Raw genomic sequence first — 70114 nt, 5'->3', positions numbered from 1 at the left:
TATATATAATATATATGTGTGTGTGTGTGTGTGTGTGTGTGTGTAATGTAAGTAACTTTGGAGGTTAAGAAAGGAAGTGCTGCACCTCAGAGTTGATGGGCAGGAATACCTGTACAATGTGCTTTTGCATACATGGAAGGCTTTTGGAAGGATCCATGAGAAACTGTCCTTTACTCCCCTGAGGAAGAATGAGACTCTTCCCTGGGGAAGAAGGGGACACAGCCAGGATCTTTACTCCATCTCTTTTCAGCAGTGGGGAACAGTGAGTGAGTCCTTTTGCCTCTCTGGCCTCAGTTTTCCCCGTCTGTGAAGTGGATATAAAGGCAGAGTCACCACCATGGATGAGATCTTTCATAGTGAACCTCTAGCACAGCCTGATTGTGATTAGATAGAGCTCGGGTGAAATCAGGGATGTGTTTGCTATAGGCTGTAAGCTCGCTGGATGCCAGCGACAGCCCTGAATAAAACTGCACTCAAATCCTTTTCTCAACAATTCCTGGGTGAGTGTGAAGTGGTGTTGGGGAAGTGGTATGGACTGGGAGCTCCAGTCAGCTCAGGGCATTGCAGGGTAACAACACTGATATTATCTTCGGATCTCACCCCTGTTGATTTGTTCTGAGTGCTCCTTGTGAGGTGAAGCCCTCAGACTCCCTGCCCAGGAGGGGCTTGATATCTTGGCCTTTTCTTTTGGGAAGTGAGCCATCTTCTGAAAGCCACAGTGCCTGACTGGTCTGCAGCCATCAGCTGCAAGTGCCCAAACTCTGGACGCCCTATCTCTACCCACCAGAGCTTCCAGTCCCAGGCTCAGGGCAACTGGGCTTGGTGCCCACTGACTCAGCTGGGCTCGACCCAGGAGTGTTGGAGGGAATTAACAGATTAAGGGAGGAATTCCACTTGGCCCTCAGCCACTTTCTCACTCCATGTTCTAAGATAGTCAGCCCAGGGCTGGTGCAGCTGTGTGTGCACGCATGGGTGTGTGTGCACGTGTGTATGCACATGTGTTCCACACACGGCTGTGGGCAGGCAGGATGGGGTCTGGGATCTGCCCTCACTTGCACATCCTCTGGGAGCCAGATGGGGTTAGTTCAGCACTGCCAAGCTGTCTTCTGCCAAGTGACTCATCCCCTCTGCTGTGGCGGGGGCGGGGAGGCCAGCACGAGCATTGCGTAGGTACTTGTTCCAGGATGGTTGAACCTCTTTGAGGAGGCACCTGCAGGGCTGTGCGGTGCCCAGCAACCAGTGACCCTTGGCCTCCCATACTTGTCTCTTTCCAAAGCTGGAACGAGGGCCCTGTTTCATTGTTGCAAGGGTCACCCACACCCTTTCTGTGCTCAGTGTTTCCCCAGAAGTTGGAGAGGAATGTACACTGCAGGCTCCCTCACTTTGAACCAGTTTGAAACAGGAAGAACAGCATTCTATCAGCCCAGGAACAGAGGGCCCTGCTTACAGGACCAGGATGGAGCCTTCTCCTCCCAGGGTGGAGGCCCAGCTCCATCTTCTCATGGACAGGCCCCCTCATCTCCAATATGGCTTTACCATCACCCAAGGAATCTTACATTCTTACTTACATATAGATTCCTGACAGGCGTTGTGGCATAGACCTGTCACTTCAGCTGAGGCTGAGGCAGGAGGAGTAAAACTTCAAGGCCTACCTCAGCTCCAGAGTAAGTTCAAGGTTAGCCCAAGTAACTTATCAAGGCTAACCCAAGTGACTTAATAAGACCCTGTCACCAAACAAAGATTGAAAGAGCTGGGGGCAGAGCTCAGTGGTGTTCTGCTTGCCAGGCACTCGGGAGGCCGTATGTTTACGTTCCTGTTTCTTTTCCTGGGATTGTGGCTGAATCTCATCAGTGCCACACTCTACCCTCCTAGATAACCAGTCATATGGAAATGCTTTTCAGTGAGTAGCTACCCTTTGGAACACTGAAGCAAGAGGTTTGGGACTTTCTGGAAAATACAAGTCAAAGTCAGCCTGGGATTGAGTCCTGGCTGTGTGATCTTGCAGTTGGCTTAACTACCCTGACTGTTTCACCTGATACGTGGGGGAGAGCCAATGGATGTGTTCAGAGTGCTGGGTGTAGACCCCCCGCCACTCCCACAGGACAGGAGGGGGCTGGCCCGACTTCACCCTCTATTGTGTAACATATATTTACTTTTCTTCCAGGACAATTCTTGGGATGGAAAATCAAGCTGGCCCTCCAGCTGACATGGGCTGACTCATACCTACCCCTGAGCTGGGGTCCCCTGAGCTCCCCATAGTCCATCCTTGGCAGGAGGGGAAGCTGAGCTCTGGAAGCAGGCACAGAAGAGGGTCCAAGGTGACTCATTGAGTCTCTTGCTCTTGAGTCACCCCTAGAGTCACTTCAGGCCCTCACCCACTGAGGCCTCTGGCAGCCTGCCCCTGTCTGATAGGTACCCCACCCTGTGGTCACTCCAGGAAGGCAGGCTCCAATGACTCTCTGCTACCCTCCCTAGACTCAGGTATGCACCTGTGCAGTTGTGCATGTTGCCAAAATATGGAGACAACTCCCACTATGCAATTCCCACTATGGCGATTGCCCTGATCCCGGGGCCCTGGCCCACTCCCTATATGGCCTGACCACAGAAGGGTGACCCCGAAGCTCAGACACCCCACTTTAGGGCTATCCTTGGGACTCTCACACTCACCAAGAGGGCTTCTCTGCAAGGAAGCCACCCCATCAGGGCAGAGTGGCTCTAGGTGGGGCTCAACAGGCCCTGCCAGGCACAGCATCCCGTAGGGCAGACTGCCCGGCCTCCTGTCCACGCCCGGCTGCTTCTTTCTGCCTGCTGCCTGCTCCTCCCCTTTTGGGCCGTGCCAGGCTCATGCAGAGCAGACCAGTACAGCTGCATTCTTGGGCAAGTGTCTAGGGTGTGAATGACCCAGGGGCTGGTCAGGTCAGAAGGTCAGGGCCTTGTTCCCTTCAGTGCCCAAGTGATAGATGGGTCAGACTACAAGGGGCAGAACAAGAAACCAAGCCAGGTATTAGTTTGAAGCCCTTCTGGGTTCAAAAGCCAGCTTAGCCATGGCCTAAGCTGTGTGACTTTGGGGAGGTGGTTGGCCCTCTCTGTTAAATGAGAAGAACTTGGGAGCTGAGATATCCAGTCTGAGTTCTTTCATTTCCTTGTGGTGTGACTCCGGACAAGTATCTCCCACTCTCTGAACCTCAGTTTTCACATCTGCAAAATGGGAGCATCCTGATTCAAACTCCATAGACTCAATGAAGACGTAAGACAAAGGTAGATAAAGGCAAAGTGCATCCTCACAGCTATGATCTGACGAGCCTTGACTAGAGCACCCAGCTGCCTAACCCTGATGGAAATGAGGGATGGGCCCCTGCTCTCTGCGTTTCAGCGATAGCTGTTCGAGTCCCTGGAGACTAAGGACTAGGTGCTGGACCAGACCCTCGTTTCAACTGCATTAACTACTTGCCGGACAAAGACTGTGTGCCTGGTATTCTCACTGAGTGAGTGAGTGTGGTCCCAGGGACGATCCCCAGAGCACCGGGCAAGCGTTAGGAGTCCTGTGTGAGAATTATGTTGGAAAGACATAATTTAGTACTTTAGACAGAGTAGTTTCTTTCTTCATCTGTCTGTCTGTCCATCCATCCATCCATCCATCCATCCACTCAATATTGACACATTTATAGGCAGGATCTCATGCAACCCAGTTGACCTCAAGCTCCCTTGGTAGGCCAGGCTAGCCCCAAGCTCATTCTACAGCTGAGGATGACCTTGAATTTCCAGTCCTTCTGCCTCTAACTTCTAAGTACTGGAATTACAAGCATGCCTAGTTTGTGTGGCACTAGGGATGGCACCTGGGATTTGTTCATACAGGTCAGCATTCTATGAACTGAGCCACAACCCGAGCCCATCACATCATCCAATATTTATTGAGCAGATATTATTTGACAGGTGAAGTTCCAGCTCCTCAGTACGTGATGTCAGGGTGGAGCCCTCTACTCTGGAGAAGCAGAGTCAGAGTGTGGATAGGAGATGAAGAAAGTTCAAGGTCCCCAAACAGAGCAACCCAGCAGACACAGGGACACTGCACACAGACACTACTGAGTGTGAGGAGGGGGTAGGGGGATGGCTGGAACACTCTGGAGAAACTAGTCAGACTTGAGGCTGAGCGTGAAGAGGAAGGACGAACCTCAGTTATAGGCACCTCAAGGTCCCTCACCTCCTTCTGCATTACTGGCATTTCCATGGCAACCAGTCTTTTCCCACCTGTTGCTGGGGAGGGGAAGTGTACCCAGGGGTCCTAGTGTATCCTTCATGTGCAATGGTCCATGTGGGTAGCATCTGCTGTATGTCCAGCCCAGGAGTTACCACAGCGGGCGAGCGAGCGAGCAATTGTGCATCCTTGTGCAGATGATGATGGAATGGGCAGTCACATTGTCCTTCTCTGTGTTTGTGCAGTCACATATGCTGGTGTGTTTGTGTGCATATGTATACATGGGTGCATGTGCACACTCGTGTGTGCATGTGGAGATAACCTGAGGTGTTCCTCAGGCACTGTCTACCTTGGTTCAGTTAGCTTTTGTTTCTTTGTTTTGTTTTTCTTTTTGGTTTTTGGAGATAGGGTTTCTCTGTGTAGCCTGGGCTGTCCTGGAATTCACTCTGTAGACCAGGCTGGCCTCAAACTCAGAGATCCGCCTATTTCTGCTTTCCAAGCTTTTTGGTTTTGTTGTTGTTGTTGTTTGTTTTTGTTTTTCTTTGGGGGGTGTTTTGTTTTGTTTGAGATAGGGTTCCTCACTTTGATCTGGTAAGAGAGATTTGGGTAGACAATCTAGCCAGAGAGTTCATAGGATCTGTCTTTGCTTCCCAGTGCCGAAACTGCAAGTGTGCCCCAAATAGTCCCATTTTAAAAATGTGCTGTATTTTTAGTTTATGTGAACAAGTGTTTGGCTGTGTGTGTTTACATGTACCACATGTGTGCCTGGTGCAAAAGAGGGTGCCTGGTCTCTGGAACAGGGGTCTCAATCAATTTTGAGCTGTCCCGTGGGTACTGGGAAATGAACCTGGGTCCTCTAGAGGAACACACATTGCTCTTAACTGCTAAGTCATCTCCAGCCCCAGCCACAGTTTTTAAATCCAGTCCTCATGCTTGCACAACCAACCCATATTTTATGGACTGAGCCGTGCTCCCAGCCCACCACTTTAAAAAAGAAAGAAAGAGAAGAGGAGGAGGGAGAGGAGGAGGAGGGAGAGGAGGAGGAAGAGGAGAGAGGGAAGGAGGGAGGGAGGAAGACAGAGGGAGAGAGAGAGGAGAGAGGAGAGAGAGAGAGAGAGAGAGAGAGAGAGAGAGAGAGAGAGAGAGAGCTCAAGTGCCAACCAGTCGAGGAGCGCCAATAAGCGAGCAGGTGAGTAGCCTCCACAGCTGGAACGTTTTGCAGGCTGAGAATGTGGGGGATATGACGTCACAAGGAAGGAAGCCTGTGATGAAGTGTGAGCAGATGCGATTAAAATATGCCTGCCAATCTGCCATGATCTGCCCATGAGGTCTCCCCTCATCTTTGTCCCCGCTCTGCTGAGCTCAAACATTCCAGCCTGGGACCCGGTGGCCAAGCTCCCATCCGCTGCTCTCCCAGTCGTTCTCGGGTCACAGACTCAAACTTAATCCCAAGCCTGGGCCGAGGGCCCAGACTGATGAATCAACACACACACACACACACACACACACACACACACACACACACACACGAACAAACACGCGCGCTCTGTGCAAAGTTCCCTCCTCCCAGCCTTGGGTCTCCGCCTCATCTTTTCCTGTGGGCTGGCCAAGAGCCCGTCCCTGCTGCTCTTGGAAAGTGCCCTGTCCAGGAGTTTCCCAGGAGATGCTGGGGTGACCCTCGAGCTGCCAGACAATCCCTGCTGAGTTTTTTTTTCTTTCCAATTCTGAGGACTGTACACAGGATTGCATGAAGACAAGCATCCTTCTGAGCTACATCCTCAGCCTTTTAAAAATATTTATTTATTTATTTATAGCCAGGCATAGTGGTTCATACTTTTAATCCTAGCACTAGGGAACCAGAGGCAGGTGGATCTCTGTGAGTTCACGGCCAGCCTACATAGTGAGTTCCAGAACAACCAGAGCCATATAGTAAGACCCCGTCTTAAACTAAATAAGTAAATATATAAAAATAAAAAATAAATTACAATTTAAAATCTATGTATTTACTTATTATTATTATCATTATTATTTTATATTTTGAGATAGGCTCTCACTAAATTCCCCAAGCTGGATTTGAACTCACTCCATAGTAGCCCTCCTGCTTCAGTCTCCAGCATGGCTACGATGCTACAGGGGTCCAATGACAGGCCCGTGTCACCAGACCGAACTAGGAGGCTGACAGTCTGGCCATTTATATTGCTTACATGGAAGTGTCAAAGGTTTCTATTTGTGTCAACTTGACCAGCTGTATGTTGGGCAGTGTGAAACTGAGACGCTCCAGAGAGTCAGCCGGTTGGTGGCGCTGAGGGCCGAGGACCCCCGAGTCTGCTCATGGCACTCCATGGTCTGCCCAAGCCTGTGGACAGAATTCCTGAGGGAGGGTGAGGACCCAGCTGACCTCTGCCCTGTCATTGTCACAGGCTCCTTGTCTGCCCTGTGGGGGTGACCCTGCTGCAGTGGGATTCTCCTTCCTCTGGCTGCAGGCTCTCCTCAGTTTCCCCTTCATCCACAAAAGTTGTCCATGTGGCATTTACCTGAGCTTCAGATCTAAGGCCTCATCCCTCGCCTACTCTTTGTTTCCACCCTGCTGCAAGAAACTCTACACGCTTCTAAGCTCCTCCTCCTCCTCCTACTTCCCAGCCCTCCTCCTCTTCTCTTCCTCCTCCCAGGTACTCCTCCTTCCTCCCTCCTCCCATGCTCCTCCTCTTCTCTCTCTCCTCTCTCAGCCCCCTTCTCCTCTCTTCTTGTTTTAGGCTCTTCCTCCCTCCTCCCTGTTCTCAAGCCCTTCCTAGTCTCTTCATCTTCCCTGTTCTCAGGTCTCCCTTCCCTCTTCCCTCCATCCTCCTTTCTCTCCTCTTCCCTCCTCCTCTTCCCTCCTCACTTGGTCACTAGTCTCTGCTAAGCACAGCAGGCAGAGGCTGAACAGACAATCTCGAGATCTGTGCTCTCACGCTTAACCTCTGAACAACCCATTCTCCTCTGCTGCCTCCCATACTGATGGCCTCCCATCAGTATACCTCAGGACCTTTGCACCTCCTCAGTCTCTGCCGGCTCACAGCACTCAGGTTTACCTTCACCCTGCTTTTTACAGCCTCTGTCAAGTGCTCAGTGCAGTCTGATGTGCCACATCTGCAGTCTCCTTCTCTCTCTCTGAACCCAGGACCCAGATGTGGTATCCGTTTCTTGGCAACTTCCTAATGCCTAGCACCTGCCTGGCCTACCTCAGAACTTCATGAAGTATATTCGCCAGGGATACGGAGGTAACAGGCCAGACATGGAGGTGAAAGCCAGTGCCCAGGCCTCCCCCTTCCCCCTGATCCGGAGAGATAGGGTGTTAGTTGTCTTTCTCCTTTCCTAGAGAGCTCAGGGTGCGTCTGGGAGGAACAGAATCCCCTCCTTCACCATGTTCTCAGCATGGTGAGGAGAGGGTAGAGGGAGGGGACCCCAGGGCAGGCTGAGTCTTGTTCCTGTTTTAGGGTGCAGTAGCACACGCCCAGCCTTCTCTTTGCCTCAGCAAAACCATATTGTATGCTCTGTTTGTTCGCTCTCTCCCCACACGAAGCCTTTCTCTGCAGATGGCCTGGAGTCCAGGTGAGGCCAGAAACCAGCTCCCTTCAGAGCCTGCAGTAGGATGGGTTAGCTGACACCCACCTTTAGCCCAGTGGGGTCCATCCCAGCTTCCAGGCCTCTGGGGTTGGGAGATGGGAATTTGTGTTGTGTTTCAAACCACAAGTTTGACACCCATGACAGCAGTCTAGGAACCAGCATGGGGTACCTTCCCCAGTCCGCAGGGATCCTGGGTCTGGGCCAGCAGGAGCGCTGGGGCAAGCAGGGAAAGGGCCTTGGTGAAGGTAGGGAGTAAGGGGTAAAGAGGATCTCTCCTTTCTGTATCCTGTCTTTCACCATAGATACCCCCCAAAATATTCACCCAGAGGGTAGGCAGGTAATCAGTGACCACCAGGACCCTTAGGGGACACTGTGGGCAGAGACGCTTCCAAAACACACGCCACCACTGTCCCTTTTGAGGTGTTTTCAGAACCCAAGAGCTGGGCATGATGGTGCACACCTCCTGCTGGAAGCTCAGGAGACTGAGGCAGAGGAGTGTGAAACGGAGCCTAGCTTTGCTTCATGGTCCACACTTGACTCCTCTCTGGCAGGTGTCTGTCTGGATTATCTTCACATTATTCACATGCTTTTCATCCACCTGTAAAAGCCACCCTGTAAGCTCAGATGCTTGTTCTCCACAGGAGAGTGGAATGTGGCCTGTCCACAGATGAGGATGACTCAGTTACAGAAAGGAAAGAAGGGTGGTTGGGGACACTACACTTGCCCAGCAGCCTGGAGGGAGGCCCTAGGGGTCCATCCCCAGCTATGGATAAAACAAAACAAAATTCTTGACCAAATCTGTGGTAGCTCACACCCATAATCTCAGTTCTCAGGAGGCTGGGAAGAGAAGATTTTGGCTGATAAACTTAGGGCTAGCCTTGGATGTATAGCAAAACTGTCTAAAGGGGAAACAGGCACAAGTATTATAGAGATGGCTCAGCATTTAAGAGGGCGTGCTGCTCTCACAGAGGACCCGAGTTCAATTCCCGGGACTCCTCTAATTCCAGCTCCAGGGGATCCAAGGTCTCGGCTCTGCCAGCTTTTGCCCTCATGTGTGCACAAAATTTAAAATAAAAAAATAAATTTTAAAGTGAAATGCAATGAAAGAGGGGACGATACGGCCACACACCTGTGAGCAGAGGGGCAGAGTTCACCCAGGGGGGTGGGTCTATGACAGCATCCACGCTGCCTACAGAGCCACCCAGCTCTGTGTGCCCCTCACCTACACTGAGGCTTCTCCACTATTTAAAGTCTTCTCGCCTTTATGTGACCTTTGGCTGACAGGTGACTCTGGATGGAGTCCAGAAGCCTTGATGGGAATGAACAGACTTACAGAAGGCTAGGGATCAGAGTGGGCAGGGCCCGACTCTGCAGGCCTCTGCATCAGCTCCTCCAGACCCTGCCCCTGCCTAACCAAGGCTTCAAAATGACAGGGAATAGGGAATACTGGGAGATATTGTGCAGGTTACTACTGGAACAACTGTGCACAGGGGCCCCAACTGTGACCTGGATGGCCCTAGAGGGTCCCCAACAAGGAGGCCCTGAGCTGTGAGCTGAGAATTGGAGCAAGCACAGGTGTAGGACATCAGGGGCAGATGCGACATCCGTCAGAAGCGGTGGCTGGGCCGTGGCTGGGGCAGGCTGAGAGGAGGGATAGCTTCCTGAGGATGAGTGTTGTGAAGACAGCCCCACTCTGGTTACACAGCCTTTTGAATGCACCGAGAGCTGCTGCGTTACACAGTGAGATGGTTGCAGCGGGCACTCTCATGTTATATCTAGTTTATTCCCCCCTCTCCGTGTGTGCATGTGCGCGTGTGTGTGAGAGGATGCAGATGCTTGCGTGTGCAAACGCATATGGAGGCTGTTTCCACTTTTTTTTTGTTTGTTTTTGAGATAGGGTTTACTGACTAATTGTATGTCAACTCAACATAAGCTAAAGTCATCTGAGAGGAGGGAACCTCAATTAAGAAAATACCTCTGTTAGATCAAGCTATAGGCAAGCCTATAAGGCATTTTCTTAGTTAGTGATTGATGTGGGAGGGCCCAGCTCGTGCTGGGTGGAGCCACCTCTGGGCTGGTAGTCTTTGGGTTCTATAAGAACACAGGCTGAGCAAGCCATGAGGAGCAAGTCAGTAAGCAGCATGCCTCCATGGCCTCTGCACCAACTCCTGCCTCTGGGTTCCTGCCCTGTGTGAGTTCCAGTCCTGACTCCCTTTGATGATAAACAGTGATATGGAAGTGTAAGCTGAATAAACTTTTTCCTCCCCATCTTGCTTTAGGTCATGGTTTCACCATAGCAATAATAACCCTAACTAAGACACAGGGTTTCTCTGTGTAGCTCTGGCTGTCCTGAACTCACTCTGTAGACCAGGCTGGCCTCAAACTCAGAGATCTGCCTGGCTCTGCCTCTTGAGTGCTGGGATGAAAGGCCTGCACCACTACCCAGCTAGGTGTCTTTCTGATCACTCTCCATCTTACATTTTGAGGTGAGGCCTCTCACTTGAATCCTAAACTCACTAATTCTATATATTTATTTTTATTTTATGTGCATTGGTGATTGGCCTGCCTGCATATCTGTAAAGGTCACAGAGCCCCTGGAATTGGAACCACTATGAGCTACCATGTAGGTGCTGGGCATTGAACCCAGGTTCACTGGAAGAACAGCCAGTGCTCTTTAACCACCGAGCTGTCTTTCCAGCCCCTCTACTTATTTATTTTAAAGATTTATTTTTGTTTTATTTACTTCTACCTGTTCATGTGAGTGTATGCCATGTGTATGAGTACCCAGAAAAGAGCACTGGGTACGCTGCCTGGTACTAGAGTTAAAGGCAGGTGTGAGCCACTCAGGGTAGCTGCTGGGAATTGAACTTGGGTCCCTGCAGGGGCAGTGAGCACTCTTAACCACTGAGCCATCTCTCCAGACTTATTTATTTATTTATTTATTTATTTATTTATTTATTTATTTGAGGCAGTCTCATGTAGCCCATGGTAACTTCAGACTTGCTCTGTCATTATGTCTCGAGGATAACCTTGAACTTCTGATCCTCTTGCTTCCATCTCTGAGTGCTGATATTCCAGGTGGGCTACCTGTGGTGCTGAGGATGGAACCCAGAACTTCACCAGAGACGGGCAAACACAACTCTCCAGTTACTGTTTTAGTTGAGGTGAAATTTGTAGAACATACAATCAGCCATCTTATTGTAGACCATTTAGTGGCATTTAACTCTTTCACAGTGTTCTGCCTGCACCAGCTCCCTCAAGTTCTAAGCCCTTTCTTCACGACAGCAGCTGTTTTGGGATTAAATGCTTTTATATTTGAAAGGCTTTAGCAGAATGTATGGAACATACAAATGAAGCGGTGGGGATCATTAACAGAACCTTGCTAGGCTGCATGTGTGTGGCGGTAGTGATAGTATTAATTTGTATCCCTCGTGCTGAAGCAGGACGGAGCTCATCCGTCCATGCACAGGCACCCCTTTTTCCTCAGACTTCCCTGTATCCAACATGTCACCCACTCTTTTCCTAGCACGGTCACATCTTCCCTAAGGTTTAGGGCAGAGAAGGTTGTGACTTAACTGTGGGATTGTGAAAACACCAGATGGCAGCGTTAATGTCATGGTACTGATTTTGAGGAAGACCGGTAAAGTCCCCTCAATGAATCAAGGAAGGGCAAAACACCAGAGACCTGAGACGGAACAATAGCCTGTGGCTACTTGGGTTATCTTTTGCTGCCACCTTGTGGTAACACTGGAAATTTTGACTCCTGGATCTTTATAACCTAGATACCGCTTAGCGCATGCTGTTTGCGAGGTCCCGATAAGATCTTACCTGGGATGCTATGACGAACGGATGGCAACAATATCAGAGCCATTTCCTTTGCTCTTGCAGGGTGAAATGATAGGCTGAGACAAGGGAGGGCGGGTGGGAGGGAAGCTGGTCCCTGGGCACTCTGGGAAGTCTGGCAGGGTTAGGATGCGGCTGAAGTTAGAAGAATGGACAAAGCCTACGGTGACTGTTTTCTTTACTATCGTCTCCTTGGTACTCTCCTCCATGTCTACATACCAATTTATAAGCATTACCTTATTTATTTTTTAAGATTTACTTTTATTATTTTGAATTATGTATATGTTTATGTAGCTGAATGCTGGTACCTGCTGAGGTCAGATAGCTGGATCCCCCTGGAGCTGGGGTTACAGGACGTTGTGAGCCGCTTGACCTGGGTGCTGGGAATTGAACTTTGTTCATCTGGAAGACTAGTACTTGCTTTTATCTGCTGAGCTGTCTCTCCAACCTACCTAATTTATTTAACGTCGGAGGGCCCGACTTTTAGTGGACGCTCTGTAAAGGTGTGAAGAGTGAGTAAACAATACATACAAAAGGGTTTGGGCTGGACCCCTGCAGCCTTTGAGGCAAGAGCAGGTGGAGAATGAGCTCAAGGCCAGGGGTCAGCCAGATGTGGTGGCTCACATCTAAAATCCCAGCACTCCGGGGGTTGAGGTAGTTATGCCCGCGACTGGTCTACAGTGTGAATTCCGCCTCAAAACAAACCGAATCGGAAAAAAAAAGTTCAGGTGCAGTAGGTTGAAGACGAGGTTACTCAGAGCGAGGTCGCTGTGGACTAAGGTAGTCGCGCTCTGTAACTCTGGGCAGGATCAAATGTACGGGGTGGTGGGGGGCGCGTCCTGGGGGCTGGGTCTTTATAGGGGCGGAGATTGGGCTGGGGGCGGAGCCTTTTTTGAGTCTGGGTGAGTGTGGACAGGGTCAACATGGGTGGGGCCTTCTCGAGCCATGGCCAATAGGGAGCAAGGGTCGGGCTGAAGGCGTGACCAAGCGAGGGATGAGTAAAAATGAGGGGCAGGCTTAAAACAGGGGGCAGAGTCTGACCGGGGCGGGGTCAGGACCAGACCAATCAGGGAGCAAGATAATCTTGTGGAGGTGGTGCCAGGCCAGGCCAAGCTCTCCCGCTGTCCCGGGTCCTGGAGCTCTCCAGGCCGGCACGTCTTTCAGCGCTCTGGTCCCTCTTCTGCCCGCCAGGCCACTCACTACTTGTGTAGGATTTACAGAACTGAGGCTATTGAGCTCCTGTGTTCTGCGCTCCGTGCAAGACGCCTCCTGGGGATCTCAGCTCCGGGGTCAAGCAGGTGCCAGAGCACTGTACTGTGCCTCCAGCAGTTCTGAGGGTGAGCGGAGCAGCGGGGCCTGCGCATGTATGCATGCTTGAATAGCTTTGTGGGGGTGCGCACTTGTGTGCACCTGGGGGAATAGAGTGCGCGTGTGTGGAGTTGCTGCAGGGAGCTGAGAGCCTGTGCAAAGTTCTGTGCTGCGTGTACAGGGGCTGTCCTGTGTGGGAGTGGGGTGCAGGTGAAACGTACAGAAGGGTGCACGTGTCAGGGTATCATGGAAGAAAATGAAAGCGCAGGCACAAAAATACTGGGGGTGGGGTGGGGGGTGGGCATAGGGCAGGATGTCTGTGGCAAGTCGCGGGGAGAATGTGTGAGGACAATCGTGGGAATGTAAGAATTGCAAATGTGTGCGCCTGCTTGAGTAGGTGGCGTTGTAACTGCCTCTGAAGGAGTGGGGATGGGGAGACGGCATGAAGTGCTGCTTGCTCTCAGAGGGCTGAGTGTGGGTTGGGGTGCTCGGTAGTGGACAGGAACCTGGCCTGGGTTAGCTGATAATCCTATCAGTTTCTTACTTTGAGGGCTGGGGCTGCCTAACACCTGGTAGGCAGTGTCTATGCTTTGTGTGAAGGGAGCTGCCACCTCACCAGTAACTCTTCGTTTCCAGCTTCTGTGCTCACTCTGTCCTGGTGGTTTCTGAGTTTGAATATGGTGCAAAAATACCAGTCTCCTGTCCGAGTATACAAGTATCCATTCGAGCTGGTCATGGCGGTGAGTGACCCCGGGTTCTTGGGCCCCTCTTGTGACTGGAGGTCAGTGGTGGGAAAGAAATGGGACTTTTTTAGGCTGTGAAATGGGGAAAAATTACTGAACTTTTCAGCTGCCCTGACTTCCTGACTTCTTTGCCTGGCCACCCCCTTCCACTCGTCCTGACTCTTGGAACCCTGCCGAGCTGATAAAATACAGATCTGTAGTGATGGTATGTACTGTAATCCTTGCATTCAAAGATTGAAGCAGGAGGATCATGAGTTCAAAGCCATCCTCGGCTACATAGAAACAAACATAGGGGATGGAGATGAAGTCTTCCAGTGTGAGTGTGTATATGGGTGCCTTGCACTGGGGCAGTTTTGTGCCGAGGCATGACCGCAGCTCCTTGGCTTTCTGGATCAGGTCTTTGCACTGAGGCCAGGGCTAGAGCACACTTGACTCCTTCTCTGGGTTCCACCTCTCTGCCTCCTGGGGCTTCAGTCTCTCCTTGGAGAAATGGGGCAGCGCTACAGGCTTGTGGGGGACAGTAATAAATGTGACTGGTGTCCCAGAAGCCACGTGATTGACACCTAGTAGGTACGTGTGACATATGGCATTCCTTGTTATCACACAAGGTCTAGAGCTGAACAGGAGGCACAGTGGTGAGTGCTTGTGGAACATGCCGAAGGCTCTGAGTTCCATGCCTAGCACACACACACACACACACACACACACACACACACACATGCACACACATGCACTGCACACATACTCACACACACACTCACATGCACACACACATACTCACACACACACTAACATGATGATGGGGAGAGGATATGGTTTTATAAATGATTATATTGAAATATGTTGCAAATGTGTCCCAGCTGTGGCCCATGGGCTACATGTGTCCCAGGATAGCTGTGAATGCGGCTCAAGGTATTTGTAGACTAAAGCATCATATCAGTCTCAAAAGGTTGGACACTCCAGCTAATGTTTAAAACACCAGTGTCTCCCTACTTTGCTGCACCCCACCCCCAACTGCCAACCTCAGCCTTCTTTTCAAGAACCCATCTCAGCTAGGGGATCTGCGCATGTGTCCTGTCTGATCCAACTCTGGGAGCCCACATACTTATGTTTCCAAGCCTGTAGAAGATAAAGGCCCACAGAAGGCATCCTTGCACATGGCTGGTTTCCAGGATGGTGAGGCTGGCAAGCCGGGGAGCCTGGGAGCAGGCGACCCCACTCCTGGTCTTCTGCTGCCTATCTTTAAGATGGAGACCCCTGACTTTCCAAATCACGCTCATGGGCTGTTGGTTGAGTGAACCGGTAGCTGTGGCTCTTACAGCAGTCTCTGACAAAGAGGAAATGAGCTATGAATTCTGGCTCGCACTGTGCTGGCTCGCACTGTGACTCTTGTGCAGCAGCAGGCTGTAGGGCTCCCTTTCTCTGCCATGAGGCTGTGACTGCAGAGGGTGAGGCCACTTTGGTCAGAGCACAGGATCCATGTTGCCTTTTGCCACACTCTGGCATGAGGTTGTCATGGTGATTAGCAGTGTGTGTGTACATGTGTGTTCGTCACAGTACACAGCTCACTGCATACCAAGCAGATGAGAAATACTGGAAGGGTTGTGGCTCAGTCTGTGGCGTGTTCTCTCAGCATGAACAAAGCCCCAGGCTCAGTCCTCAGCAGCTCGTCATTCCATATGGTAGTGCTCCACCATAATCCCAGGCTAGAAGTTTAGAGGTGGGAGGCTAGGTTACCCTCAGTTTGTCATCATGAGTTCAAGGCTAGCCTGAGCTACTTGAGAACCTGTATAAAAGAGAAAGGTTGGTGAGATGGCTCATTGGGTAAAAGTGGCTGCCTTCAAGCCTGATCATCTGAGTTCCATCCCTGGCATCCAAATGGTGGAAGAGAATAGACTCCCACAGATTGTCCCTGACCTCCACATGCACAGCCTCGAAGGTAAATCAATCAATCAATCAGTCAATCAATCAATACAGTTTAAACACTTAAAAAAATCTTAAGGAGGGGAGAGGAAATGGTAGGTAACTATAAGTCCTCTATGGTCCTGGCTACTCACAGTTTCTAACTTTCTGAGCCCATTCATTCTGAGTAGAAGAGAGAGCTTGTCCTCCCCTTCTGGAATTGTTTCAAAACTCTTTCAGCCATGAAGCCAAGACACATGTCTATAGGGTGGAAAATGATCTCCTGTGTGGGCTTAATAAATATAAATTCAGCCAGGAATGGTGGCATGTCCTTTAATCCCAGAACTCAGAAGGCAGAGGCAGGTGAATCTTTGAGTTTGAGACCAGCCTAGTCTACAGAGTGAGTTCCAGGATAACCAGGGCTACACAGAGAAACATTGTCTCAAGAAACAAACAAAAAATGTAAACTTAATTTATCATGTATAGGTTATAAAAATATTCACAATTAGGTGTGGTGGCACATGTCTAGACTCTCAGCAGTGAGATGAGAAGATGGTAGAATAGGTTCGTGAGACTAAAGTCATTGCGAGGTATGAGGCTAGCCAGAGCTACATGAGAAACTGTCAAGACCTCATCCTCCAGCCCCAATTTAAAAAGAAGAGAAAGGAAGAGGAGGAGGAGGAAGAGAAAGAAGAGGAGGAGGAGGAGGAAGAGGAGGAGGAAGAGGAAGAGGAGGAAGAAGAAGAAGAAGGAGAAGGAGAAGGAGAAGGAGAAGAAGAAGAAAAGAGAAGGTTTATCTCTGTGAGTTGGAGGCCAGCCTGGTCTCCACAGAATGACCCTGTCTAAAAAAAACCAAACCAACCAACCAAGCAAACAAACAGATTAAATAGTAAATTGCATTGAGTCATCTTCAAAGTGTTCTCTAGAGGGCGGGTCATAGCCACCTCCTCTCTTCCGTCCTGTTCTTGTCTGTGTCCAGATCCTGCAGCTTCGCCACAGACAAAGACGCTTTGCTGACTGTTGACAAAACGCTATTGTCCCTCAAATATCCACGTAACTACATAGAACTTGTGGCTTTGGAGGCACAAAGGGGTTTTTCTGCCCTTAATGCCCCTCTTTGTTCCTCAGCTGATACTTGCCCTCAGCGTGGGTTCCAGTCTGGACCACTGGGGATGAACTCAGCTGCCTCCAGGCATCCGAGCTGCTAGCCTTTTGGTTTGTGTTTGACAGAAGTGTCTCGTGAACTGGATCACCCACTGTGCTTCAGAAGCCTCACCAGCAGAAACGGAAAGGCTTCCCAGATTTACTGATCAGCTTCTAGGACTTTTTAAAGGGTTATTTATTTTTCTCATGTATGTGTATGTAGGTATACCTGTATGAGTTTATGTGCATGTAGACACACTCTAAGGCCAGAGCACATTGGAAGTGGAGTCACAGGTGGCTGTGAGCCACTATGTGTGTTCTGGGAACCAAACCCTGGTCTGCTCTGAAAGAGAAGTAAGTGCTTTAACCTCTGAGTCATCTTTCCAGCAAGACTTCTAAAATTTTTATTAGACCATTTTAGAGATAGATGATAGATAGATAGATAGATAGATAGATAGATAGATAGATAGATAGACAGACACATATCTCCAGTCAGAGGATAAATGTCTGGATTCAGTTTTTTTACCATGTGAGTTCTGGGAACTGAGCTCAGGTCTTCAGTCTCACCACAGACCCCTCACTCACTGAGCCACCTCACTGGGCCAACTGATTGGTGTTTATTTTGAGACAGGATGTCACTTTGTAGCTCAGACTGGCTTGGAACTCATAACAGTCTTTCTTTGTCTGCCTCCCAGTTACGAAAACTATTTTAAAGATTTTGAGCCAAGGAGATGGCTCAGTGGGTAAAGGGCTTGCTTTGTGTATCCATGAGGACCCAAGTTAGGGCTCCCCAGCACCCTTATAAAAGCTGGGTACAATAGAGTGCACCTCTAATGCTCAGAATGGGGGTATAGAGAAGGGCAGAGCGTCAGGACTCACTGGTCAGTCAGCCTAGCAGAAACGTCCTGAGCCCCAGGCTTAGTGAGCAACTGCACCTCAAAAATAAGATACAGATGGAGGGAGCCATGATGTCAGCTTCTGATGTCCACACTTGAATGTTACCTTTACACACACACACACACACACACACACACACACACACACACACAGCGACAGAGGGAGGAGTGGGGAGGGAGAGAGAGAACTTGGTCTGTAGACCAGGCTAGCCTCAAACTCAGAGATTCACCTGCCTCTGCCTCCTGAGTGCTGGGTTAATAGAATGATCTGATATAGTTTTATGTGTATGGGTATTTTGCCTGTATGCACAGATATGAGCACCATATGCATGCCTGGTACTATGGATTTCCTGAAACTCATGTTACAGACAGTTGTGAGCTGCCATGTGGGTGCTGGGAATTGAACCCAGGTCCTCTGTAAGAGCATCAAGTGCTCCTAACCACTGAGCCATCTGTCCATTTTATAATAGTCCAGATATAGTTTTAAACAGATGAAAAAGCAGGGAATTTTGAGGCACCCCAGCTCCCACTTCAAGTGAGTAGGTTGAGAGGGATAGAACAAGACACCACCCTTTATTGGAGCTAGTCTCTCACTGAAACCGAAGTTCACTGTTTTAAATGTGGTGCTGGGGATGAAAGCCAAGGCCTCATGCTGGGTACCCACACCATAACCCAAGCTACATCCCTAACCACAGTCTGCTGCTTTGAACATTCTCCTTTGAAATATCTTTAGCAAGACAAAACTCTCTGAATGAGATTGTGGCTTTATCAGCTGCACTGAAGTTTCTCGACTCAGCCCCCAGGGAACAAACCTCAGAGCCCAGGGACCCTATGGGGACATGTCTATAATCTCACTTGGGAAGTGCATCTACAGTAAAGGCACACGCCTTGTTCCCCACTCCCTTCCCTGCTTCCTGCAGGGAACCAGACAGCCTGCAGGCTTGCTGTGGATGGCCCCCACCCTCAAAAACTACAGGAAGAGCCTCCCTCTGCTTCTCTGTTAACCTCCAATTCTCTTCAGAGTCTCCACCATGCCTCCTGTCTCAGAGCTGGAGCCTGACCTCTTTATAGAACTTCCACCATATTGTGGCTGCTCTGGCACGGAGTTAATTAATTCTTCTAGTGAATTCCTTTTGCTTCAGGAATCTGTGTCCTGAGCCCCCTCCCCCACCCCCATACAAACCTAACACTATATTTCTTTAACTTTTGCTGCCATTCTGTCCTGTGTCAGTAATACCCGGCACACAGCAGAACTTAGACTGGAATTTAGAAACTCCCACACCATACCATGAGTTTATATCAGACACTTGGTAAAACCCCCAGGACAAAGCCTCGGTGGTGAGGCTTCAGAAATGCCCTCAATCTTTTCTTGCATGGCTACTGTCCCAGGGCGTCCTGGGCTCCAAATCTCCTTTGATCCACAAATATAGAGGAAAGAGGGCCTGAAGAGGAGTGTTTTTTTTTTTTTTTTTAAGTCTCAGGCTTTCCAACGGTTGTAGAGACATGCTTTCACCCTCCTGCAATCCAGTGTTAAAATATTTAAAGCCTTGGCCATGCTGTATTGATACGTAGTGTGTAATTGAGCAAACGGATGGTTAATAAGGAGACGGATACTCTTGCAGCCAAGACCAAAAGCAGTTCCAGCAGAACGGTTGCTGTGGACATCCTTTTAATAAAGCAGCTGGGGCCTTATTTAAGTGAGATTAAATGAGTTCCCTGGGGCATCATTTGATCTGCTTGCTAAATGATGAAGGGAAGCAATTCTGCCTTGGTGATGAACTCTGATTTGGGGTATCCCTATCCACTGTCAGTCAAAGAGCCTCCGGATGCCAGAGGCCTTGAAGCGGACGGAGGAGGTCCTCGGCCACCACTCCTGTCAGCACGTATTAGCTCCTGCAGGCACTAGATCACTGATCGTGTCATTTCCTGTTGACATGTTGACTTGTTTTTAAGGGTCTTTTTCATTAAGGAAGGTTCTGGAAGCTGGCACTGTGTCTTTCTGGCGATTAGGTTCTCTTTCTCTTCTTTGTGCGTATGTACCTGTATGAATGTGGTGTCTGTGCATGAGTTCTATTACTCTCCATCTTATTCCCTTGAGACAGAGTCTCTCACTGAATTTAGAGCTAGCGAGCCCCAGAGAATCTCCTTTCTCTCGACAACAGTGCTGTGTGTTGGAGATTACAGCTCAGACTCTCATGCTTGTACATTGTTACCCACTGAGCTTTCACCCCGTCTTTATTTGTTTATCTTTATTGTTTGCTTGTTTCAGACAGAGTTTCTTTATGTAGTCCTAGCTGGCCTGGAGCTCTCTGTGGAGACCAGACTGGCATCACACTCATAGAGATCAGCCTGCCTCTGACTCCCGAGTGCTGGGACTGGAGGTGTGCACACCCACGTCCCATTTATTCATCTCTTGAGACATAGTCTTGCTCTGTAGCTCTTGTCTGGCCCAGAACCCCCAAAGAATACCATGATACCATGATGGCCTTGAACTTGTATGCATCCTACTGCTTCTGTTTACTGATTGATGAGATTACAGTCCTGTGCTACTGTGTCTGGCACTTAAAAAAAGCATTTTTTTTATTAAAAAAACTATTATGAGTGTTCTAACTGCATACATTATGTGCACCACACACATGCCTGGTGCCCACAGAGGTCAGAAGAGGGTGTTAGATCACCTGTAACTGGAGTTACAGATGGTTGTGAGCCACCATGTGGGAGCTGGGAATCAAACCTTAGTTCTCTGGAAGATCAGTAAGTGCTCTTAACAGCCAAGCCATCTTTCTAGCTCCCTATCTGACACATTTAAGGTATTTTTTTGTGTCACTTTCCCCCACCCGAAAGGTCTTATGCAGCCAAGGCTCAAAAGCACTATGTGGCTAAGACTGGTCTTGAATTCCTGTCCCACCTCCTAAGTGCTGGGATGGTATCTGCGTTCCCACCTCCTAAGTGCTGGGATGGTAGCTGTGTGCCACTGGCCTGCTTGGGTAGTCGTGGCGACCAACACAAACATAGAGACCTTGGTGTAGAAACCAAAACAAACATACTCAAGATGCCATTCCACACGTGGAGAACTGCTGTCAGGAGCACGTGCTCGTCTCTCACAGTGAACACACAAGACTCAGCGTTCGCTGCCTCAGGCTGGGCTGCAGCTCCATAGCAGAGTGCTTGCCGAGCACACAGGAGGCTCTGGGCCCCAACTTCAGCTCCATAACACAAAGCCCAAACAAAGCTCCACCCTGACAACTGTTTTAAGTCTCCTGTCAGTGACATTAGGGACAGAGGCATTGCTGGGCAACTGGCACCCCCAGAGGCTCTCACCACCCAACTGGGACTACCTGCAAAACACCTCTTGCTCCACCACTGCCCTGGGCTCTGGAGACCCTCCTAGTTGCTTTGCCTACAAACAGAGACATCCTAGGTATCATATGGAAGAAACCAGACTATGTTTTCCCTTTTGTGCTTGGTTCATTTCATTCAGTACCATCCAAGTTGTGTGGGGTCTTTGCACTTTGTTTAGGTTTTGTGTGTGTGTGTGTGTGTGTCTTTCTCTGTGTCCTTATGCCATGCTGCAGGTGTGAAAGTCAGATACAACTCTTCTCCTACCTCGTGGGTACCGTGGCTCAATCTCAGTCACTGGGCTTAGCAGCAAGCACCTTTGCTCACTGAACCTGCACTCCATTTTTTTTTTTTTTTAATGTTGAGTGATTGCCTGTTATCTGGAGGGACCACACTGTTAACAGACTTGCCTAGCTTTTGGTTACTGGCAATGTTTCTGCTATGAACATCAAAGTCCAGATACTTATCAAATCTCTGTGGAGCTGTGGTGTGAATATTCATTCTATTTTTTAAAAAAAAAAACAAACAAAAACAAAAAAACAGGCTCTCTCTATGTAGCTTGGCTGTCTTGGAGGTTGCTATGTAAATCAAGCTGGCCTTGAACTCACAGAAGTCTGCCTGTCTCTGCCTCCCAAATACTGGGATCAAAGTCATGAACAGCTACACACGTACAACACACACACACACACACACACACACACACACCTTTTGTCATTTTGGGATTGGATTTTTGTAGCCTAGGCTCTCTTGTCCTTGAACTTATTATGTAGCTGAGGATGGCCTTCTACTGGTCCTTCTGCCTCTGCTTTCTCAGGGCTGTAATTACTGGTGTGTACCACTGTACATGTTTTTATACAATGCTCAGAATGGAAACCAGGGATCTGGGTATGCTAAGCAAGCCCTCTACCTACTGAACACCCGTAGTCCTCTCTCTCTCTCTCTCTCTCTCTCTCTCTCTCTCTCTCTCTCTCTGCACGTGTGTGCATGGGGGCCAGACACATTGGATCCCTCAGAACTGGTGTTACACGCAGTTGTGAGTCAGCCAACCTGAATGTTGGGAAGCAAACTGAAGGCCTCTGGAAGAGCATCAGGAGCTTTCTGCAGCTCGGACATCACATTCATAACTCTATAGCCTTTCTGTAGTCTGCCACTGGAGACCAATTAAAACTCATTCAGCACGTGTCCTTTGTGGAAGAGGAGGATGTTGAAGAGTCAGGCCACAGTTAGGGGATCGTTGTATCTGAACTCTGCTGCCTGGAGGCAGGAGTGTGCAGCTGGGAATGCAGGGCTGCCAGGCCCCAGGCTTCCTTCTCTGCCTGCTGAGGGTGTCAACCTCCTTCTGCAAAATGGGGGCCCCTTAAGATGTGGTCTTGTAGGGACAGGCTCTGGAGTCCCCATAAGATGTGGCTTATCAGCAACAGACTCAGAGCCTTGGACCTGCTCTTTTTCTGAGCAGGCAAGCCTGTTGTCCACCCCCACCCAACCCTACGCCCGTGCTACCTGGCAAAGAGACTGTAATTAGATTCTTCTGTGGCCCTGTGACCCCAGAAGGCCGCACCACATACCTATTTGGTCTGGACAGACTCAGGCTTTCTTATTGGGTGGCTAGGCCAGGGATGGGGACATGAGCTGCTAGTTGAGGCCCCTTGGCAGGGACAGACATTGTGTGAGCAGATTTGTGGCACAGGCAGGTCCTGTGAGCCACTTCTTGCTAGGACATCCTGTTAAGAAAAGGGTTCTTCAGCCTCAGAATCTAGGCTGGTGTCTCTCTCCGTGCAGGACAACAGTGCCTAAAAACTTTTCAAGGCTCAGTTATGCCTGGATGGGGAAGAGGATCAACATAACAATTCTAGAACACAAAACAAACCCTCTAGTTTAAAAAATGAATGTGTGCCTGTTCTGTAGCTCTGTTGCTGGAGTGTTGGCCTCACATACACAGAGTTCTGGGTTCAGTCCCCAGCACTGCACAGAGCAGAAGCACTGATGCACACCTGTGATTCCAGGATATGGGAAGCGGAGACAGGAAGATCAGAAGTTCAAGGTCATCCTACAGACAGAGTTTGAGCCCAGTCTGGGCTGCCCAAGTCCTTGTCTTAAAACAAAAGAAACATAATGTGTCCAAAGAAAAAAGAAAGAAAAGCAGCAACAACAAAGAACAAAACAAAGAAAAGAAAGAAAACATCTTTCTTTTGAAAGGTGTCACCAAATGCCACCTCCTTCAGGGTCCTCTGCTCAGCACCACCACCCTGACATGTGACAAGAGTTTACCTTGTGGGGCTGAGATTGCCCGTGTACAACTGTGCCAATGTGTTTAATGTGAGCACACTGGGTATGTTGTGGGCACCAGGTCCTTGGGAAGATCTGACCCCAACATGGTCTGAAAATATGAGCTGGACTCCCCACCCCCACCCCTGTGTACGTGTGTGTGTGTGTGTGTGTGTGTGTGTGTGTGTGTGTATGAGTATTTGGCTTGAGGGGTAACATGATGCAAGAACCAAGAACCCATACTCTGGCTGCCAAGGAGTCAAAAGGTCAAAAGGGTCAAAGAGTCAAAGGGTCAAAGGGTGAGGCTTTTCTCCTCATAAGCTGTGTGATTGTAGGCAAGTGGCTCAGCCTCTCTGAACTTTGGATTCTCTATAGTCACATGCCGACTTCCTACTTTGTTGAATTGTTGGAAGGGGCAGTGTGAAATGCCTGGAATGTTCCATGTTGACCCACTGACTGACCCTTAGTGCTAACTGTTCTTGTCGAGGCGATGACAGGCAGGCTGACTTGGGACTCGACACTAGGAGCTCAAGCAAGGTTTCCTGGGCAGTGACCAAATTCTAGAACATTCTCCTGTAAGAAGGCAAGGGCCCTCTTGGTTCTTGTTCTGGTGTGGGGGAACAGCCCATCTTTCTGCAGTGGGAGTAGGCAGCCTGTTTTCCTGGCTTTAGGACTGGAACATGAAATATGAGAGGCAGGAGAGTGGCTCAGATGTGGAGTCCTCTCCACTAGGCCAGTCCCCTGCCTTTGTCTGCCTTTCCTGATCTCCACTAGCACATCTGTAAAGGGGGACCATCAGGAAGGTTGGATGGGACACCCAGCTTCTCTACCATTATACATGTGGGTAGCACTCTGTAAGAGGATCAGCCGTGCCCAGTGTTTCTTGGTGGCCACTGTCCTCTACACTGGCAAGTATCTTTGGGTCATCTACCTTTTCACTGTACCAGACTCTGAGGCCTCTGGGTGAAGACAAAGCCCTCTCATTTACAGTTATAGAAAGCCACCTGCTTCCAGCCACCATCCCCCAAGCCTGTTATCTGGGGTCTCCATCCAGGCCATCCACTGGCTATGGTGCTAAGCTTGTGACCTGTCCTCTCTTCCTGGGAGCCATTCAGGTGGGACTGTGGCATGGTGATATGGGTTCCCTGGCTGCAAATTGTTATTTCTTCTCCAAAGGCAGAGCCGGGCATAGAGCTGAGGACTTCTGGGGGAAGCGGGCCATGATTAGACCCTCCCCCACGTCTATCATTGGGAGTGTTGATTAGAGCTGTCAAGGAAATGAATGGGCCAGAAGGATGGAGAGGAGGCAGCTGTTCAGGGGAGGTGCCTGGGATGAATCCCTGGAAGAAGGGTAGCTCCTTCCAGAAAGTCCCAGTGACTCATAACTCCTGCTCTCCTCAGCCTTTGAATAGCTGAGCTTTTTAAGCCTAGAACAGCAGGTGCAAGGTCCCATGGCAGGACAAGCTGGATGCATTCCAGAACTAGCAAGGCTAGTGTGGCTGGAACAGGGTAGAGGGCCAGTGTGGTGGGAGGTGGGTTGGTGGAGTTGGAGGCCAAAGTAAGGAGTGTGAGGTTAGGATACTCTGTGTGTGTGTGTGTGTGTGTGTGTGTGTGTGTGTGTGTGTGTGTGTGTAAGTGACAGAGAGATACAAAGACACAGACAGACAGACAGACACACACACAGAGAGACACACAGAGAGTCTTTGCATGTGTACAGATACATATGTAGAGGTCAACCTCAGGCCTTGTTCCTCAGGTAATGTTTACTTCATTTTGAGGCAGGGTCTCTCACTGGCCTGGAACTTTCTCACTAGTCTGATTTGCCCTGAGCTACAGGGATCCATCCATCTGCCTCCACCTCCCACCTTTTCCTTGCTGGGAATACGAGCAAGAATATGCGCCATCTTGACCAGCTTCTTGTATGTGGGTTCTTAGGAATTAACGTCAATCCTTGTGCTTACAATGCGAGCTCTTTACTCACTGAGCGGCCCCAGCTCAGGGCTTGCTCCTTTGTCCACTTACTTCCCTAGTGTGGTGGTGGGGACTTGACAGTGGTCTGAGGGAGAGGATGGTGCTACTCTGGCCTGGCAGGAATTGAAAGGCTTAGGGCAGAAGAGAGGAAGACATGGCTGGCTAGGCCCTGGGCACAGTGCCTGGCTCTGTTTCTGAGCCTCCCACAGGAAGAAATGCTGAGCAGGGAGTTCCCAGAGGAGACCTGGGGCTGGGCCATCTCATTCTGTGTGACCTGGGTGAATCATGGAGTCGGTGAGCTCCAGCTTCCCAATAGTCAAAAGAGGACATCATCCCAAGGATGATACAGAGGAGCTTACAGCTGAGGAGCACAGCCCAGGCTTGCCGTGGTGACAGTGTGGCTTGAGTCTCCATCAGTGACATCCTTGCTGATCTCTGGTGACACAGGAACTTAACCATCTCATTCTAGAGATGCACATGGAGGCTCTGAGAGGCTAATCCAAGGTCCCACAGTTAGGAAGCAGCAGAAACCAGGTCTGCCTGACCGGGTCATGCACCAGCCACCCTCTGCCTACTTCCCAAATTGATGACTTCCCCAGTAGCTGCATAGATGGAGTAATTCTTTCAGTTAAGCTATACACACCATATTCTTTAGCACCACCCGAGACAGTCAAAGCCACATGCAGTCAGGACAGAATTGCATACGAGTGGCAGAGGGGTGGCTGGATTCTCAGGTAAGGGGCCGATGATTCTCCCCACCATGTTCCATGAGGGAATGTCAAGAGTTCATCCGCCTGAGGGGTAGTGACAACGCTTGTGAGCAGGTACAGCTGAGCTGATGAAGATGGCATCTGCTTTGCTCGGGATGGTACTCTATAGCAGCTACCCAGAGGGGAGGTGGCATGTAAGCCAGCTCCATGCTCCATCCTGCATTTGGCACCTGAGAAGGAGCTAGCTTGTCCTGTCTTCCCGGGCTGTCACTGGGCTCTGGACACCACCCGTCTACTCAGCAACAATGCTGTTTCAGGTCTAGAGAAAGGAAAGGAAGGGTTTTGCTTGGACCATCTGGGAGCAGGTGGCTGCCTAAGGCCCCTGCAGGCTTTTATACCATCTGCCCTGCAACCCTGCTTAGAGGGGGAAATGCTTGTCCTGGGGGTTCGATGACCCAGAGTTCTCAGGGGTCTCTCTCAGCAGCCTTTATGGTTGCTTGGGGCTGTTAGAGTCAGAGTCTGGGATCCAGAGGCTCTAACAAGCTAGGCTCAGCCATCCATTCTCAATGGGCTAGTTGAACAAAAATGTAATAGTGAAAAGCGGAGAAGGGAGATTTATTCACTATGGGTTCTCCTAAAGAGCAATTAAAGTGGACCAGTGACTGCTTCCCCCACCCCAAGTCCATCTTTGATGTCTTGATATGAGGCTTGGTTTAAATAGAAGGTAAGAGGTCTGGGTGGCTAAGCACTCCTGACCAAGATGTGGTCCCACCCATCACTGACCTATCCTTGTCTGGGCTCCAGTGTCTTCTGCAAAGTGGTCTAACAGCTTGTCAGAGCTGTGTGACATCTTTTCCTGGGAGACAAGCTGCTCCTTTGACTGGCACCAGACTTCAGCCTTTCCTTTCTCCTAGCATGAGGCTTCTGGGAAAATTCTAATTTCTTGAGGACCATTGTTTTAATAACCAAAGGGAGAGGTGCAAGTATCTCTCTTTTTTAAAAAAATTTCTTTTATTTTTGAGATTATAATATAATTCCCCCTTTCCCTTTCTTCCCTCCAAATCTTCTCATATACCCCCTTGTTCCATTTCAACATCATGACTTCTTTTTTCATTAATTGATTATACACACATTCACATATAAGCATATTATTCCTGAATATATAAATATAACCTCTCAGTCTGTAGAATGTTACTTGTATGTTTGTTTTCTGGGCAGACCATTTGGTACTGGATAACCAATCAGTGTGCTCATCCCTGGGGAAGACTGTTTCTCCTGGTCTCAGCGTTCCTTAGTTGCCTGTCATTCTTTGTGTAGGACTGAGGCCTCGTGGGTTTTCCCCCTCATGTGTCTGTTTAGAATGTCTTCGTTCCTGCCAGGGTGAATATAAAGCAATCCCAGAAGCCAGGAGTCCCCGGGGGTGTTGCCCAGGGAGATAAGACCTCACATATATTAACTATGGGACACCATGTTTCCCTGAAGTCCGGCAGGATCATGTCTGCCCTCCACACTCCTGTGGAGGAATGGCCTCCTTGGCTTCTATCACCTTCCTGTGCTTCCTGAGGTTCCCTTTCCTTCAGGGCTAGGGCAATGTCTCCTCCCTGATGCTGAAGGGACAGAGAGGATGTCACTGTCCTCAGATGTTGCCACTGATTTTGGAGTTTGTCTGGTCCCAGGTCTGAGGCATGTAGGTTGTGTCAGGCTAAGTGCTGACTCTAGAGTCATCTAGAACATCTAGAAGACTGGGTACAGAGCTGCCATCTCTGAACATTTGATCATTAGCTTGCATTTCCTCTCCAGCTACGACCTGGGGAGGACTTCTGTACTCAGAATGAAGCACTCCCAGTCAGTCACACTGAAGTACCTTTAGGGATGGCAGCCTCCGGGACACTCCTTGTTGTGGGGGCCGATAACATTGATAAACCAAGATGAGGGGTTTCTAATTGCTGTTCCCTAGCACCTAGCACCACTTCAACAGGGAGCACAGAGAGGGTAAGTGCCCTGCCTGAAGTCACACAGCTCATACATGGTAGAATTAGCACCCAGGTAGTGCCATAGGATGGACACACACACACACAGAGAGAGAGAGAAAATATACCATACTAGGCAGGTGGTACCTACCTATAATCCTAGCAGCTACATCAGAAGTTTAAGGTCATCCTCTGTACACAGTGAGTTCAAAGCCAGTCTGGGCCACATGAGAGTCTCCCTCAAAAAAAGGAAAAACAGTAAAAGCCCCGAAAGCAAGGCTGACAGCTTGTTTTGCACGCACGAGGCAATGCGTTCCATCTTCCCAAACCACCCATATGTATATACTATGAAAAATACATTCATATGCAAAACGAGTACCATACCATACTACTTACATGTTTGTATGTAGAACATCCTATGTATCTCTATACACACTTATACAGTCATAAGTGCATATCAAATACACAAAAATTCTCTACATAGACTGTAAATACTTGCTAGTAATATTTACAGTTGATTTTCTATGCTTATGTTCACACCCCTTTTGCATCAGATATTTGTCCACAATTAATTAATTAATTAATTACTGAAACTGGATCTCATGTATCTCAGGCTAGCCTTGAGTTTGCTAGGAAGGTAATCCTCCTGCCTCTCCTTTCTAAGTTCTAATTCCTAATTACGGGCATGCACTTAAGGTTTTTGTCTTCTTTTTTGAAATTTTATTTTTATTTTATAGGTATTTGTGTTTTTCTTATATGTATGTCTGTGTGGGTCAGAACTCGCGCCCGGGGGTCGTGGGAGGCGGTGCGGGTGTGAGCCAGAGCGCAGAGGCCATCCCAGACACGCTGTTCAGTCGCGCCGGGCAGGGCCGATGTAGTCTCTCGGAGCGCGAGAGAGAGAGAGAGAGAGAGAGAGAGAGAGAGAGCCCCGCAGATGGCTGGGCCAGAGAAAGCGGGGCCCAGTGTGCCAGCGAGACAAGGGTGCGCGCGGGTTTTGACTTACACAATGAGTCCAGAATTGTAAGAGACACTTGGTGATGAGTTTGAAAGGTGGCGTGCTCTCCCCAAAAAATGCCAGAAGGTGTTTGTTTATATTGGAAGCAGGAGAGGGGCGGGGCCCGGGCCTTTAGGTAACTCTTGAGACAGAGGCCTGTTTCCCAGCCCTCTACCTGGGCCTTACACTACATGGAGACCTTGCATCAGGTCTCCAGGGCGTGGCCAAACACCTCAGGATTCCACAGTCCCACATGTCTGTGTGAGTTTGTCGTATCTTGGAGTTATAGACAGTTGTGAGCTGCCATGTGGGTGCTGGGAATTGAACCTATATGCCCTCTGGAAGAGCAGCCAGTGCACCTAACCACTGAGCCATCTCTTCAGCCTCTTGTTTTTCTTTTTCTTTTTCTTTTTTTCTGAGACAAAATGTTATTTGTAGCCTAAAACTCACAGTGTAAAACAGGCAGTCCTCTGAGGTGCATGGTATGATTCTCAGAGAATTTTTTTGATTTCCCCAGAGAATTTTATTGATTCCCAAGAGAATCAATAAAAATACTATGTGGAAAAAGAAAAGAGAAAAAGAAAAAGTGAAAAGGGTTGGCCAGACATCTCAGTGGGTAAAGGGGCCACTGCCAAGCTTGGTGGCCTGAGTTTGTCACTGGGACTGATATGGTAGGAAGAGAGGTCCAGCCTCCTGCAGGTGTCCTCTGACTTCACATATGTGCCGTGGTACATACTCCTCTCCTCAGACAAATAAATAAATAAATAAACAAACAAACAAACAAACTAAAAACAACCAAACAGGTAGGCTTTGAGCTTTTGTTGCTTCTCCTGGCTCTGTCTTCTGAGTGCTGGGATTATAGGTGCCTGTGAGACCGTGCCTGGCTCATTTTAACTGTGTTTAGTCTTTATTTTTTTCTTCTTCTTTCATTCTTGATTTAAACTTTTCCCATTTATTGTGTGTACATGTATGTGCAAGCTGATTCTCTCTTCCATGGAGGTTTTGGGAATCAGATTCAGGTTATCAGGCCTGTTGGGAAGTGCCTTTAATGGCTGGGTCATGCTTTCTTTTTTCTTTAAAAAAAGATTTCAATATATTCGTGTGTGTGTGTGTGTGTGTGTGTGTGTGAAAGAGAGGGGGGTGGGGAGAGATTTCAGGGATTCTTTATATAAGGCCATGTGGTCTATAAATAGAAATAGTTTCTCTTCCTTTCAATCTAGATGCTTGAACCTGAACTGTGGTTTTAAATAGAAGCAAGGAGAACTTCACACTGGAGTCTTATTTCTGACTTGAGGGGCAAAGAATTCAGTCTTTCACCCCTGAGAATGAGGTTACTTATGGGTTTTTCTCTATGTGGCTAACAGTTTATTGGCAATTTTCTCTAATCAGGAGGGGACGTTGCATTTGATCAGGGTCTCTGGCTTCCTGTCTGTCTCTATCTGTGTCTCTGTCTCTCTCTCCCACCCTCAGGACAGTTGTGTACATTCATTTGATGTTCAGTAGTTACCTCTCATTCATGTTGACAGCAGGCTTTTTTGTATGTGGTAACAGAAACTCAGAGCTTGTTTGGAAAATCCACACTCTCGTTATATTTCCCAGGCAAACATACATGCACAAAATATGGAACACTCCTGCTTAATGTGCATGGCTGAGGTCCCATGTCCTTAATGTGAATTTCCAGATTTCTCTGACTGCCCGAGGGTCACGCTTCTTAAAGCCATCTGCCTCATGGATGCTTATGTTGGTGTTGTTGGTGAATTCCCAGTAGTGCCTTGTGGATGACAGAATAACCCTTATTTTCCTGGAAACCCTTCTTTGTGGATCCATTCTGCTTGGCCCCAGGTTGGAAAAAAGGCTCAGGTGCTTTTCTGAGAAAAAAAAAAAAAGGGTTTTCTTCCCTTTAGTGTTGAGGCTTGGAACTGGGCCTAATGGCCCTGGCTGTCATCCCCACCACTGAGAAGGCTGCAAGGTGGCTTTGAACTTCAGAATGAGTTCAAGGACAAGTTGGTCAGTTTAGGGAGACCTTGTCTCAAAATAAAAAGTAAAGCTGTCTGAGGATGTAGCTCGTGTTAGGGTGTTTGCTTGGTTGGGGTCGATCCCTAATACCACCAAAATAAATAAATAAATTTAAAATGTCTCAATGGCGTCTTGTATCACTGTTCTGAAAAGGGGCCAAGATGTGTATGCTGTCATTGTGGCTGGGTGCTTCTGTCTAGCGACAGTCTCTCTTAGGAAGGAATCCCCTCCTCACTGTCTCTCTGTCCTCAGGCCTACGAGAAGCGCTTCCCCACCTGCCCGCTTATCCCAGTCTTTCTGGGTAGTGAAGTCCTGGGAGAGTGGCGAAGCGCAGATGGGGCGGTGCACACGGTGGAGCGGAGCTGCAGGCTGCGAGTGGAAGCCCCGCGGCTGCTGCGTAAGGTGAGCACGGGGCTGGGGTCCCGGTGTGCAGGCTGTGAATGGGTCCACTTGCGGTACAATGGGGCCGCCAGAACCTTGAGATCTGGTAGGGCTAGCATCCCGGGGAGTCCAGGCTCAGGGTCTGGGAACCAGAGCTAGATGAGAATCCAGGAACATGGAGTGGGGTGCGGGTCTATGGGTTTGGCCACGGCTGGATGGTGGAGGTGGCTGGGCGGTGGAAGTGACTGGGTGGCAGTGTTGTATCGGGACTGGGCAGAGGGCCAGAGCAGAATTTCTGGACAAAGGATACCCGATGGCTTCAAGTATGTGTGTGTGTGTGTGTGCGCGCGCGGGCGCGTAGGTGAGTGTGTGGGGGTGTGGGTAGGTGGGTGTGCGGGTGTGTGGGTGGATGGGTGGGAGCATTCTTGGCTTGATGGTGTTGGCAGTACAAAGCTCTGAGGGTCTTCAGGATGTGGGTTATTTGGGCAAGGCTGAGTGTCCACTCAAGGGATCTGGATTCTGAGTCAGTGTTGATGGTGGTGGGAGCAGGTGTTGTCCTGCTCAAACTGGATGTCTCTTGTTGGGCTGAGGGGCAGAGGGAGCAGGGTCTCTGTTTCTAGACTGGGGAATGACACAGGCCAGGCTAGGGGGTGACAGGAGATGGAACTTGAAGAACCAGCTAAGGGATGACCCAGGTTGGGTGGGAGCGGGAGCGGAAACCAGGGATCTTTATGCTATTTTCTCTCTCCTGGTCTCCTCCTTCGCAGATCGCTGGTGTGGAGCACGTGGTCTTCATTCAGAGAAATGTCCTGAACTGGAGAGAGAGGACACTCCTGATAGATGCTCACAATGAGACCTTTGCGAGCCGAGTGACGGTGAAGGAGAACTGTCGCTACACAGTGAGCCTTCCTGGCCTCCAGTGGTCTTGATGCTGCCCCAGGGCCAGCCCTGTGTGTCTTGCCAGTCTCCCCTCTCTGTGTTCTCCTGACCCCTCACGGGCGGGTTTTATTCCCCTTCCTTTTTTGGACCAAGTGTCACTATGTAGCCCAGGCTGGCCTGAAAACTTTCTATCTTCGTATCTCAGCCACCTGAGTGCTGGGATTATAGGTGTATGTCACCATATCTTGCTAAAATGTCTTTTTATTGCTGACATATATAAATATATTTATGGACATTTAAGGATATGTAATGATGTAATGTTTTTATATACACATATAACATAACTATTGAAATATATCTAAACACATACTGATAATTTGTATTATACAAATGATGTGCATATTATGCATATAATTTTATCTCTCTCTGTGTATGTAATTTTTTTGTGGGATTTTGTGCTGGAGTTATAGGTGTGCGCAGCTTGAGAAAGGGGTTTTTGCTCCCTGCAGTTAGACTCCACATCATTGTCTGGGTGCAGAATGCTGTCCATGGCAGGCCAGAAGAACCCTTGGAGAGGGCACAGTTTGGCCATACTGAGACCCTGCAATGGCTCCTTCCCATCCTGCAGGTCCATCCTGAGAATGAAGACTGGACTTGCTTTGAACAGTCCGCATCCCTGGATGTCCGCTCTTTCTTTGGCTTTGAAAGCACCTTGGAGAAGATCGCCATGAAGCAGTACACTGCCAATGTCAAGAGGGTGAGGGAGACTGAGGTAGCTACAGCAGGAAGGTGCACAGGCCAGATATGCTACTGACAACACCTGTGACACCAGGCAACAGCTCCGACTTTCCTGGGCTTAAGTCTTCTTGTTTTTAAAAACAAACACTGGGGTCATGACTGCATCAGTGAGGCCACCCATGGGAAGAGCTGGCCTATAGTGGGGGCATCCTGACATTGTCCCAGCACTCCAATAGACTGCAGCAAGTGTAAGTCTGGGCTACAGAGCAAGTTCAAGGCCAGCCTAGGGAACTCAGTGAGACAAACAGCTCAGGTGCCACCTGAGGCGGAGATCAATAGCGGAGCAAGCACTTGCCTAGCATGTGTGAGGCCCTGGCTTCAATCCCCAGGACCAGATCTGGAAGTGTCAGTGAGGCCAGGGCCATAATTTAGTGATAGAATACCTGCCTAGAATCCCCTGGTGAGGGATGAAGGGTGTGGCTCAACAGCAAGGCACCTGCCTAGAATTCCTCAGTGAGGGACTGGCGGTGTAGCTGGGTGGTAGAGCATCTGTTTAGCACGTGGGAGGCCTTAGGTTCGACTCCCAATACCACAAAGTCACTGCTTGGGTTAATGGCCTTAGGCTCCATGTCAGAGAGTGGCCTGTTCACCAAATGAATAGTCTGCTTTGGGTGATATACTTTACCTGATGAATTACCAACATAAAACTGAGCTCAATGCATGTACTCTGTGTTTGGTCTTGTTTATCTCTGCTCCTCCTGGCCGAATTTTAGCTGTGCAATATGTCAGGGCTATATGTCAGGGCTGGGACCTGAGCATGTGTGATCCCTCAGGGCTGGTGTGGTTGACCTTGCAACGCTGCTTGTTTGGTGACATCTTTTGGGTCTGTTGCTTCCAGGGGAAGGAGGTGATTGAACACTATCTGAGTGAGCTCATTTCCCAGGGAACATCTCACATTCCCCGCTGGATACCAGCTCCTGTTCAGAAGGAGGATGTCGGAAGCCAACTTGTGCCCCGGTGCCCTCGCTCCCTGGAGACCGATGGCCCCAGTGATGCCCCAGGCCCTGCTCCTGAGACAGTCACGGCTGATGGTAGGTAGCTGCAGAGAGCCATATCCAAGTCTGTGCCCTCACCTCTGGCTTCAGGAAGCCTGCCACACTGCCAAGCTCCCTGGAGGCGGGAGAGGTGCTGCTCATCGCCAGGGCTGGGAACAGTCTGGCACTCACTAGGCCTCCTCCCCCTGCTTCTCAGAGCTGATCTATTTCTAGCCCAGGAACTGACCTCTGGTGGTTTTAAGATATTTTTAATTGCACGAGTAATGCAAGATCATGGTAGAAAAGCCTCCAAATGAAGATGAGGAGTGAGAAGTGACGGCTAGAGAGGGGCTCAGTCAAGAAAGCGCTTGTCCCGGCACACACGAATGGCGTCTCCCAGAGCCCACACAGGAAGCCAGGAGACATGGTGGCACTCAGGTGGAATCTTAGCACTAGAGAGGTGCCACCTGAGTCTCACTGATCCTAGCTGGAGAGCCCTAGGCCAGCGAGGCGTTTTGCTTCAAACAAAACCGAGGTAGATGATACCTGAGGACCAAACCTAAAGGTGGCCCCTGCGTACACACATGCACACACAAGAGAAAAGAATGATGATTCCTTCCCTCTCCCAAGAGTTCTCAGTAGTTTGTGTTTCATGAAGGGGCATATGGCACAAGAGGGCATACATCCTCTCGCCCGCACACATGTGCACACACATACTCACACTTGGAGACTGTGGAACAGATGAGAGCATGCCCTGCATCCCGTCTGTACGCTACCATTTCTTACTAACATTGCACAAATACCAGCCATATTCTTGTTCTTCATAGTACAATGGGGACGATTGAAGCCTCACTTCCTAAAGTTGACTCACTGTTATAATTGTTTGAGACAGAGGCTGGCCTTGTTTTTGGTAGGGACGTTGAACTTCAAACCTTCCGATTTCCCACCTCCTACATGCTGGAATTATAAGCATGTGCCACCATGATGCAGACAATTTTAGCCTCTTTCAAAACTTCATACAAATCACATAGTATGTAAAATCATATAATATGTGTGTGCATGCTCAATGTATAAGCCAGAGGGTCCACTGTTTGAGGCCTCTCTGTGTTAGCTCAGGCTAGCCTTGGATTTGAGGTCCTCTTGTGTTTGGGGATTAGTAAACACTTCTGTGTCTGGGTGCTTTGCACATGTTCTTTAAATATTTTTCTAAATTATATTTTTATTTATTGGTGTGTGTGTGCCACAGCTCATATGCAGAGACCAGAGGACACTCACAGGAGTCCGTTCTTTCCTTCCATGTGTGGGTTTCGGGGATCGAACTCAGGCTGCCAGGTTTCGTAGCAAATGCCTTTACCTAGGCAGCCATCTCATCAACCCTCAGGGTTTTGTTTGTTTTAAAATGGGTCTCAAGTAGCCCAGGTTACTATGCTGCGGAGGTGAGGAGGTGAACTCCTGGTCCTCCTCAGTGTTGGGATTATAGATGTGTATCGCCATGTCTGTCTTAGGTGTACATTGTGTGTGTGTATGCATATGTGTGTGTTTTAATTACACTCAAGGAATGAAAAAATGTCACACAGGACAACACTGTTTTATTGTTTTTTTTTTTTTTCTGGCTTGTTTGATTTTTGAGACAAGAGTCTTTCCATGTGACTTTGGCTGACCTAAAACCTGCTCTGTAGACCAGGCTGGCCTCTACCTCACAGAGATCATCCTGTTTCTGCCTCCTGAGTGCAGACCTGGCACCATGCCTGTCTTTATTTATTTATTTTTGAGATAAACTTATTTAAAGTTATTTTCTCATGTAGCCCAGACTGATCTTTAACTCCTGTCTCCATCTCCCAGGTGCTGAATTTATAGGTGTGCACCACCATGCCCAGGGACAGTTCAGTCTGTTGATATAGAAAGTGCTCACAATATGATGTTAAAACAAAAGTACAGGCAGGAGAGTCAGCAGTCTTTAGACCTTCATCCCAGAGAGTGAGGATCTCTCCATACCTGAGGCCTGGAGGGAAGCCCCCGCCCATGGAAATGTCCATGCTTGCCCACCATAAGTTTTCAAAACCATTTGGAAAGATGAATTTGGAGCTTTTGTGGCTGTTGCCAAGTCCTGACTAGGAACCGCATTCCAGAGCTCTGACAGTTGGCAGGTACAGACGGCCACACAGAGTGTAGGCCATGTGGTAAAGACCCATGTCACCAGATGTGGTAGCTGGTTTTATGTCACCTTGACACAAGCTGGAGTTATCTGAAAGGAGGGAACCTCAATTGAGAAAATGCCTCCTCCATAGGATCTGGATGTCCGTCATTCTCTCAATGAGTGACTGATACAGAGAGTCCAGCCCACTGTGGGTGGCACCATCCTGGTAGTCCTGGGTTTTATAAGAAAGCAGGCTGAGGAAGCCATGGGGTGTAAGCCAGTAAGCAGCACTTCCCCATGACCTCTGCATCAGCTCCTGCCTCCAGGTTCCTGTCTTGTCTTAGTTTCTGTCTGACCTCCTTCAATGAGGAACAGTGTAAGTCAGATAAACCCTTTCCTTCCCAGGTTGCCTTGGTGACAGTGTTTCATCACAGCAATAGTAACCCTAGCTAGGGTAGCAGATATGGTAGTACATGCCTGTGACCCAGCACTCAGGAGGTGTAGACAGGAAGATCAGGAGCTCAAGGATAGCCTCAACTTTATGGTGTATTTGAATCGAGCCTGGGGTACATGAGACCCTGATTCAAGACAAAACAAAACACACAAACACCCTGAAATCCCTATTTTTCTTCCTCCAGGGGACAAGCTGGATGCAGACTACATTGAGAGGTGCCTGGGCCATCTCAGTCCCATGCAGGAGAGTTGCCTGGTCCAGCTTCGGCACTGGTTACAGGAGACGCACAAAGGCAAGGTGGGTGTGGGCCTCGCACTTCAGTGACAGGAGTCAGCCGGGGCAGCGGGGAGGGAAGAGAACAAGCTTGTGCTGTCAGTAACACTAAGAACTCAGGGTTTGCTTCATTGGTATTACATCTGTCCTGTCTGTCTTTTACACATACTGAGGCCACTCTTCTCTTGCTAGTGAAGTTTGGAGTTGGGAGATTCTTTGTAGTAGTGTTTATTCGGTATATTGTAATATGCTGGTAACGTCCCTAGTCTCCAATCAGGAGATGCCAGTATCTTGCCCGATCCAGATGTAACAACTCAAAATGACCCTTAGTGTGAACATATGTCCTCTGGGGATACACACAAGTGTGTGTGTGTGTGTGTGTGCGCACAGACACAGTCATGTGCAATTGAGAATCTTAGCTATACCATCCTCATCTGACCGTGGAAACTGTCCTTTTCTAAGAGACGAATGACTTAAGAAGGGTGATTGTTGGTTGTCTATGGATTTTGTCTTTAAGGTCTAGCTCTGGTAATGTGGATGGGACACATACCTCAGCCCCAAGCAGATGGGCAGCAGATGGGTCTGTTTTCAGTTCTAACAAACCAGAACTTTTTGCTTAGGCATGGATTGTGTACATTTGCTTCTCCTACCCTGGGGCCAGACGAGAGAGTAGCTCAGTGTTGGCCTATAGCATAACTGGTCACTTCTATTTCTGCAAATGTGAAATGTGAAAAATAGTGTGGGCCACAAACGCTGAGCCACAGCAAATGCTTAGGGTGGAATCCTCCGATGCAAAGAGAGAACTCCCAAAAAGGCAGCTTGCGATATGACTGGTTTTGTACCAACGGCATATTAGGAAAGGAGGAGGAGAAAGCAGAGGGGAGAGGGGAAGGGGAGGAGCTGCTACCCCAAGGAAAGATACTGTTTTTAGGACAAACTGGGAGGGACGCTAGGCACCCACACTGCACAGCTGTTCACCACAGCCCTCCCCTTGGCCTCTCTGCTCTGGGCTACTTTCCCCAGCTGTTTTGCAGATGAGGTAATAGGCCGATTTCTGTCACTTTATCTCAAGGGTTGGAAGTATCATTGTGTGGTCTTCTCTTTCCTCTCTGTCTCTCAGATCCCCAAAGATGAGCATATCTTGCGCTTCCTGAGGGCACGAGACTTCAACCTGGACAAGGCCCGGGATATGTTGTGCCAGTCCTTAAGCTGGCGGAAGCAGCACCAGGTGGATCTCCTTCTGCAGACCTGGCGGCCCCCCGCGCCCCTGCAGGAGTTCTATGCTGGAGGCTGGCACTACCAGGATATAGGTGCGCCCCACACCTGAGCCACACATGAGAGCCATGGGTGCTCTCTAGATGATGCACTCATGCTGACACCTCAGATTCCCTTTTAGCTCTCTGGGGCATCTGGAGATACCTATGACGTGCGACCCAGCTCTGAAGAAGGTGGAATAGGCATAGATTTTTGGTTTGGGGAGGATATTTCTGCTCCCAACATCACCACACATAGTCTCACCAATACAGTATTGATTTACTTAGGTAGCCATAGCAAACTAAAACAAAAGATTCCGGCCTGGTGGTTGGAAGTCTGAGATTCAGGAGGCATCAGGACTTAGAATGTGGTTCAGTTGTTAGAGTGTTGTCTAGCTTGCACGGAGCCTTAAGTCTGCTCCTCAGTGCTACACAGATCTTCTTTGGGTGGTATGCATCTGTCTTAGTTAGGGTTTAATTGCTGTGAAAAGACACGGTGACCAAGTCAACTTTTATAAAGGAAAATATTTAACTGTGGCTAGCTTACAGTTTCAGAGGTTCAGTCCATCATCATGATGGTGGGAAGCATGACAGAGTGCAGGCAGACATGGCTGCAGAGGGATCTGAGAGTTCTACATCTTACTGTACAGGCAGCAGAAGGAGACTGTGTGCCACACTGGGTGTAGCTTGAGCATAGGAGACCTCAAAGCCCACCCAAACAGTGACATACTTTCTGTAACAAGGCCACGCCCACTCTAACAAGGCCACACCTCCTAATAGTGCCACTCCCTATGGCTAAGCATTCAAACACATGAATCTATGGGGGCCATGCCTATTCAAGCCACCACAACATCTGAAATCCCAATACCCAGGAGGTGGAGGCAGGAGGATCAGAAATTTAAGGTTAATCTCCGCTATAAAATGAATTCAAAGCCAGCCTGGGCTAGAGATTCTGTCATTCATAAAGCAAACAAACAAACAAACAAACAAACAAAGTTGAGAAGCTCTAGGAGGGTCTTACACCACCTCTTCATGATGGCCCCTGAGCTTGTGGCTGTATCATTCTCAATTTCTGTCCCTACTTGACATGCATGGCCTTCCCTGTGGGTACCTCTGTGTCCCTCACCACCTCTCAGGAGCTCTGGGTCATTTAGAACCCACCCTACCTCCATCCTGATGTCATTGGGAGATCCTTAATTGACAGCTGCAGCTCCAGTAACAAGGTTCTGGGGGACATAAGATTTTTGGGGACAATATTCTTTCCATTGTAGGTTTCCTTTCCAGATTTAAAGGTATAGAGCCATGAAGCCAAATCACGGCGCTCTTTAAGGTCTATCATGAAAGATGGCGCCCTCTGAAGGAACGGTGTGCTCTCTTAACCACTTACACTGACTCTCTAGCTCCCAATTTTTAAATTTTTATTTTGCTGTTTAAAAATGGCTACTCAGTGTGGTGCCTGGTAGCTCTGGCCTGACATCTCCACTCCTTGAGAGTCTGAGGCAGGAGGATTGCAAGTTTAATGCCTATGTTGGCTACAGAGTAAAAATTAAGGGCTGGCCTGGGAATTTATGAGACATAAAGTGAAAAGAAAGTTGGAGACGTGGCTCGGGGATAGGTCACCTGTCTGTATGAGGAACCCCGGGCTCCAAGCCTTAGCGCTACAAGAGGGGCAGACAAGCAAAAGAGAATAGTTGGGTATGCAGGGCTGAAGCATCTGTTCCTGCATGCAGGGCCTTCCAATAGAAGACACGTGTGCCCAGTAAGTTTGGTCCTCTGAGTTACAGTCCTTCTGGTTTTGAGGTCAAGGTTGATGGGTCTGCCGTTTCTATTATACTGTCCTTAGAATGCAGCAAGCAAGGCCATCTGGTGATAAGGACACAGAAATGTGACCAGACAAGCAACGGGACCAACTCCATGTTCATAGAAGCCGTGGCTGATGGTTCACGAGCTCAGGGTTCCAGTTCACAGAGCACAGCTCTCAGGAATGAAGAGAGCCACCTATGTTAGCAGTCCTTACAGAAAACTGGCCATGTTGACAGTTCCTCTAATGTTCTGGTTGGTGGAAAGCCAGGGACCGAATGTGCGCTCTCTGGATTTCCTCATGACATGGCTCACATAATCTTTAAAACATTTTTTTTTTTAAATTAAAAGTGGTTTGAGTGCATGTGTGAGTGTGGAGACAAGAAGACAACCTTCTCGTTTGATGTGTGTGTCTCACTGAACGTGCAGCTCATGGACTAGCAGAGACAAGGCTGAATGTCCAGAAGCCCCAGGGACACCCGTGTCTCTGACTCCCCAGCACTGGGACTGCAACTCCACACCACCAAGCCGGTCTTGAACTTACAGAGACCCACTCACCTCTGCTTCCTGCTAGGACTAACGGTGTGCACCATTGCTCATGGGGACCATATTCACAGCTCTGCCTGCCTTCAGAAAACATGGGACCCGTGGCTGCAGAGATGGCTCAGCAGTTAAGGGCACTGACTGCTCTTCCAGGTCCTGAGTTCAATTCCCAGCAACCACATGGTGGCTCACAACCATCTATAATGGGATCTGATGCCCTCTTCTGCTGTGTCTGAAGACAGCTACAATGTACTCACATACATAAAATAAATAAGTAAATCTTAAAAAGATGAAACAGGAAGCTAAAGACAAGACTCAATTCTTCACACTTGCTATGCAAATGCTTTACTGACAGCAATCCCCCTAACCATTAGAAAAAAGAAAGGGAAAAAAATAAGTGAACTACTGATTTTAGTTTTAGATAGAAAAGGTAGCAAGATGGTGCAGGTGCCCCCGTACCCCTGTTCTCCCCTCTATTTTTGAATGTGTTTCTGTGTTCAGTTTTCATAAGGGGTGGCTGAGTGCTGCATTGGTCCCTCGATGAAACCCAGCATGACCTCTGCTCCTAGCTGGGGAGTTAGGTTCTTATGCAGAGCTTTGACTGGTTCCAGTTGCCAATATCCCCCTAAGAGATGTCTCTTCTCTTTTCTGGGCTTTGCCCACCCACAAAGATGGTCGCCCCCTCTACATTCTGCGCCTGGGGCAGATGGACACCAAAGGCCTGATGAAGGCAGTAGGAGAGGAAGCTTTGCTGCAGCACGTGAGTCAGGGGCGGGGGCTGGGCCAGAGATGTTGGCCTGTGGGCGGAGCAGCATAATTAGCTGTTGTCAGTACCAAGCCTGCCTTCTAGGTTCTTTCTGTCAACGAGGAAGGACAGAAGAGATGCGAAGGAAACACAAGACAATTTGGCCGTCCCATCAGGCAAGAACCCGAGTTGGGGGAAAACGCCCAAACAATGCTAATTAACGTTTACTGCTTCCGGCGCTTGTGTGTGGTCAGGTGGCTGGCTGAAGTGGGGTGGGGCTGAGCTAATCTGTGCTGTTCCGGACTAGTTCCACCTCCAGCTCCATAGGCTCCTCCTCTTTGCTTCCTCAGGCCAGCCTTCCTCCTCAGGCTCTGATGTGACCTGTGTTCTCTAGTGACCCATGGTCTCCCTCTTCCTTCTTCACATTTCCATTCCTGTGAAAGTGTCCTGTATCCCCTGCTCCCAGCCCTGCCTTTCTGAACCCTTTGCTCTGTCCCAGGTGTCTGGGAGGGTGCTGGAGGCCCTGTGATGTGACAGAGTCAGGTAGAGCCCGAGGTCTTGTGTTTGTCACAGCTCCTGGACCTGCTTGCTGGACTTGGAGGGCCTCAACATGCGGCATTTGTGGCGACCTGGGGTGAAAGCCCTGCTGCGGATGATCGAGGTGGTGGAGGACAACTACCCCGAGACTCTGGGCAGGCTGCTCATCGTGCGTGCTCCCCGCGTCTTCCCGGTGCTGTGGACGCTGGTGAGACCCAGAACGGGGCCATATAAGGGGTGAATCTTTTACCTGAATGATCCTGAACACACAGATCAGTGGAGATGATGCGGATCCAAGGTTATGGGGTCTCCTCTCCGGGAGATGGAATTGGACTATGATGAGGTTTTATGGCTTGTTTGAATGGATCAAAGCCTGTGAATCCTGCACTTTTAAATTCTATGGTTTTGTGCATAGGTGTGTGTTCACTTGGGTGCATGTGTGTGTCAGGTACATCTGCACATATGTGTATTTGGGTGGCAGTCAGAGGTGAGAGGTCAACCTTGGGTGTGCTTCCTCATGGTCTCCCCACCTTATTTTTTGAGACAGTGTCCCTCACTGAACCTGGAGCTCACCCGTTAGGTTAGCTAGCCAGGGAGTCTCAGTGGCTCACCTGTTGCCCCTGATCCCCCAGCACTAGGTTTACAAAATGGATGCCACCAAACCCAGCTTTTTTTGAATGTGTGTTCTGAGGATCCAAATTTAGTTTCTCATGCTTACATGCCAAGCACTTTACCGACTGTGCCATGTCGACAGCCTGAATCATGCACTTTGAAAAGATCAAGTCAACCCAATGTAGACCTTTAATCCCAGCACTCAGGAGGCAGAGGCAGGAGGATTTCTGTGAGTTCTAGGCCAGTCAGATCTATATGTTGAGTTCCAGGCCAGCTAGGCTTACATAGTGAGACCCTGTCTTAAAATAAAAATCAAGTCAGGGCTGGTGACAGGGCTCAGCAGTAAGATGCCCGGATGGTTGCAAGCCTAGATTAATATATTTTCTTCTCAGGATGTCTTTTTCATAGTATTTTTTAAAAAAGTACCTTTTTGACATAAAATAGCTATATTTTAAATTTATACGTTCTTTAAGTTTTCTATCCTGTTGAACTCTAAAGAAATTATACAAACACATAAGCACACTCTCACTCTTGAGGCTTCGGTTTCTTTCTTTCTTTCTTTCTTTCTTTCTTTCTTTCTTTCTTTCTTTCTTTCTTTTTTCTTTTTTCTTGAGACAGCATTTCATTTAACCCCAGCTAGCCTCAGATTTGCTACTCACCCAAGGGTAACCTTAAACTTCTAATGTTCCTGCTTCTATCGTCAAGAGTGTTGAGTGTATGGGCGTGTACCACTATGCCTAGTTTATGCAGTGTTTGGATCCAGTCAGGGCTGGAGACAGGGCTCAGCAGGTAAGAGGGCCTGTGGCCAAGCCTGATGACCTCAGTTCAATCCCTGGGACACACTCATTGGGATCCATAGAGCAGAGAACCATGGGTAGTAGGAGAAAAAGAACTCCTAAAAGGTGTCCTTTAATTTCCACAAATGCCCACCCCAAAATAAATTCACATAAAACAATTTTTTTAAAGATCAATTCTGACTGGGTGGTGACACATGACTTTAATTCCAGCACTCAGGAGGCAGAGACAGACAGATCTCTGAGTTTGAGGCTAGCCTCGTCTACAGAGTGAGTTCCAGGACAGTCAAGACTGCATACAGAAAACCCTGTCTGGAAAAACAAAAACAAAACAAAGAGCTGGGTCTGCTGGTGCATGCCTGTCACTGATGCACGCCTGTCAGTCGTCCCAGCACTCGGGAGGCTGAGGCAGGAAGAACCTGAGTTTGATGATGGTCCACAGAGTGAAACCCTTCTCAAAAACAAAACAGAAAAGCCCAAACCAAAAATCAATCAATAAATACAACCAAAGCAGAAGTAAAATAAAACAAAGCCAACCAATAAGGTGGCCGAATCCCACTTTATGAATCCCATTGAGTAAACACAGACTCTGTCTTGCCCCCACCCCCAGGTCAGCCCCTTCATCAATGAGAACACCAGGCGCAAGTTCCTCATCTACAGTGGCAGCAATTACCAGGGCCCTGGCGGCCTGGTGGACTACCTGGATAAGGATGTGATCCCTGACTTCCTGGGAGGAGAGAGCGTGGTGAGGCTGGCTGCCAGTCCTGGATCCCAGAAGGGAGTGGGTCCTGGGGTCGGGAAGCTAAGAACAGTGCTGAGCTCCTCCTACCCTCACAGCGGGGACACACTGGCTTTAAGTGGGGACAGGGTTGGTTGTAGAAGCTTCCTCAGAGAGGTGACATCTCTTAAGGTAGAGCCTTCCGTTGGTTATTCAAAGGCAGTGAGGGCTGGAGGTGATACTTGCTGGGGCTAAAGTGATGTTTCTGCAGCTAAGGGCGCTTTGCCTGAGGACCTGGATTTGATTCCCAGCCCCACATCGTGGTTCGCAACAGCTGTAACTCCAGTCCCAGGGAGTCCAATGCCCTGGCTTCCATAGGTACTGCATGTGTGTGGTACATAAACATGCATGCAGGCAAAACACCTATGCACACAAAAAATGTTAAAACATTTAAAAAACAAGTACTTGCTGTGCACACCCCTCCGTTCCCGGGCACAGACACCAGGCAGCAGGCTTGTGCCACTTGTTGGTAAAATGGTTTTCTTAGAAATTCTGCCCAGCTCGACTGTGCTCTCTCTTGTGATACAAATGTCTGGCTTCCTTTTGGGGTCCAGTTTACTGAAGGACAATGAGCAAGGACCTTGCTCTGTTATCCCCTCTCCTCTTTTGTTTTCAAAGTGAACCAAGAAAAACTGTTGTGTGCTGGTGCGTGGGGTCTGAGGCTTGGTCACCCAGGGCAGCTTTGGTTTTGAGACCTCTACAGAACCAGACAGGCCCTTCACTGGTCAGTTCCCACTGAGGAAGGGAAGATGCTGCCCTCACTTCGAGTGTACTGTAGAAGCAGGAACCACATCTAGACAGTATAAAAAGGGTTCAGAGTGCAAGGGTCTACACACACATACACACATGTACACACAAAATGAACATACATGCAAGCTTGCGCACACACATACATGCACACATGAGCAAGCACATGCACACATACACATGCTCACACCATGTATGCACACATGCACACGCACACACACACACACACACACACACACACACCACAGTGTGCATTTGCATATGGAGGTCAGAGAAAGCCTGCAGGAGTCATTCTCTCTTCAACATATGGGCTCCAAGGACGGAACTCAGGTCTTTAGACTTTGTGGCAAGTGCCCTCACCTACTGAATCTTGTCACAAGAGTCTGTTTGTCTTGCTTTTGAGAGGGGTCTCACTATTAAGCCCAGGCTGGCCTAGAACTCAGGATCCCCTGTCCCCAACCTCCTGAATGCTGGGATTACAGGCATGTACCATCACACTTGACTCATAGTCTTATGCCCTGATCAGCCATGTTCTCCTGTGTGATCTTGAGAAAGTAGCCTGACCTCTCTAAGCCTCCATCCCTCTTTTGCTACATGAGAAGAGTGCATCTTACCCTGCTATTGGTTCTGTGGGCTTCAGAGACTGGTGTCACAGGAGCCAGTGTCCAGATCAAGAGGGGTCGCAATCCTAAGCTGTTTCAAGGTTTCCAGGACACCTAATGAGAGGCCAGAGGGGCCTTGGCAACCCTGACCTGCCAACTTTTTTTTGTCTTTGAAACCTTCCCTCAGTGTAATGTTCCGGAAGGAGGGATGGTCCCAAAGTCCCTTTATCTGACGGAAGAGGAGCAGGAGCAGGCTGACCAGCTACGGCAGTGGAGTGAGACCTACCATTCAGCCAGTGTGCTCCGTGGGACCCCCCATGAGGTACCACCTGGTGCCACCTGACCTGAGAGGGTACGGTAGGGGTGGTATCATGTTCCTTCAGATTGGGAATGAGGTGATTCCAGTCACTCAGGTTCAACTCTATCCAAGAAGCTCTGGGACATGGGATGGTTGCAGAATCCCTGGGTGTCTTCACACTCCAGGCACCTGCGGTTCATCCCAGGTGACCAGGCCTTTCAGAAAGAGGCAGGCTTCTGGGTGGAGGGGATTATGGGAGAGTCTTAGCAGCTCATCCTGACCACAGGGAGACTGATAGATGACCAGTGATGAGCATCCTGACCTTGGGACTCTCCCACCTCTTCTCCCATGATACAGGTTGCCATGGAGATACCAGAGGGGGAGTCGGTCATCACCTGGGACTTTGATATCCTCAGAGGGGATGTGGTGTTCAGTCTGTATCATGCAAAGCAGGCACCCAAGCTCAGTCCCCAGGAGCCTGGGGTTAGAGCCAGTGGGCAGCTGATCGACAGGAGCTGGGTCCTGGGGGTGGATTACAGCCGTGTAGAGGCGCCGCTCATCTGCCGGGAAGGGCAGAGCATTCAGGTGTGTAATTGTGGGCTTTTCTTACTAACTTAACATGGAGTATCAAGCCCCAACCCCCAAGCCTCTGGGGAGACATCTACAGACAAGTCGGATGTGCTTGTAGCCTCTGGAACCCTGCAGAGCAACTGGGGAGAGACACTCACTGTGTTTGTGTAATAAGAGTCCCCCCACTGAAGATGGCTGTGGAACGAGCATGGGGCACTAAGCTAAGAGGCAGCTAGAGACCTGGGGGAGCTCTTGGAGCCTCAGTTTCTCCATGGGGAAAAGAATTCATTAAAGGGTCCAAATGATTTAAATGTGGCCGGGCAATAGCCCAGGCAGTGAAGTGCTTGCCATGCAAACACAAAGACTTGGGTTTGATCCTCAGAACTCATGTGGGGACACACACACATGCACGTATGCATGCACACACATGCATGTGGGTGCCCCAAATGACTACGAAGTTTCTCATTTCTAAGTTCAGGAGGGCTCCAGGTCCAAAGTTGAGGAGCCTGTGGGGTTCCCTAAGGACTGATGGAATATTCCTTCTTGTTCTCTTGGAAGGCCTTTGCCGCATAGACACATAACTGCAGGCCCCACCCTGACCGTATTTGGTTCTGTCTTCCATGTCTGTTTTGTGTCCCAAGGCCCCTTCCCCTCTCTCCTATAAGGATAGCAGTAGTTGTGTTTAGGATTGACTCTGAATCTTTAGCTGAAAAAATGGAAGAAGTATCTAAATGAGATTATCTTCTGAGGTTCTGGGTGGGTATGGATTGGGGGAACTGTTCAGTCCATGTCATCACCCGTGGTGAGTGGAGGCGTCTCCACCATCCTTCCCCATATGAGCTCATAACAGAAGACAGTTGGCTGGGCTGGGAGAGGTGGAGGAGCTGATGTTCCAGGCAGAGGGGAACTAAGCTGGAGAAGCAGGGCAAGCCAGGGGCCGGGGTGAGTTGTGGAGCAGGAAGGCAAGTGGGAAGGCCACGAGGTGAGCAGCCAGCTCCAGCACCCCGAGACCCTGGTCTCAGAACCCCCCCACTATGAATTTCCGAATGTAGGCTTGCGAATCCACATCTCCTGTCTCCCAGGTCTCTGACATGCAGGTTTCCACAGACAGCTAGAAACTATGGGTCGAGGAGCAGAATTTGGATGTGTATCTGGGTTGTGAGATGCCTTTCTCACCCCCACCATCTCCCCATGAGACCACTGTTACAGGTGGAATATTACATCCCTGCACACATACAGATACACTCTTGGGCATACAAACATAATATGCACATATAACCACACACTTATACATACACGTAGACACACTTACACATAAATGCACACATGCACATATATGTACACAGACACACTGAAACACACATATACACTCACACTGACACACACATATGTACACATACATACACGCATTGACACATAAGCACTCACATGCACATATATGCACACACAGATACACACTTACCAAAACACAAACACACACACATATTATATATATACACACACACACATGCACCTACACGTGCACACATACACACACATAAGTACACACAGTGAGAGTCCTCTGGCTCCATGAGTATCATGGACCTTATTGAAGGCTCCATGGAGGTCACAGCCAGCTCCGAACACCCCCTTAGTGCTTCCTCAGAGCTGCCCCACCTCTAACCTTGCCACATCCCCCTCTCCCACTCACCCACACAGTCTCCCTAACACCCTCTTAGTGGCTCCTCTGATGGCCCTGGATTGCAGACCTCACCTCCTCAGGGGAGACGTTAATGTCACTGCCCCGAGCTAAGTGGGAAGCTCCAGTCTCTGGGATATGGCAGTCACCACAAGGAGGCTTTAGCAGGCTCTTAGAAAGGATTGCCCGGCATATCAGAAGGGTCCAAATAGAAAGAAACTTGTTTCCCAAGCCTGCTTACAAAAAATCCAGGAAGGTTTAACCTCCCATCTCAGCTCCAGGAGAACTCAAATCCCTGTCTTGTCCTTAGGTCTCCAGACTCCATCCTGTCCCAATAGACCCAACCCTCCATCTTGTCCTCAGGAGTGTCGGAAGACCCAGCCCCCAATCTCATCCCCAGTAGGACCCAGATCTCTGACTTGTCCCCATGGGGACTCAGTGGCCTATCTTGTTCCCAGAGGAACCCATTTCTCCATTCCTTCCCCAGGAGGAGGAGCTGGTCTTACTGTGGGTCTGTGTTTCAGGGCTCCCATGTTACTCAGTGGCCTGGCATCTACCTGCTCCAGTGGCAGATTCACAATCCCCCTGAGAGTGTAGCCTGCAGTCTCCCAGGTGTGGATGATGTCCTGACGGCTCTGCACAGTCCTGGCCCCAAGTGCAAGCTGCTCTATTACTGTGAAGTGCTGGCGTCTGAAGACTTCAGGTAGGCGAGGCCTCCCACCAGCACTGGAGGTGTGGCTAGTTCTGTGATTGCTGATGTTTCTGCAGTGGTGTGGGGTCAGATTCTCCTGGGATGGACATCAACAGCACTCTATAGGAACTCAGAGGATTCCCTTTGCCCAAGCTGGGCCAATGGTGGTGCACGCCTTTAATCCCAGTACTCAGGAGGCAAAGGCAGGCAGATCTCTGAGTTCGAAGCCAGCCTGACCTACAGAGAGTTTCACCATAGCCACGGCTACACAGAGAAACCTCATACAGAAACAGACAAAACCAGAGAGAGAGAGAGAGAGAGAGAGATCAAATGCTGAACTGTAGTTGCAGGGTTCAAGGGTCTCTGTGGACTGGGCCTGGGGGAGGAGAAGGGGCCTTATCACCTGAACCATCCTTCATCCCTAGAATTCCCCAGAGTTTGCAACCACTCTAAAGTATTCTAGAGCAGTGCCTTCCAGGGAACTGTCAATAGGTTGCTACTTTAAGAGGCCTTCCTCAGGTTCCCAGTTACCTTGTCTCTGAGGAGACAAATCAATTTGCCCCTCTGAGATTTACAAAGCCCAACTGTGTAAATGGGAACCAACGAGGATATGGTTCACTGGGCACATAGTAGGTCCTCAGGAGAGAAGCAGGCAGCCTGGAGGTGGAACAGGCAAGATCTTCAATTTCTTCCCTATTCTCGTAACTTTTTATTAGTGTTGAGTCAGGGTCTCGTGAAATATAGGTTGGCCTCGAACTCATGATGAGGCTGAGAAGCTCCTGACCTCCTCCCTCCACCTCCCTAGCGCTGGGATCACACGCATGCACCACCACACCTGGCTTTATGTGGTGGTGGTATCAAACCCAGGGTTTCATACACGCCAGGCAAGCACTCCAGAGGCTGAGACAGGAAGACCCCAAACTTGAGGCCAGTCTGGGCTAAATAAGAAGCTATCTCAGAAAACCAAAAGAAACTAGGAAGTTCTCTCAGGCCAGCTCTGATCTGACACCTAGAACGGGGTTAATTGGTAGCTCAGGCTGGCCCGGAACTCACAATCCCTCTGCTTCCACCTCTTGAGTGCTGGGCTTGAAGAGTTATGCCGCTGTATTTAAGGAAAACAGAGAGAATGAGCCCAGAGCGGTTTCTGCTCCATGCCAGTCAGGGCAGCTCCTGATTGCTGCGGGCCTAGCTGGACCTTGGCGGACTGGGTATCTCATCTTTCCTCACTATGGCGTCACTGGCTTTTCCCTCTGCGCCGGTTACCCCCGTGGAGGTTAGCAGCCTTGAGGAAGGAGCCCTGGGGACTCATTTGCAGTGTTAACAGCTTTTGCCAGGAAGATAACTTAAGGTGTACACATGCTTGCTCCCCAGGGGCTCCATGTCCAGTCTGGAATCCTGTGCCAGCCGCTTCTCTCAGCTCAGCGCCACCACCTCCTCTTCGTCCTCTGGCCAGTCCCACAGTGGCTCGATGGTGTCCAGATAGCTGGCTGAGGACCTGATGGCAGCCTGTGAGAATGAGAACGAAGCCCATCTAGACAGACACCTAGGATCCTGTTGGATGCAGATGGCGCAGTGCCACAGCTGGGGTATGATGACCCCACAGCAGGGACCCAGCTCGCTACCTGTGTGCAGAGGGAGCTTGGCTTCGTGACCCTTGAAGGGACAAAGGCAGACAGACCCTTTACTCTGACTTTCTTTTAAAAGAGACTTCCTGGATGCTCTACCTCCTGTCCCCTGGAGTCTAGGATGTGACCAGCTGAGACCCCTCCCACCACTTGCTGTGGTTCCCTCCTCAGGAAGGCGTGTCCTACCGCGGGGTCATCACTGTTTGGTGCTAGGAAACTGCACAGGGGAAGGTCTCTTCCCAAAGTCCCAGGCCACTCAGAAGCTCCAGGCCTGGGTCCATTCTGAACCAATCACAGTTGCAGGGCTAGTGAAGGCGCGCATGAGTGCCGGGTCACATGCCTAATCTAGACCAATCACTGTGATTTGGGTGCAGTGTAGTGATTGGCCAGCTTGGATTATAGGGGGTCAGTCACGTGCTCTGGAAAGGGTAAGGTCGACTGAAGGACTACTGGGGGATGGGTGACTGCCTTAGAATTTATTATTTAGCTGTTTGTGAGTGAGCACTGCCCAAGGAGCTGTGAGAGGAGTCAAGGCTGTGCTTCCTGCAGGAAACAACCTACCTTGGACTGTAGTTCCGTTTCCTCCTCTGTGGAGCACTTAACCATGACCACCCCGGACTTGAGGAACGTAGTTCCAGGCAATGATGGGGTGATGGGGTGACTCCAGCCATTCATGTCTCCCTCCAAAGGTCTCTTCCTGAGGCGCTGCTCCCCTAAGCATTTTTTAAAAAAACCCCTTATCTCTAAGTGGCGGACATTCCTGGTCAGTCCAGGAGAACTTAGTTCAGGTGTGATTGGAATCAAGTCTCAGCACGGTGCTGGGGATCCCCTTGGGGTGGAGGTGGGGTTTCTCTAGTGCTGGTGACCCCCTGAGGGTGGAGATACTATCTCTATCCTGGAGTTGCTCTGACTCAGGGACTTTCTCCAAGACTGACATGACTTTCCCAAACATGTCATGGGAGAGTAGTGGGGCTTCTTGGAGACCAAGGACTTCTCTCTTTTCATTTCCTGGATCCACAGAAGGCGAGAGGCCACTGTTGACTTTTGGCCGGTCTCAGCCTTCCTTTGGTGTTTGGCCTTGACAGTGGCTTAAGATTGAGGCACAGCATGTAGAAGTCAGGATTTCTGGTTTTCCTTAGCCTGAACTGGTTTCCACCCCTACCAACCAGCACCAATCCACATCGCAGCCCTGGGTTTCTGCCTGACTGAAGCTTTGTGCACAGCTCCAGCCTGACCCAGAAGTTCCTCATTGTTCTTCTCTGTCAGCCTGGCATAGAATCAGGATCATTCCTACAGATAACCAGGCTAAGAGGGGTGGTTTCTGGCTGCGGGGCTAAGTGAGCAAGCATGGACTTTATACTGGCAGCAACCCCAAATCCAGAGGAGTAGGGAAGGGTCCCTAGAAGGGAGAGCCTTCCAGTGATGGAAATCACGGTCAGAATTCTGCCCTGTTCTGCTCTTCAGGAATAGATAGCAATGGAACACAGGGTGTGTGTGTGTGTGTGTGTGTGTGTGTGTGTGTGTGTGTGTGTGTGTATCCTCCAGAAAGACACTTAAAATCAGTTGTCACCAAATCACCAAGAGCAATTGGTGATAATTTCAATGACCATTATTATTATTATTTTAATTATTTGCTGTTGTTGCAGTGCTGAGGCTCAAACCCGGCCTTGTTCATGTTAGGCAATCACCACCATGGGGCTACATGCGAGGCTCATTTCTGTGGTGATTGTTTTATTTTGACATGCGTTCATGTATCCTGACCTTGAACTCTATGCTAGGCTAAGGATGACCTTAAGCTCCTGATCCTTTTGCTTCTGCCTCTAAACTTCTGAGACTGCTGGTGTGTGCCACTATACCTCTCATATGCAGTGCTGGCTTCCTTCATGCTGGGTGAACATTCTCCCACCACACCACATTCTCCCACCACACCGCATTCCCAGCCGTCTCAGTGCCCTTTAAATGCACTGCTAACCTGACTCTCAAACCAAAGCTTGTCTCAAGAAGTACTCAGGGGAGAAGCTGTCTGGCAGCTTTACACATTTGCCCTGCAGACCCTGTGAAGAACACAGTGTAACAGGGGCCCTGGGGGTCTTTTCCTCTTTCTCCACCCCCAGCTAAAACCATTTGATCAAGGGGAATGCTTGACCCTTTATTTGGGGTGGAGACCCCTTAAAGAGGTCTTGCTGCAGGTATGGCTGGCCCCTGCAGGGTTCCCAGCTGCCCTCAGGCTCTTGCCTCAACAGCTCTTTGTACTTTTACCTCATACCCTCTCCCCACCGAGAGGCTGCTGACAGCAGCTCCAAAACTACTCTCAGGATCTCAGCATCTAATAGAAAGATGCCCATAACTAGTCTCCTAAAACATTCTGACTGGCCCTGCTCCCGTCACACATAGCACACGAAGTCCTTCTGGAGGAGGATGGCTGTGGGGGTGTCCACCGTGCCCTCCTACGTTGGCGCTCAGGAAAGCCAGCAACTAAAGATAGCCCAAGAGTGCTGGGGAGGTGACCCAGGAGGTAGAGTGACTGTGGCACAAGCATGAGAGCCTGAGTTTGGATCCTCAGAAGCCATGTGAGAAGCCAGATGCAGAGATGCACACCTGTAGTCTCAGTGCTGGGTGGAGACAGGAGGATACCTGAAGCTCACTGACCAGGTTAGTTGAACTGATGAGCTCCAGGTTCAGTGAGAGACCCTGTCTCAAAAAAGTAAAATGGAGAACAAATGAAGACACCCGACATTAATCTTTGGCCTTCACACATGCACACACATATACCACACACATGCACAAAACATCCCATAGAAGGGCCTGCCAAGCTTACCTTACCCCACACCCCAGGGCAGAGAAGCACATGGTGTGGCTTTCTTTCTCCACTCTGTTCATTTGTCCACTGTGGCCAGATCAGAGCATCCTATAGCAATATGACTATAGTCTTGAAACCTGAGCCTTTCATTCACTAGCTGTGAAACCTCGTGCAGGTGACTTGACTTCTCTGTGCCTCAATTTCCTCATCTGTAAAATGGGAACAGCAGTGCCTACCTCACCATGTGACAGTGGGACAAAGGAGAATGGCTGGAAAGGCCTCCACGTACAGAAAGTACTCAGGGGGAGCACTGTTGGAGTCAGGGGCTTTTGAAGTGCTGAGTGCGTCTACCCTGGAATTCCGGGACACTTCCCTTAACTCTGAAAAACTAATCATTCAGCAAGAACCATGTTCTTCTTTTCATTGAGCTGGAGAAATAGGTGTCTGCTTGATCCTGAAATCTGATAGAAGCATTAAATACTTCACATTTGAATATCTGTCTGCTGTCAACTTCCTAGAATCCCAGTGGCTGTCCTGGGCTAGTTTCAGAATTTCTCAGCTATAGCCAGATGTGGTAGGGCACACCTGTAATCCCAGCTCTTGGGTGTAGGGAACCTCAAAAGTCAGGTCAAGACACCCCAAGGCCAAGTTCTTAGCACTAAGGAGATTTATTGTCCCAGAGGGACAGAGGGCAGGGATAAGGGACAAAGGCAGGAGACAGAAAACGAAGGAAGGGAATAAAAGAGGGAGAGAAAAGGGGCAAGGAAGAGGGAAGGGGTGTTTGCCCTGTGGGGACAAAGGACTGCCTCTGGATAGAGAGGACACAGACGTGGCCCATAGGCAAATGGTGGTTTATAAAGGTAAAGAGGAAGCCCCATGTGAGGATGAGGTGTTTCATTTTAACTGAGCATGTTAATTAGGGAGCCAAAGGGGCTTCTGGTTGCTGGACTCCAATACTTTGATAGTTGGACCTTGGTAATCAGCGTGAGGAGGAGGAAGTGGCCAAATAAGGGAATGGATCTTGGTGGCTAGCTTTAGGGATGCGGCTCTAACACTTTAGCAAGGCAGATGGACTGGGGAGAAGGGCAAGGCCTGCCAGAGCCATGTTTGCCATGCTTGGACTGGCCAGAGTCCCCTCACTGGGTGGTGGAGGCAGGAGAATTACCACGCATTTGAGGTCAGTCTGGTCTGTGTTGTGAATTCCAGGCCAGCTTGGGCTGCAATGTGAGACCTTATTACACACACACACACACACACACACACACAAACACACACACACCACAAACAACACCACAAACAAAACTCAAACTTGAGAATTTCCCAGCTGGTTTTTCTGAGGGCCACAGCTGATCTTTCTGCCTCAGAAAGAGCACAAGGCTTGGCCTTGTTCCCTCAGGCAGGGTAAGCAGGGGTGCTGGTTTCTGTGTGGAGTTCGTACTAGGCTGGGGAAGGGCAGAGAATAATTGGTTCCTCTGAGTGATCTGAGGGTTACTTATCTAGAACTCAGCCCTCAGTGTTTGTTTGAAACAGAGTTTCGCATTGCCGCTCAAGCTGGCCTGGAATTCATTACTCAGTTGCTGCTAGTCATGCATTAACTCACCCAGTTATTCATTCATTCACCCATTCATTCATTCATTCATTCATTCTTCACTCATTTATTCATTCATTAATTCATTCATTCACCCATTCATTCATTCATTCACCCATTCATTCACCCATTCATTCATTCATTATTCACTCATTCATTCATTCACCCATTCATTCATTATTCACTCATTCATTCATTCGTCCATTCATTCATTCATTCATTCACTGCTATTCACCCATGAATTTCTCTGCAGCCAGGGAGAAATGTATACCAGAGGAAGACAAATCCCAAGAGAGCATGGGCTGGGTTCAGGGCTGAGCTGCTGGCCCGGCTGACACCTTTCTCAGCCCTCGACCCCCCACCCCCACAGGCAAAACCTGCTCCAGTCCCCTGGTGGCCCTGAGCTGCTTCTGGAGTGCTACCTATGAGACATCAGGGGACTGTCTTGGCAGAAGCAACCACTGTGGGAATTTGGGCAGGGTTTTGGTGGCAGGAATCACAGCTGCCAGGAGTTGAGTGTGGGTTGCCAGGGAGACAGGTGGCTGGGGATGACTACTCTCCAGCTATTCTAGAACATACTGGACCTACCAAGATATTTCCCAGGAAACACGGTGTGAAATCCTAGAGCTATTTTCTGGATTTCAGAGTTTTCCCAAGACACGAACTCCTTTGAGAATCTATATAAACCATGAGTTTAATCTCCATAGCATCTTTTAAGATATGGAAATTGGCCTTGGGCAGTGCCAGTGTGACAGGATGCCTTCCTTCCCTTTTGTCCTCTACCATTTGCCTACGCTGTGCTGGGTGGGCCAGCTACACACAGGACTTTGACAAGGAAAAACAGGACTGAGCCAGACATGGTGGTGCACACCTGTAATCCTAGCACTTGGGAGGCTGAGGTAAGAGGATTGTGAGTTTGAAGCCAGCCTAGACTATTTCTCAGGACGCTATATAAACAATAAACAAAAAGCCAGGCACAGTGGTTCACCAAGAAGGAGAAGCATTGAAAGTTCAAGGCCAACCTGGGCTACATTGTAATTTCTATGCCAGCCAGACCTTGTTTCCACAAAACAAATTTTAAAAGGGTGATTAGAAGGCTGGGTAGACAAAGACAGAACCCTTCAGCAAATTAAAATGTATTCTGCAGGGCCACAGGGAGGTTCACATGGCTTAGTTTGCCCAAGTTATTTAACCATGGCACCAGAGTATGCCATGACAGAGCCTTTCACACCCTCCTGTGCTCCTCTGGGTCTGCATCTACCTAGTGGTAAACAGTCCTGCTGCTTGCCCTGGCCTGTGGTAGTGGTAGCAAGCTTAGCTCCCAGCACATGGTGTTGGGTGTAGCTTTTGCTACCCTGCTTAAGCTCCGGGAATGGACCGTGCTACCATCCCCCGCCCAGAGAATATTGGATCTGAGTCTGAAAAACACAGACACACATAGTTGTTCAATTTCAACTTGCCTTATCAGCTCAGCTGCTGGGTACCTCCAATCTACGTTGACTAGCGACTAGCATACGCTTCCCCGTGCTCCCTAAATCTGCACTTCAGTTGTTCAGCTACCTTCAGTCCCAGCCCAGTACCCCCAGCCTCCTGCCTGTAGAACCGGCTCATGGCTGCTGTGCCTGAGATCTCACATGGATGGCTTTTCTACCTCCAAAGCATGTCGAAAACTCTCTCCTCTCCTTGCGTCTGTTTGCTTGCTTGCCTGCGGGGTCCTTGGAAGTCCAGTCTATTCCATCTGCCCAGCAATTGGCTAAAATTTGTCTAAAGTCACTCACCCTATCCCAGATTGACAAAATCTGCATGATGTTAGAATCATTTGAAATGGTAATTTTAAAGACAAACAGTAATTGTTTGGGCTAGTAGGCTTTTTTTTTTTTTGAGTGGGGTATTACACAGTAAGACAACTTTCTCCAAATTGAAGCATCTGCTTCCAAGAGAGGAAGAAGTGTATCAGGAAGTAAATGCAGGGCCGGGCGGTGGTGGCACACGCCTTTAATCCCAGCACTTGGGAGGCAGAGGCAGGCGGATTTCTGAGTTCGAGGCCAGCCTGGTCTACAGAGTGAGTTCCAGGACAGCCAGGGCTAGAGAAACCCTGTCTTAAAAAACCAAAAAAAAAAAAAAAAAAAAAAAAAAAGAAGAAGAAGAAGTAAATGCAGGTGACAAGAGTCATAAGGTCCTTCTCCAGCATCATATAAGCAGCAAAGTAACTATCATGGAGAAAGGAGACTGGTCCACTGAGCTGTCTGCAGGTAGAGCAGGAACTTTGATTCTGAGTGTTCATGACTGGTCACCTGTCCTGGGGTGAGACGTTCTGTGATGCAGCTGCCTTTGAGCTACCAATACTATGTGAATAATCCCAACAAACTCACTGTTCACTGAGCTAGGCCTGGGTGGATTTGTTCCTTATGTCTGCCAGTGTTGGTATGCCTGGCATAAATAGATACTGGTTCACATCTTCCCACCAAGTCACACAGTGAAAAATAATGAACAAACATGTTTGGAAAGCCCTGCTCCTCTCAGAGATGCTAAGTGCACAGTATCACACACTCACAGGGAACCTTTGGACCCTTTCTGAAGTACCTTCGTGGGCCAAAAGTGATAAGCTTTGCCGCACACCAGGTGGGGCAGGTTACAGACTTGGGAAGCTGCTGCTGGGCTGGGAGGTGGGAGAAGGCATCCAGACCAAAGGGAAGGGAAGAATGTCACTACTTGGTCACAGCAGGTCACCACCTGAGTGACAGCAAGAGTATCTGTGTGATCTCCTAGAAAGAGAAACCAAGAATTTGGGATGCTGACTTTAAACATGGACACCTGACTTAAATTGTGTGGATGTGTGTGTGGCTCAGGTGACAGAGCACGTGCCTAGTATGCACAGAACTCTGGGTTCGATCCTTAGCACTATGTAAAATGACTGGTGATTCATGGCTGCACGTCTGGGACTCAGGAGGCAGAGATAGAAGGATTAGGAGTTCAAGGTCATCCTTGGCTATGTAGCAAGAATGAGGCCAGCCTCATTCTTCATGAGATCCTATCTTGACCCAGCCCCCAGCCCCTAGCCCTCAGCCCTCAGCCCCCAGCCCAGCCCAGCCCAACCCTGCCCAGCCCAGCCCAGCCCTGCCCCCAAACCAAACCAAAGAGTTGGCCCTTACAGGCACATGTATTTTAATACCTGGTTCTCAGCTGATGGAACTGCTTGGGAAGGTTTAGGAGGTGTGGCCTTAGAGGAGGTGTGTCATTGGGATGATCTTTCAAGTTTCAAAAACTTAGTGCAATTCCCAGTGTTCTCATCTCTTCTTTCCTCTCTCTCTCTCTCTCCCTCTCTCTCTCTCTCTCTCTCTCTCTCTCTCTCTCTCTCTCTCTCTCTCTCTCTCTCTCTTTACCCCCCTCCCCCTCTGTTCTCTTTTTCTCTGCTTGGTAGTTGTGAATCAAGATGTGATCTCTCAACTGTTCCTTCTTCACTCTGACGTCAGGGACTATAACTCTCTAAAACCACAAGGCAAATTAAATACTTTCTCTTTATAAGTTGCCTGGGTCATGCTGTTTTATTACATCAATAGAAAAGCAACTAAGACAAAAGTAAGTACCAGGAAATGGGCCATTTCTGTGATAGGTCTGGCTATCATTTTTGGAGGAATGTGGAAGACTCTGGGACTTTGGACTAGAAAAATAGTTGAATGCTATGAAAGGATTCAATGGTCTGCCCTAGTTGAAGCTTAGAGGAGCCGAGAGCAATGTGGACTAGGTCAAGAGATTTCAGAAGAGAGTGAGATTAGCAAGTGGGATAGAGACCACACATGCAATATTTTGGCAAAGAATGTGGCTGCCTTTTGCCCTTGTAATAAGAATTTGTCTGGGAATGAGTTGAAAAATAAGTAATTTCTTTGGTGGAGGAGATTCTCTCCCTCTCCCTCCCTTACCCACCTCTGAGTCAGGGTTTCTCTGTAGCCCTGGCTGTCCTGGAACTCCATCTGTACACCAGACTGGCCTCATATTCAGAGATTCATTGCCTCTGCCTCCAAGTGCTGGGATTAAAGGCGTGTGCTTTTTGGAGACTTCAGTACAGCTCAGTAGTCACTCTGCTTATGAAGGTCTAGAATGAAAACAAACAAGTGGGGAAAAAACCCTCAAATACAAAATGTGAAGTATGAGGAGAAAAGGAACACCAGGGAACTTAGTATAGGAGTCTAGGCTTGTTGTGAAGTAGGTAAGGAGGGGTGAGGTGGGACCTGCAATGCAGAGAGGGGTGCTCTTGGGGCAACACCCGCCCATAACTAGTCATTTGCCTCCAACTTGTGAAAAGGGCTGAGGAATTCTCTGCTTAAAAAACAACAAATCAAAGTGTCTGCAAGTGAGCCTAAGGGGACCAGGGTCCATCCCACGTGGGTTATGAAACCTGGTAATGACATCCACGTGGTTCTGACTTTAGAGTCACGAAGAATATACAAGTCAAGGGGTTTAGGATGCTTCCTCCTTGGTTAAGGAGAGCCATTAAGGCCAGGTGTGTGGAAGGGGAGGCCCTGCAGGGAGGGCTCTGAGAGGCCATTGCGTGAATTGGTGAAGGTGAAGCCTGGATTGCATTGAGGACTCCAAGATGTTAGAGGTGCCTGAGCCAGGAGGTCTCTGCCAAGGAGAGCTGCTCACAGGGACCCAGGCCAAGAAAGAGAAGTGTGTCGCAGGTGGCAAAGCTCTAGGGAGCAGGAGATCTGAAGAGCTCTCGACAGCAGACCCTGAGCTGCAGGGTCTGGACTCTGCCACGTCCCCATCTTGCTTTGGCTCAGCAGTTCCTGGCAACGGTCCCAGTCCCCTCTTTTGGAATGGCAACATATGAACACATATGAGCTGTGCCATTGTATGTTGGGCCTATGTCATTTGCCTTTTTATTTTACAGGGAGTTACAATTAAGAGAGTGACCTTGAGTCTCAGAAAAGACTTTGAAACAGTGTTGAGGCTGGGAAAGAGTATGGGGAAAGTTGGACTAAGAGTGTTTTTGCATTGTGACATGGCCGCAAGCTCATGGGGAGTAGGGATCGGTTTCAGTGAGAACAGCTCCCATAGGCTCACCTGAATCCCCACTTGATGGAACTGTTTGGGTAGGATCAGGAGGAGGGGCCCTGGAGGGAGGCGTATCACTGGTGGTCAGTTTTGAGGTTCTCTCTCATCTGATCTTTTGCTCCACCGTCATGGATCCGACACTCTGAAACCATAAGTCAAATTAAATTGCTTTCTTTGATAAGTTGCTTGGGTTGTGTTTTATCACAGCTATAGAAAAATAAGTAGGACAACCGTCTATAGTAAATGGTTAGGGCCAATCAAATCCCTGCTTTCAAAGTGTAGCCTAGCCTACAGCAACAGCACTGACGGGAGCTTGCAGGAACACAGAACACTGCTATATTGCTGCAGCAGCTCAGGACTCAGACCTCACACGCCCCCTGGTGGCTTGTTTTAGTATCCCAATTTATTCAAGTGTTAGAAAACTCCTTTAGGGAGCAAGACAACAAAAATAGGTCTGTAAACATGGCGACTTCCTTCCCTCCTCATCCCTTCTTATGAGGAGCTTCCTGTGACAGGATGCAGAGTTCCAGTTGGCGGTCCAGCGATGAGGCTGCATAAAAGGCAGCGTGCCGTGGCCGAGCCAGGGGGGTAAGCCTTTCTATTCCACCCCTATGCAGGTGGCCCAGGAGAGTGGCCACTCTTGTCATGACTGGGTTACAGAGTTCCATTTGCTAGTGGCTTCCTGGGAGTCTTTGGCAGTGATGAGACCCCTGCGGGAGACAGGCCTCTGGGCAGCAGATATAGGCAGGCGGGGAAGCAGGTGCAAGCTCTCCAGAGCTCCTTATTGCTGGGGTGGCATGAGCCACAGCATGGGTACAGGAAGGACATGGCCAGGCAAGGAGTGGGTGCACGGTATCCATGCCTGTGGCCTCACACATTCCCCTGTAAGAGTGAGGCGCAGGGGCAGGATTCTCTGGAGCATGCCACTGGGGGCAGCCGAGGTCTCCGTCAGTCCTTGAAGGGGTTGCAAGTTTCCTCTGTTTGCTCCTTCTCTGCAGCCAGCACTTCGCCATTTACCTCCTGCAGTGGGTGGTACACGTAGTCCCCATCCAGGTGCCGGTTCCTCTCTGCCCTGGAGCCCAGGAACAAGGACACATTGACCCCGGTGCTGATCAGCAGCAGGAAAATTAGGGTGAGGGTAAGAGCCAGCCACGAGGTCCTAGGACAGAAAAGAGAGACTTGAGGGGGGGCATCCAGAACCCACACTGGGAATGCTAGCCCAATGGGCAGGGAGGGGAATAGGTATACTGAAGACACATGCAGGGAATATCAGAGACAGTCTCTGATGTTTTAAGGACATTTAAAAATATTTCTAGGAGCTGGGGAAATAGCCCATGCTTGTCTTGTAAACATGAAGACCCTATTTAAGTCCAGCAGAGCTGGGTGTGGGAGGGCATGCCTTTAATCTCAGCATGAGTTCCAGGACAGCCAGGGTTACACAGAGACACAAAACAAAAGCCAGACATGATGGTACAGAGCTTGGAAGACTGGAAGGTGAAGCTCATCAGCTAGCTAGTCTAACCTAACCTGGGAGTTGCAGGTCAATGAAAAACAAGGTGGACAGCTACCGAGAATGACAAACACAAACACACACACACACACACACACACACACACACGAGTGCGCACACGCACGCACACGCACACCCCTAGTGTGAATGTTACTGCTTTCAGACATTATTAATATATTTTTTGCAGTACAGGAGTTGAACCTGGGTCCTTGTGTGTGCTAGGCAATTGCTCTATCACTGAGCTACATCCTAACTGCCCCCCCTTTTATGTTGTAATAGGATCTCACTAAGTTGCCCAGGTTGGTCTTGAACTCAATCTGTAGCTTAATCTGGCCTTGAACTTGCTATCCTCATGCTTCAGCTTCCTGGAGTAGCCAGGATGACAGGCTTGTGCTAGAAGGTCCAGCTCAAGAACGTTCTTTCTGTCTGTCTGTCTGTCTGTCTGTCTGTCTACCTATTCTATCTCTTGTCTATCTTTAATCTGCCTGTCCTATCTATCTATCTATCTATCTACCTACCTACCTACCTATCTATCTATCTATCTATCTATCTATCTATCGTCTATCTTTTCTTCCATATCCCAGGTTGGTCTTAGTCTCCCTAACCACATTAAGCTCCTGATCCTTCTGCTTCCACCATCCAACTGCTGGAATTATAGGCATGTGCCACCATGCCGAGGTTATGAAATGCTGGGGATTGAACCCAGGGCTTTCTGCATGCTAGGCAATCAATCTGCCAACTGAGCCCCATCCCCGGATTCACAATCCTTTACACGAGTCATGTGCGGATGGAACTGGAGACCCAGGACACAGCAGATAGTAAGCAACAGCGACAAAAGGCCTGAACAGAGAGTCCAGAAGTAAGGTGAGTCCTTCCTATCTCTACAGCCCTGCTCCAGCATCTAAGTGGAGCCTCTGTGGCCAGAGATATCAAGCCCATGGCCTGCTACCTTTGACTTCCACTGGGCAGTGGCCCAGGGTCCTTCTCGCTCACAATCCCAGATGCCAGTTTTCCCTGTGACTATTCCTGAGCTTACAAAGTAGAGGATCACCTGCAACCTCCTGGCCTGGCTTGTGCCTGGATGGGACTAGAGGCTCAGCCTGTGCTGAAACACCTACCTGGTGAAAGAGACCAGCTCTCCTGCCCTTGGTGTGGCCTCAGTTGGCTGGAGACACTGCTTCACTGGAAGACACCAGAAAGAAGGGCTGAGGAGAGTCCACCCACCCCAGACCTTTCCCAAGGGTTTCCATCTCAAGAACCTTCAAGGCTCCGTACCTTGGGAGAAGCTGCAGTTGCCAGTCTGGGGGTCACAGGGACACTGGTGCTCACACTGGCAAGGCCTCTGACAACCTGGCCCATACCAGCCCAGAGGACACTCTGTGGAGAGGAGATGGAGGCAGGTAGGTCTCACCTATGGTGGCATGGTCTCCTGTTATAAGACAACCTGGCTCTTGGATGTGTGCATGACCATGCTGAAGGAGATGCCCGCAGATCCCTGGGGCCCAACCCTCTAAGGTAACTCAGCTGTAAACAGTTGTGGCTCAGTTTCTTCAGTGCTCGTCTGATATACATGGGGCCCTGGGTTTGATTCCTAGCACCCTATAAGCTGGTGCTATGCCTATAATACTAGCACTTGAGAGGAGGAAGCAGGAAGCGGGTGTTTGAGGCCATTCTTGGTTACATAGTAAGTTAGGGAACAGCCTAGGCTGCATAAGACCTTGTCTCAGATAAAACCCAAGTAAGATCTCCAGAGCTCACCACCTTAAGAGAATGAAGAAACTGAATGGAAGCCAACTGAGGCTGATGCTCACGAGATCCTACTCACGCCTAGGATCACCAGGAGCTGTTTTCCAGGTGTTAAGGACTTTGGTGGCTCTCCCTCAGGGGTGTGGCATGCCCACACCTTGGTTTTTGCTATTGGTCCTTGGACTTGAGTGGACACTACTGAAAATCTGGCCTCCTACTTAGTGGGAACTTTTCAGCAGGGAAGACATAAGGTGATTCACATGAGAACTGAGCAGCTCTGAAGGTAACTTCCAAGTCAGAAGGAGGGACGAAGGCATCTCGACAGCTGCGTGCAGCCGGGTCATGCCCTCCAGGAGCGTTTGCAGGCCACTGGCAGCTCTCACCTTCACTGCAGTTGGATCCTGTCCACCCAGCATCGCAACGACAGCCAGCTGCCAAAGCAAGACCACGGAGGCCAGGTGAGGCAAAGGCAGGAGTCTGGCATGGGAGAGCTGGGGTCCCGCCAGTGCACCACCCTCCTGTGGGCTCCCCACTCACTCTCTGTGCACAGCCCATGCTGGCTGCAGTTGGAGGGGCCACAGTCCAGCTCGCTGCAGGCATCACCCCGCCAGAAGTGACCGGTGCATTCACAGTGGCCATCCACACAGGTCCCATGGCCACTGCAGTTGGGTGGCTGGCAGTGGGGTTCATGCACACACACTACAGTGGAAACGCGGCGGGGACAGCGCCACATGTTGTCCTGGCTGTGGGGGATTCACTGTGAGAAGAGGCCTAGGCCTTGGTGCTGGTCCCTGCTGCAGCCTAAGAAGGCTGTTCCAGTTTGCCTTCATCTCCATTCTGACAGTCGTGTGTGTGTGTGTGTTCACTCGCACACATGGAGTCAGGACAACCTTAGGTACCTGCCATTTGAAACTTTATTTATCTTTCTCTGGCTTGGACCTTGCCAAAAAGTAGGCTAGGCTGGCTGGCCAGAGTGTCAGGATTCACTTGTCTCTTCCTCAGCAACGCTGGGATTGCAAGCATGTGCCATTCGTAGCTGGCTTTCGATATGAGTTTGAACTCAGGTCCTCTGCTTGAGTGCTTTTCCTGCTGAGCTCCAGCCCCAGCCCCTCCCTGGGTCATTGACAGGATTTCCCGATTGCATACAGTTTGCCTTCTGGTGAAGGCTCCCTCAACCCAAGCCAGCCGTTCCTCAGCTCTTACTTCACTGTCCTTAAGGTGGCCTTCCCTGACCTGTCCCAGGTTCCCAGGTGTGGGGTCCCTGTGTGTCCCTCTTTCCCAGGTGAGGAAAGAGATCTTGACTCTTCTGCTCACTTTTGGATACCCAGGGCCTGGCACACAACAGAGCCTCAGTATTGGTGAGCGAGACAGTCAGAGGGAGGGCACAGTTTCACCTCTCACAGAGGTGGTTGAGGTGCTCTTACCAGTGATCTGAGGGGTAACTGGCCAGGGTCCCATTGAGCACAAATGTGGCAGAACCGCCTCCATCCAGGTTGATGGCATTGACCACGTCTTGTCGCAGCAGGAAATCTGCCATCTCCCACAGGTTGAGGCTGTGCAGAGGGGGGTGTAGCTGAGTCCCCATGGGCTCTGGCTTAACTGTCGTCTTTCATTAGTAGGTAGATACTATTGCCCTCACTGAGGCAGATGAAACTTCCAAAATGGCTCAAAAAGCTGTCTTGTCCCACCCATACCCCAGAAACGACTGGAAGGCAGAGGCAACTGAGTACGAACACCCCTGGGGATTCCTGGGACTCACCCGCGCTGCTCCGTCTGCCCATCGGCATGGAAGAGTATAAGCTGCCCCTTACGGTCATGCCCCACGGCTGTCCTGGCTGACACCACGTTCACAAATTTGCTAAAAGAACCTGAAGGAGAAGGGCCCTGGGTGCTTACCCAGCTCTCCAGGGGACCCTTTAGGCTCCCCGGCTTTCTTTCTTTTGAGGGTACTGGGTTCCTTCCCTCTTGCACGTGAGGCAAGTATTGGATGACTGAGCCACATCCCAGCCCCGCCTCCCGTGAGCCTCCAAGCCACAGCCAGAGAACATTTCATGTAATCTCAGTCTCCAGAAACTTCTATCCTGTGGAACAAAATCCACAGGCCTTGCCTGAGGTCCCAGGCCTCACTTCTGTTCTTGTTCACCCAGCAGCTACTCTCTGCTTAGGGCCTTGCAGTCTGCACTCTGCCTTGGAACCACATGCCTCTGCCCTGAGTTCTTCTGATAGCCTGTTCCCTTGATCCAAAGACAGCCTCTTTATTCTCCCTGTCCCCCTACACCATACCCTGAAATAGCCAGACTCTCGGGACAGAAGCATCTTTTCCCACCCCAATATTTTCTACTCTGGAGGTACGCATGTGTGTTCACATGCCCCTAGAGGTCAGAGGTCACACCTTGGGTGTTGTTCCTCAGGTGCCATTCACTTTCTGTTTGAAACAGGGTTTCTTGTTAGCTTGGAATATCACCAAGTGGCCATAGACACACCCATCCCTGCCTCCCATCTCAGCATCCCTGGGACTTGGCTTCTTATGTTTCTTCCTGGGGCTCACACTCAGGTCCTCACACTTTCAAGGCAAATACTTTACTGATCAAGCAGTGGTTTCTGGATGGGAGGTGTAGGGAGGGTGGCCTCATGGTTTGTCATGTTGTTATGACAAACTCCCAGGCCATGTGGAGGCCACTGTGCCACAAATCTGCAGCACTTTGCTCACACCAGTGCTTCCGGTCCCCACTGGTCTCCTTTCTCTGGTTTCTTTCTTGGCACTTGCCAATTCTTTCCAGCTTATTGCCAAGGATTCTCCTTATACATTGTACAAGACTGAATCCCCACGATGCCCACTGTAGTGCTAAGCACTAAATAGCTGCTCAGTAAATGCTTGGGAACACTAAAGAACAGCCCATTCACACTGTTCCTGGGTCTGAAGAAAGCTGATTCTGGGAGCCAGGAAGGTGGCTCAGTGGATAAAGTGCCTCCCGTCACACTTGACGGTCTGTGTTCAATACTCAGCACTCACATGGAGAAAGGAAAGAAGAAGCTATTCTTTGACCCTCCCACACACACCATGGCATGTGTGCCCCCCTGCACACACAAAGTAAACAAATCAAAACATAATAAAAGTAAAAAAGAACGCTCTAGGCGCCTCTGCTTCCTGACCTGTCTCCTGTGTCTCATCACACTCGGTGGCTTGGCTCTCGTTGATGTAGACGCTTCCATTGCGGATGAGCCACACGACTCCGCTCAGCAGCTGCACGAACGGATTCACAGTGTCCAGAACCTCCTCCTCAGACAGGTACCTGGAAACGGGGAGGCAGGAGGCTCACTCATTAGCATCTGTTAGATTCTGATGCCCTGGCTGCTTAAGCAAAAGTCAAACAGCCAACCAGACAAAGTGTCTGTCAGCACCAGCCGTCTGGACTCCACAGACACTTCGAGACAGCCACACAAAGACTGCATCTGACTGCTCAGGTTCCTGAAGGCGTAGCCTCAGCCAGTCTGTTTGAAGTGATTTGTGCCGGATGACTCTGCAACTCTTCCTACTTAGGTCAGAAGGAGAGCATATCCCCCCCGATAATCTAGCAGGACTTGGGTGGGATGTATGCTAAAGAGGCTGTGATTGGTGCAAATGTAAACTTTCATGTGCACTCAAGGTGTGCTGTGATTGGTGTATGTATTCAGTTCAGTTTGGGAGTGAGCTGGAAGTTGCTCTCCCGTGTGCCTACATTAGATGCAATGAAAGAACCTTCATCTTTTGCCATCTTTAGTAACATGTGCTGACCTCATAATACAAAGAAGTAGCAGTGAGCTATGCATGGACAGAATAGGCAGCTGCTTGGCAGTTAACAAGTGAGGATGGGCTGGAAAGACAGCACAGTGCGTAAAAGCCTTCCCACACAAATATGTGGACCTACGTTCAGATTCCCAGCACGCATGTAAAAGGTAGCTGAGACAGCACACACCTGTAGCCTAGTGCTGGGATGGGGTGGACAGGGGGAAGCAGGAGGATCCCTGAGGTTTGTTGGCCAGCCAGGTTAAATGAACCAGTGAGCTCTAGATTCAGACTTTGTGTCAGAAAATAAGATAGAAGAAAAGAGAAGAATAGAAGACACTTGAAATCAAACTCTGGCCTCCACACGGGCACACACGGATACACACACATTTAAAAAAAAAGTAGGAAGTGAGCAGGCCTGACCACTGACCATTGTAGACAGAGCGATAGGGGTACTGAGACGGTGGCCATGGCAACAAGTCCAGACCGGGAGCCCAAGAGAGGAACAAGGGAGACAGCTGGAATGTAGAGGGGATAAAGGACAGAGTCAGGGAAGAGAAACTGCAGGCTGGGCACTGGCAGAATTTTTAGGATCTGTGACAACCTAAGATCAACAGTCGTGACTCTGGCTGCTGCTGAAGGATGAAGAACCAGATACATGGGCAGGCCCATTAATTGCAACCATGGGCTGCGAAGAGCTGGGGAAAGCCCACTTCCAGCTTTGGCAAAAAACAGAACCTTAAAAGAGCGCTGGAACACTAGATGGCGCCACCTTCTATTCCTGCCTGTCTGCTGTCAACTCTGGCTGCTGTCAAATTTCGAGAGATCCAGAAACTGCCAAAAGTAGCCCTTAACAAGCTCCTAGCCTACCCTGGATTTCTATCCAGGACAGCAAAAGGCCTCCAGCTAGCTGTCTGTGACTGCTCCATAAACTTTACACTATTTCCAATTGGTTCCATGGCTTCGCTGAACACGAAATGTTTGTTTTCTCTAATACTAGGCAAAGTTCTCTATGGCACAAACTGTTCAGGCTCACGGTCGCCTCCCCAAGGCCCTACACAAGGCCTGATCACAGAACGAGCGTTCAGTGACACATGAGTAAATTTAAAGGAAGGAAGGTGTCAGCGTAACTACTCTGAAGATGAATGACAGGAAGCTTGGTTAGGTGACCTGGGCTTGGAGGCATGGCTCTAAAAGAACATCAGAGACCCTCTGTCCTGGACAGCCCCGGGGCTCCCCGCCTCCTCACCCGGTGACTAATGTCCCGTCGCGTCGGATCCCGAACTGCGCGTTCTGCAGCCCCCCAGAGCTGCTCACCAGCCGCCCGTCGCTCACCACGTTCCCCAGGCACTCGCCAGTGTTCATGCGGAAGAAGCCACCGTTCTGAGCGACGCGGCAACCGGCCGGGACAGCTGTGTCCTCCACAGTAGCTCGACGCCTCTGTGCGCAGCCTCCGGGTCCTCCAGGCTCCAGCACCGAGAAAGTGCGCAGGGGCTCGGCGACCCGCGTCAGGTGGCCGGCCACCGCGCGTCCCTCGAAGTGCGACACAAAGGTGCGCACGGCCGCGAGGTGGCTGGCGCCGGGGTTCGTGGGTGGCGGAGGCCAGCTCTCCTGCTCTGGGCTGCCTGAGCGCATCCGGGCGCAGTCCCGAGGGGGACGTCTGCGCGGGAGTGGGTAAGGCAGCAGCAGGTCATCGTCGCGGGAAACCCTGCGGGGACGGGGCGATCGTGAGGTCGGAGGGCTGTGCCTGAGAGCACTCAGGAAAGGGGGACCCCAGCCAGGCTGGCCCCAGCGGCTGCACTCACCCGAAGCCTAGGCTGCACCACGCCACCCCGACCAAGCCGAGCAGTGCGGGTATGAAGAACAACCCGGGCCCCCTGGGCGCCGCCATATTGGATTGGTGCTCCGGTCACGTGGGATGGCCCCACGTGATTCCAGGTCCGGCTTTTGGGTGCTTTCAGGTACCAAGGACCTGAATACCTTCCTGTTTATGAGATTATGCATCCGAATTCCATCAGGGAGGGTAAGGCTGGAAGGGAGATTGTTAGCTTTTTATTTTTATATGTCAAACTCATAGAAAATTGCAAGAACAGATGCTGGGGATGTATAAGTCTGTATAGGACTTGCTTAGCATGCTTGAAGCCCTAGGTTCCTTCTGGGCTGCACAAACCTATAGTGTTGGCCTACGGCACAATCCCAGCATTCAGGAGAGGCAGAAGAATCAGAAGTTAAAGGTCATCCTTGGCTACATAGCTAGTTTGAGATCAGCCTGAACTACTTGAGACTTGACAAGAAGGGGGGGGGGGAGGAAAAGTTAGAGGAGGAGGAGAAGGAGGAAGAGGAGGAGCAACTTGTAAGAATGACGTTTGCTGCCCACCCATAGTGGTGCACACCTTTAATCGTAGCATTTGGAGGCAGAGGCGGGTAACTCTCTGTGAGTTCAAGGCTAGCCTGGTCTACAGTGTGAGTTCCAGGTCAGCCAGAGTTGTTGGATTTGTTTTTTAGGCGATGTAAAGAGACTGAAGGGCAGAAAAAGGGACTAGAGCTTGATCTTTATAGACGGGTTGTTTATTCCAAAATAGTAACAGAGATTCTCCTGCAGGGAAAGGGTTGCCTGTGTGGGAAAGGGCCAGAAATGATTCTTTATAGGGGTGGAGTGAGAGTTTTGTTTGCATCCTAAGGCGCTAGTGGGTTTTGAAGGCTCTCTTTCCCTGAGTTTAGGGTGCAGCTGCATGGTGCAGGGCTGTCCTGGTTACATGGTGGTTCTAGGCAATATTCTGTTATGCAGCCATGGGTGCCAGGGCAGCCCCACATTCTTTCTATACAAGGTCATTTGTAGGAAGCCTGTCTTGTGAACAAAGGTATTCTATCAAAGACACTGGTGAGCTCCAGTATCTGAAGGATAACCGATTTTGCCCATCACACCTGTCAGGACCTTAGTCACTGCCACCCCACCCCCGGCGGCAATACAATCCAAGATCCAACTGAATTGTTCTCTTTGATCACCTTTAGGACACTTCTCAGCCTTTATCTTTCATGACTTTGGCGATTTTGAAGTCAGGCAAATTTTGTATAGCCTGGCGGGGACCAAAATAAAAATATGGGGACCCTTGCTAAAGTGAACAGACAAGCAAAACAATCCAAACTGGTACCATTATCTAGAATGGGTTCCTTTTTCTTTTCTTTTCTCTTCTTTTCTTTCTTTTGATATAGGATTTTGTTTTGTTTTTTTTTGACATAGGGTTTCTCTGCTTAACTGGCTGTCCTAGAACTAGCTTTGTAGATCAGGCTGGCCCCAAAATCAGAGATTCACCTGCCTCTGCCTCCTGAATGGTGGGATTAAAGGTATGAGCCACCGCCACCTGTCAGGTTCTTTTTCTTTACCAGTTAAAGAATTAAAAGACAAGAAACATTTGAAAGTCAAGCAAAGCCAAACTTTATCCAAAGAGGACAATTTTATTACAGTTTAAGAAGAAACATCCCTGAGCAGGTGAGGTGTACATCTCAGCAACTGTCCAAAGGAAAAGAAAGGAGAAGGAAAAAATCCCGTGCAGTTTGAGTTAGGTCAGCATGACTGAG

General features: G+C 49.6%; 2 protein-coding genes across 3 annotated transcripts; one reads left to right on the top strand and one right to left on the bottom strand.

Moving 5' to 3' along the window:
- Positions 1-12894: 12894 nt before the first annotated feature.
- Positions 12895-50103, top strand: Sec14l5 (SEC14 like lipid binding 5). Of its 2 annotated transcripts, none has more exons than XM_028788400.1 (16): positions 12895-12981; positions 13589-13692; positions 31154-31303; positions 32050-32181; positions 32790-32918; positions 33798-33990; positions 36709-36821; positions 37918-38107; positions 41065-41153; positions 41244-41314; positions 41712-41883; positions 43692-43826; positions 45396-45530; positions 45864-46091; positions 48279-48457; positions 49817-49928. In XM_028788400.1, exons 2-16 carry the CDS (start codon positions 13630-13632, stop codon positions 49926-49928), a joined length of 2091 nt encoding a protein of 696 aa, XP_028644233.1. In that variant the 5' UTR covers positions 12895-12981; positions 13589-13629. The 2 variants fall into 2 exon arrangements, with proteins under 2 accessions (XP_028644233.1, XP_028644234.1); XM_028788401.1 differs by having other exon boundaries at positions 12928-12942; positions 49817-50103.
- Positions 50104-59897: 9794 nt separating this feature from the next.
- Nagpa (N-acetylglucosamine-1-phosphodiester alpha-N-acetylglucosaminidase) lies at positions 59898-68453 on the bottom strand. Its single transcript, XM_028788408.1, has 10 exons — positions 68341-68453; positions 67785-68243; positions 65923-66062; positions 64529-64637; positions 64194-64322; positions 63307-63512; positions 63153-63200; positions 62299-62400; positions 62142-62205; positions 59898-60672 (listed from the first exon to the last, which is right to left on the bottom strand). Exons 1-10 carry the CDS (start codon positions 68424-68426, stop codon positions 60462-60464), a joined length of 1554 nt encoding a protein of 517 aa, XP_028644241.1. The 5' UTR covers positions 68427-68453; the 3' UTR covers positions 59898-60461.
- Positions 68454-70114: the final 1661 nt, after the last annotated feature.

The sequence above is a fragment of the Grammomys surdaster genome, unplaced genomic scaffold (assembly GCF_004785775.1).
Source record: "Grammomys surdaster isolate TR1022 unplaced genomic scaffold, NIH_TR_1.0 125745, whole genome shotgun sequence".
In the NCBI taxonomy this organism is placed as follows: domain Eukaryota; kingdom Metazoa; phylum Chordata; class Mammalia; order Rodentia; family Muridae; genus Grammomys; species Grammomys surdaster.
This window is presented reverse-complemented; position numbering and strand designations above follow the sequence as displayed.

Excerpts from the sequence above, each read along its gene's own strand:
- Sec14l5 (XM_028788401.1), top strand. The coding sequence starts at position 13,630 with ATGGTGCAAAAATACCAGTCTCCTGTCCGAGTATACAAGTATCCATTC. Across the intron at positions 32,919-33,797 it reads ACACTGCCAATGTCAAGAGG|GGGAAGGAGGTGATTGAACA; the intron begins GTGAGGGAGACT and ends TGTTGCTTCCAG. Across the intron at positions 36,822-37,917 it reads AGGAGACGCACAAAGGCAAG|ATCCCCAAAGATGAGCATAT; the intron begins GTGGGTGTGGGC and ends TCTGTCTCTCAG.
- Nagpa (XM_028788408.1), bottom strand. The coding sequence starts at position 68,426 with ATGGCGGCGCCCAGGGGGCCCGGGTTGTTCTTCATACCCGCACTGCTC. Across the intron at positions 68,244-68,340 it reads TGGTGCAGCCTAGGCTTCGG|GGTTTCCCGCGACGATGACC; the intron begins GTGAGTGCAGCC and ends CCGTCCCCGCAG. Across the intron at positions 62,206-62,298 it reads CAACTGCAGCTTCTCCCAAG|TGAAGCAGTGTCTCCAGCCA; the intron begins GTACGGAGCCTT and ends GGTGTCTTCCAG.